The sequence below is a fragment of the Neovison vison genome, chromosome 13 (assembly GCF_020171115.1).
Source record: "Neovison vison isolate M4711 chromosome 13, ASM_NN_V1, whole genome shotgun sequence".
NCBI classification, from domain to species: domain Eukaryota; kingdom Metazoa; phylum Chordata; class Mammalia; order Carnivora; family Mustelidae; genus Neogale; species Neogale vison.
In genome coordinates, this window is record NC_058103.1 from 45,815,463 (window position 1) to 45,887,551 (window position 72,089).

The window sequence follows — 72,089 nt, forward strand, 5'->3', positions numbered from 1 at the left end:
ATTCAGCTAAAAATACCAATGAGGGGACTACCCTCATTCTTCTTCCAGTCCCTGGACGAGAGGAAATTTTTGACCATTATTTGCAATTTAGAAAATCTTACTAAGAAATGTCATATTTAATTGCTACGTATACTGATTTTCTCCTCTATGAGAAGACCATGGTGACCTAATGACCGTAGAATCTAAAATCTTCTCACAAAGCAAAGACAATTTATGCAAGAGGAAAATGGACACCAAAACAATGATTGAGATAATAGACCTTAATGTTCTTTCCACTCCTTTATAGAGATTTCTAAGTCAGTCTGACTGTTTATACCCATGCCTGCCTTCATAGTATGTATCTTCTGAATTTTCTTATATAAATACTTTTTATCCTTTTATCAAGATTTATTGAATTGCCAAAACCACATTTGGAATTGCTCAGACATTGTGAAGAATTGAAATGTGTTCAGCCTTAACACATCTGAGTTCAAGATTGTTATGTTCTTTGCCAATAACGTACCCCAAATCTGAAACCAAGATAGAATATTGTTTCATGTATCAGGGAACCAGATATTGGTCTGAATTTTCACCACACTTAACAGCAATGGCAAAAAAAAAAAAAATAAAAAAAGGTTTAAACATGAACTAAAAACAAAAAAGTGAAAGGAATTACTTTTTCATAGGTTCACAAAATTCTTACTTGGAATATTCTTTGTGGTGGTGGTTGGTTTGCCACACGAACTGCTGTTCACTTTGTATTTAAGTGAAAAGGTGAAAAATGTGTTGGAATGGGACAGAAAAAAATTGAGTTCTAGTCTAAGCTAGACTCTGTGACTTTGGGCAAGTCACTTTACATCTCTGGGCTGCACAGTGTACAGCTTGGCAGACATATCTTTAGAGGTTCCCAATCCTGAACTTATTAGAATTTTGTGAAATGAACATACTAAGTAGGGAGCTCAGTTCACCTAAATATCTAAAATGGAACATTACCATCCATTTCCCTCCTAGGAAATTGATATCAGGTAAAAGAGATAGAAGTTTGTAAGACAATTATGGGTTTCACAAACAAATTTCCACGTACCTCTTTAATTTGCGATTACCTTAAGCAAGCAATTCCCTTTACACTTTTATTCAAACATAACAAGCTGTGTTTGAAAATGCCGGTATACACCATTTATTACGCTCTCCAACCCAAACACGAAAACATTTGTACTTATGTTATGACTTCACCTGGTGGCTTTCATTTTCCCCAACATAAAGACAGGGTGAAGCAAAGTAATAGAAAAATAGAAAACATCTTTGTCGGAAAATGAGATTGCAGCTGTGTAACTGGAGCACACAACCATAAATCAGAATGTCAAATCCAAAACACATGACTGTTTGCAAGTTCTCCATGTGCGCTCTAATGTGATTACAGCCTGGTTGCTATTATGATTTAAAACAAAGTCTTTCATGCTAGAAACAAAATGCGGAATGTGAGCTGCCTGGGGGAGAGAGCTGCAAGCGAACTAGCGAACTAGGGACATACCCCTTGCTGTCAGAGAGGTGGGCTACAGTATTTCAAGTGCTGGTTTGTCAGGTGTGAGAGAGCAAGAGGATACAAGAGGAACCTTGGCAGAGGTCTTAACATGAGGGACAAATTAGCCAGCAGTGTTCAGCTCAGCTTGACAATCTGAAATTAGCTGCTCTCTACCCCCCTCCCCATCTTTTTTTTTTTTTCTCCTGAGCAGAATCCTGAAGCCAAATACGAAGATTACAGAAGTCATTCTTTCCTGCCTATCACATAAACAAATGGCCCAGCTGTTATTGCTAAGATTCCAGTTTTAAACTTGGACTTTCTTGTATAAACTTCAATGTAATGGTATTTAAAGTGTCATAGGCAATAAGCATCTAATCCTACTCAATAAATTGTAGGCTCATTGCATGAACTCCTAGAGCTGTTAAAGACAGCTGTGCTTTTTTTGTAATTTAAGTCATTTCCAAATTGGGCAAGTCTCCAGGTGTATTTTCAGACAAACAATGTGTACTAGAAAAGTGATGTTCTGAGTCTTTCAGCAATGGAATAAACACAAGAGAGTAAAAGCTGAGATGTAAGACGGTACAAACATTCCCGATCACCCCAGGAGGGCAGGCACCAAGGTAGGGGAGCTGGGAAACTGGTTCTTATTTCCTTGGACTATTAGAATATGAGCCAGAACCTTTTTCCCCAAGGACCTTCTTAGATCCCAACTACTTTTGTAACTGCTTGTTGGGCCAATGCCCTAAATGGGTACCAGGATGGACAATAAGAATTTAGTATTTCTCAAAATAGAATCATCAACTCCCAGAGCAATGACATAACCCTAAAATAGAAAAAACTCCTCCCATAGCTGATATTTAAAAGTTTCAGGAGAAAACGGTTTCCACCCTGTGATGTCATAAAAAGGCATTTTAAGAGGTGATTTCATCCAGAGTACTGTCTCTTAAGAGGACCCACAATAAAGGCATTTAAGGAAGATTAATTGGTAATTATTTTAGATTCAAATCATCATTAAGCATTAAATGAATCCTCTTCTAGGACTTAAGAGCTCTGAGTGGGCCGGGCAGGGAGCATGCTTTTCTGTATCTACCCCAAGTTGAGTATTCTACAATCAACTGATGGACCTAAGTAGGGGAACGACCAAGTTCTTACCTTGCTTTAATGATAGAGAGTGGTCCTCAGAGAGGCCATCATCACAAATGTCTACCTCCTGGATCTGATTCCAGAGCAGGGGAATATTGTTACTGTTTCACTTTGGTGGTTGTTACGCGCCAATAGGATATTCTTACCTACATTTGTTCTGCTCTCTTGTAAGGTACTGTGCATTATCTTTTGGGCTAACCACATATGATGTCTACCTCACTGTCAGCAATGTAGAGAAAATGGAGAGAAGCTCAGGGAAAACATAAATTACAGATCTAGAGCCCATAATGCAGTTCCCCTGAGTCCTTCTGTGGTGGGTTGAACTTCATCATTGACAAACTAGGTCTGAAATGAATCAACACCTCTTTCAGTTACTGGAAAATAACACAAGCTCACAGGTGGAGAGAATTTCAGGCAATGACTCGGGATTACTTTTGGCCTAGGTAGACAGCTAGACAGCTACAACTAGTCCCAAAACTCTTAGAAATGATCTTCTGGATCCCTGCCCCAGCACAACCCCCCAAATGACAGTTCTACGTGCAAAGAAAATTCCTACTGAAACTTGTTAAGTCTAGGCTTAATAATTAGAACTTCCCTTCATGCAAGGATCCTGATGGTATTCCTACCGCCCCCCTTTGAGAAAGACATGTCACCTCAGGGGAAAATTTCACCTCAGGCAAAAGCAATGGCCCACCGAGCGCAACCCCTTAGGCTTGTTCAGTTTTGAGGGGAAACACAAAGATCTAACCAAAAAATGTATACATTAAAGATTTAACCAAAAAAATGTCTAGAAACAACTAATCTCTCGGTGTCACTTCAAACAAGTATAGCATACCAGACACATGGTATTTATCAAACAATTTAGTCTCTCAGCTAGCCAACCTATTGGGTCCCATTTCTGTCACTTTAAAAATCTCTAAAAGCCTACAAAAATACTGTCAAAATGACAAAATGATAGTATTCAGAATTGTGTTCCTAAAGCAATTTACCCAATACCACAGGTAGCATTTCTCAATATGTGCATAATTAAAAGGCTCTTTAATTTTCATGAAAGTATCTTGAAAGAAAGGACAAGCCCTATAGAATGGAATGGTGGGTAGATTTTTTTAAGCTAAAAGCCAGAGAATGAAATTATTGAAACCATCTTCTGTTCTACTTTAATTTTCACCAGCTTTTTGCTAGTTTACTTTAACAAGTAATGTTTGATTGAATTCAGGCCTGCTTTTGTTTACAAAATGAACCAGAGCCAGCAAGTCGTGGCCTGGTTAATTTGCACATCCACTGCCTTGGTCTCCTCCCCTTTAAACAAAAATCTGGAGTTTGTGATTTATTGTTGATTTGGTTAGTTCAAATCATTTTGATGGCTAAAATCTACCTTCTGCCCCATTCTTGAGATTCTCACCCAAAGTACCCAATCTACAACTCCTATACAAGGCAGAAATGACCCCACCACAAAAAAATGCAAAACACATCTTCTTAACTTTAGATGCCAACAAAAGAAACTGAGAATAAAAATTCACAGATGGAAGAAGGGAGAAAGCAGTATCCATAAATCAGTAGCTTTAGAAACCAAACTGTTCCATTCAGAAGAAAAATATCAGGAGAACAAAGCAAAGTGGTCATTATTGATGACAGGTCTCTTTGAATCTTTGAGTCATCATTATATGCCAGTCAGGTAAACCAGTGGCTCTCAAATCCAGCAGAACATCAGAATCATCACAAAAGCCCTATTCCTAAGTCTCCTCCTCTAGAAATTCTGACTTTAAAAGTCCATGATAGAATTTATATGTTCAAAAAGTACCTCCAAATGGTTCTGTAAGCTTTGAAACAGGGTATAGTCTTTATGCATGTTTAATGTCGCCCTGCCCAGTCAGTCTCACCTACTCCTCTGCTTGAATTCTCTACTCCAGATCTGAAAGTCTCTTCTTGCTCTAGGCTGTGAAACTGGTGTATTGTTCCTCATATAGTCGGGTGAGAATAAATATGTAGAGAGAATAATGCCATGCTTCCTTTGTCACTCATATACAAAATCCACACCCACACACTACTGTTGGGGTGTGCTCCCCAAGATCACTATCTAATGTTAAAAATGATTTCTCACGACTGTGAACTCTGAGAAACAAACTTAGGGTTTTGGAGGTGAGGAGGGTGTGGGGTTGGGTGAGCCTGGTGGTGGGTATTAAGGAGGGCACGTATTGCATGGAGCACTGGGTGTGGTGCATAAACAATGAATCTTGGAACACTGAAAAAAAATCAAATTAAATTAAAAAGATACTTTTTAAGATACTTTTTTTTATGTTGAAAATGTAATTTTAATAGATAATTCTTCATCTTACGTAGGAGCACAATAAAATACACCACATTCTGAAGAAACTCCAGAAGTTATGAGAATCAAGAGTGGGGGAAATTCAGACGGGCTACAATATCCATTACCTTAAATTTCAAGAGACAAAGGTTCCAACCCAGGGTATGAGGGGGGGTCCATCCATAACATTCCATTTCCATTCAGACTTCCATTTTCTTAACAGCAAGGCAAAGCTCATTCCCAATCTCCTTTACCTCCATGGGATATGCTGCCTTTCTTCTAATCCATCTACTTTCCTTCATATTGCTCATTTAAAAGTAATCTCATTTGAAATAAAAAGGGAATTCCCGTAATACTACAAGTATTGAGGGAATGACTATTAGCTCTTAGAGGGAAGGAAGCATACCCATTTTGCTTATCTCTGTACCTCCTACACATTGCCTAGCATATGGTGCATGGCAAATGTTCAGTAAATACCCAATGAAGGGTGCCTGGGTTGCTCTGTCAGTTAAGCATCTGCCTTTGGCTCAGGACATGATCCCAGGGATCTGGGATCAAGTCCCCTCTCCGGCTCCCTGCTCCACAGAGAGTCTGCTTCTCCCTCTGGCCCTCCTTTCACTCATTCTCTCAATCTCTCTCTCTCAAATAAATAACATCTTGAAAAAAAAAGTTTTAACTAAATATTTATTGAAAATACAAATGAGGTCCAAGATTAAAGTTTTTCCTAGGGACTACTTAAATAATCTATAATTTTTCAGACAGCACCATCTGGAATATTAAAATCCTAGAGGTGGAAGGGCTAATAAGGATACTGAGTTCATGTGAAGTTATGGTTCTTCTGAGGTCAACAGCACATGCATGGCAACTCTCAGATTAGCAGAGTCCAGTGTTTGTTGTTATTTTCATGGTTCTGTTTTGGTTTTTAGTACTCATCTATGAAATAATTAACAATGCTTCCCACATCATAGGATAGAAGGTGGTAAAATGTAATGAGAAGTTACCTAAAAATGCTTACAAGTGTTCCTGATGCATTGCAAGCACTTAATAAATCTAAGTTTTTGTATTTTATCATATCATCTTCCCTTTCCAAGTCTAATATCTATGCCTGATATCTAAATCTTCCGTAATCTGCCTCAATTTTGTCAATCCAATTGAGTTTCCCATTATTGCTCTTATAATGCAATTCTGACACTAACTACCCAGAGATAGGTCAAATTTCACAGGTGGAGGGCACAGTCCTCTACAAGACTCCTCCCATTTCAGACTCTAGTCATAAACTCTGGAGTTCTCAGGCTACCTGCACTTCTGACCAACTGGCTACAAACTTGGGTGTTCCCACTACCCTCTCAGGTTTAATAATTCACTAGTATGACTCATAGAATTTAGGAAAGGACTAGACTTATGATTATGGTTTCACCTGTAAGATGCAAATTAGTACCAACCAACTGAAAAGACACATAGGGTGAGGTCTAGGAGGGTCCCAAATGCAAAGCTTCCATTTCCTCAGGACCTGTCACCCTCCCAGCACATCGATGTGTATCACCAACCAGGAAGCTTACTCAAGCCGCAGGTGTCTGTAGCTTTTGTTGGGGTTTCATTGTATAGGTACCACTGACTGAATCATTAGCCATGTGATTGGGTTCAATTTCCAGTACTCCTCCCCTCCCCAAAGGTCAGGCTGATACCACATGTGTCAAGTCTCAGTGCTCTCTATCACATGGTTGGTCCTCCCACATTAGCTAGCCCCACCCTGAGTCATCTCCTTAGCATAAACTCAGGCATAGAACTGGGTTCCACTACAAATAACAAAGGCACTCATCCCTCAGGAAATTCCAAGGATTTAGAGGTTACCTTCCAGGGACCAAATTCTTTATTAGATGACAGGTCTCTACTCTAATGTGACTGGTTTTTTCATTGTCCTCAGATCATGATCAATTAATTCTAGGTCCTTCTGTTGAACAAATCTTAGTTCTTTGTTTTTGTTACACTCATCATACTCAATTACTTTTCTTTGTCTTCCTCATTAGACTGTAAGATCTGTAAGGGCAACCATCATGTCTGTCTTATTCATTACACTTAGCCAATTCCTTACATTTTTCCAAGGACATAGTTAATATACTTAAATTTTGGTTGGCTGGTGAACTCCATCTTCATGTCTTTATTCACAAGTATGGAAAGAACATTTGCAAACCTGAAGTTAGCACCAGGGCCACTGAGGCTGCAGTAAGAGCAGATACAAATTGCAAAAGAGGATAAACAAAGAAATCTACCAGCCATTGAAAAAAACATTCAAAGGAGATTTGAAACAGAGACCACTTCATATTCTATTGTGGCTACAAGAGAAGCTATGAAAAATGTGAGACAGCAAGCACAGAAATAAGAGAATTTCTGTATTTTTTACCCTGAAGGTTCTGATGACGGTTATAGCGGAGGAGAGATGTTAATTGATTTTCTTCTTTACTTAACTTCTCATTGTATTTCATTCATCTTTAGTAAGCAATCATCCTCTAAATGAGCAAAATGTTTCAAGCTTACTTTCCCCTGAAAGGGTAATGTGGTAATGGTATCTGCAGGCAGAATTCTATCGCAATTGCCATACAAAGTTCCTTTTCCCGAGCCATACCGTCACCAAAAAAGATCTTTTTAAAGTGGAATTTGCAGTTTTAATTTGTAATGGAAAGTACAACCATCCTACTAGTTCAGTCAATAAAAGTAAAACTGAAAGTGGGCCTCTGAATATTTTAATCCACCCTCTTATAATAAACATTAGTAGAATTGAAGTGAATTGAAATCTGTTCCCTCAGTTTCATTGGTCTAAGTCTTGCTTCTCAACAATTTCTGGTTGTAAACTCAATGATAGGAAATATCTCTTATGGAATGGAAGGCTTATGGAATATCATAGCTGGAAGCAATCTGTATGAGCAGAAAGCAGACAGCCACTGAGGACAAGTAACTTGCTCAATTTTCCATACCAAGTCAACAGCAGAGATCTCCCACCTCCTGACTCCCTACTCTATATTTCTTCTCTATCATACTATACTAATATTTCTTTTCTATGCTTCAGAGTTTATGACAATGCTCAGCACACAATAAATGCTTAGCAAACTATGCTGATTTTGATTTCTTAAAGAGTAACACTTTGTGCAACACATTCTCAGGTATGATTCTCATTAATTACATACTTTCCTCTCATATATTTAGTCCTACTTTTGTACCCACACAGATTACACATGGCCATTCACACAGAGCCAACCTGCTGAGAACCTGGTATGTCTGTATTTCATCTGTCATCCTTCTTCAATCTCTTCCCTATGTATGCACTTAAAGGTAAAAGTACAGCCCCACACAGCATATCTTTTATGGCTTATCACTACCCCATCTCAGAAGGTAGACTTGTTCTGGTTCCAGTTTTCAAGGCAATCAATAGTGTTGTAAATGGTTTGGAAACTTGACTTGTGGGTTTGGGGGAAGCTCACATTACTCAAGGACATTCAAATTTTTTCCTTAGTCTCACTAGTCTCTAGAAGATTATATCTAGCAATTACTCTGTTCATTTGCCTTTTAAACCAGAATGACTGACATACCTTGGTCCCTAAAATGTGCATTAAATAAATGTAAATAAGACATGTGATTTGAATTTTTCACATTAAATTATAATGCAATGTGTTTTAAAATCCATATTCCACATTTGAAGTAACTTTGAATAGTGTTTCAATTTAGGTGGCTAATGAATGAATATTGGAATTCACTCAGGAGTCAATAGACACATTTGGAAAAGACAAATCATATCAGATCTTTCCTGCTTGAAGTCCTTCATTGGTTTCCCACTGTAATTAGAATAAATCAAACTCACTTAACAGTAGGCTTCATGTGCCATATGACCTTGTTCTACTTTTTCCTCCAGCCTCATTCCTCTTGAAACTTCTTTTCATTCATCATCAACCAGTGAGTGACCTTCTTTTAGTTTCCTCGGATTTTAGCTTTTTCAGAACCTTTGCATATGCTGTCCCTTCTGCTTAAAATATTCATAGTCCTCCCACGACTCTCCCCCTCCCATAAATCATACCTCCTCTTGTCCATGCCCTTTTGGAATTAGACTTTGCTGCTCCTCCCATCGAGTGGTGAAGGCTATTTTTTTCTCCTCTAAATCTGGACTAGACTGTACTAATACAATGCAATGGACCCAACATTCTGGAACTTCTGAAACCAGGTCTTAAGTGGTGTCATAGCCTCCAATTTTGTTTTTAGAATCATTTTGCTATGTAAAGAGGTTCAAGTTTCTTGCTGAAGAAAGAAGGCACATGCAGAGAGAGATCTCCTGGAGAATAAGAATATGTAGGAAGAGATACCCTGTAAAGAAAAACCAAGATATCTTCATTGAGAGCCAGCATCAAGACTCAGACTGTCTTGGGTTCTTCAGCCCCATGCCTGGCACTGTATAGAGCAAAAGGATCATCCTAGCTGAACCCCGCCAAATTCCTGACTTACAAAATTGGAAGCTATAAATGGTTATTGCCGTTTCAAATTTATCTGATTTTAAAAGTTTTACTCGCAGTAAAATTTTTTGTTTGTTTGTTTGTTTAAAATTCTATGGACTTCAGTACATACATAGATTCTTGAAACCAGCACACAAATGAACTCAGCATAATTCTAACATCCTGAAGTATTTCCTAGTACTGTCCCTCAGTAGTCCTAATTCCATGCCTACCAAACCCTAGCAATTACTGATCTGGTCTCTGAACCTATAGTTTTGCTTTCATCGGAGTATCACATAGAGGAAATCATATAGTATTCAATATAGTATTCAACACTGGTTTCTTTCAATTAGCTTAACACATTTAAGATTCATTCATGTTGTATGTATCAGTAGGATATTACTTATTGTTGCCGAGTAGTACCCCACTGCATGAATTTAGCACACATTCAAGTATTTTGAGATTTTTTCCCATTTGGGGTGATTTTGAATAATGATATTTTAGGCATTTGTGTGGAAGTTTCTGTTTGAAAATAAATTTTAATTTCTTTGGGATAAATAGCTAGCAATGGGATTGCTAAGTGATGTTTAACTTGTAAGAAATTGTCAGAATGACCATACATACCATCTTGCATTCCCACCAGCAATACACGAGACTTTCAGTTGCTCAAACTCCTTGTCAGCACTTGCTATTTTCAGTATTTTTAAAATATTTTATTTATTTATTTCACAGATAGAGAGCACAGGCAGAGGGAGCAGCAGCCAGAAGGGGAGGAAAAACAGTCTTCCCACTGAGCAGGAAGCCCAAAGCTGGACACAATTGCAAGATCCTGGCATCATGACCTGAGCTGAAGGCAGATGCTTAACTGACTGAGGCACCCAGGTGCCCTATTTTCAGTATTTTTATTTTGGTCGTTCTAACAGGTATGTAACGGAAACTCATTGTTATTTTATTTTGCATTTCCTTAATGACTAATAATGTTAAGCTTATTTCATGTACTTTTGTGCTATCTGCATATCTGCAAATTAGCTCAATCCATTTGCCTCCACTTTTATTGAATTATTTTTTATTGTCGAGTTTTGCAAACTCATCACATTTTTTGTATACTTGTATGCAAAGGGCTGAATAATACATACTGGCAAGCAATTTAAAAGGCAATTTAAAAACTAACAAAATTTTTATCACTTGCTGAGTGTTGCTGGGGAAAAGGGGGCATGTGGAGAGGGTGCTGGGTAATGGACAGTGGGGAGGGATGTGATATGGTGAGTGCTGTGAAGTGTGTAAGCCTAACGATTTGCAAAACTGTACCCCTGGGGCAAATAATACATTATATGTTAATAAAAATAATTAATAAGAAAAAACTTTTTTCTCACTTGAATTTAAGTTACTTTCTCTCCTGTTTGATCACTAGTGGAAGTAAGTATGGGACAGTGGCTAGCATACAGATAGATATAGATATAGATATAGATATAGATAATATAAAATCTTAATATATTTTAAAGCATATTTAAAATATATATAAAATATATATGTATATATGAGCTATATACATGAGCTAGATAGATATTTATCATTGTGCTTCCTGACTTCCAGATATATCCGCACATTCTTTCCAGATATTTCCACACATTCTTTGCCAATTCTTCAAATTCTTTTATTTTCTTATATTCATGAGATTTTAATGTCCTTGCTTAAAGAATTGAGCCCCTCGGGACGCCTGGGTGGTTCAGTTGGTTAAGCAGCTGCCTTCAGCTCAGGTCATGATTCCAGTGTCCTGGGATCGAGTCCCACATTGGGCTCCTTGCTTGGCGGGGAGCCTGCTTCTCCCTTTGCCTTTGCCTGCCATTCTGTCTGTCTGTGCTTGCTCTCTCTCCCTCTCTCTCTCTCTAATAAATAAATAAAATCTTTAAAAAAAAAAAAAAAAAGAATTGAGCCTCTCATTGTTCCTTCTTCATCTTTATGCTTGATCCTGGCTACCCTAAAAAAGTCTTCTACCTTCTATACTCCATTGTTCCTGGGAATCCTTCTGGTCCCTGCTCTCAGACCCTGTTAAACTTCATTTTGCCTGCAGTTCTCTGATGTGATTCATTGCTTTAAATCTAGTTTTTGTTTTTTTCATTCATTACCCTTGGACTAGATGTTTTGGAACTTCCCTTACATCCTGGGCCCACCCCAGCGCTCATCTCAGACTTTGATTCTAATTCCCCTTTAATTAGAGCCCTCAAAGTGCAGAAAAACCACACCCACTCCAATACCAGTCCCTGCTCGTAGAATTTCAACTTGGGCCCAGTCCCTGCTTGCCTGGGAAGAAAGGTCTCACACCTCACTTGTTCGAAACATAACATGAAACTCAGCAGTGTGGAACCATCACGGAATAATTCATGTAATCATGCTGACTTTGTTGATTACATTACAATTTAATCCATCGTGGAAAAGATCTCTGATTTTATCCATTATTGGAATGAAATTTTTCTGCCTTCCTAAAGGAGTACAAGAAATATCATTTAACTTTTTTCTGGAATCATTTTAACATCAATTATCCACTGGGCTCTTGTAGAATGAGAACTCTAAAGAGTTTTCTCTCCTAAAGAGGCCAAGATTGCTGTAGTTTTTCTGTTTTATTGGTGGGGGTAGTATTTGTTTGAATTCTTTTTTCCTACTTATTGTAGTTTTGCTGTTTTCTCCTTTTCTAATGCAGCTTTTCCTTTTCTCTTGAAGGAAGTATCTTTTTTGGATATTGCTTCTAGTTTTCTCTAAACATTATTTAGGAAGAAAAACACCTGTGATTCACTTAACACCTCTTATTCTTTCTTTTGACTTCTCACACATATCTATGGATTTCATTTTTGCAATGATTATGAAATTAGTTTTACACATTATAAATTAATTAAAATAAAATTTTATACAAATTTAAAATAGTACTTACGTCATGAAAGAGTTGTGAATATTAAACACATGAAACATGTTGGAGCGTGCTTCACACCTAGGAAGAGCTCAGGAAACATTAGCTGTTGTGGCTTTTGTTTTATGGCTCGTGCCAGAGATGGTATGATGCGCATTTGCAGCTGCTGTTAGACATCTCTTCTTGGATATTCTACTGGTGCCTCAAATTGCAGACTTGAATTTACTGTTTTCTCTACCTCCCCCCAAACTTATTATTCTTCTTCCTGTGTTTTTAAATTCTGCCCGTAACACCATTTCACTATCACATTTTTTAAAGATTTTATTTATTTGCCAAAGAGAGATTGAGAGAGAGCACAAGCAGGGGGAGAAGCAGGCTCCCCACAGAGCAAGGAGCCCCATGCGGGATTCGATCCCAAGACCTTGGGATCATGACCTGAGCCAAAGGCAGATGCTTAACTGACTGAGCCATTCAGGTGTTCCACAGACTTGACTTTTAAAAACACCTTTGATTTTTCTCTCTTCTGTGTCTCCCAACCTGAACAATTCCTAAGTCCTTTTTATTCTATTTCATGAAATTTCTTAAGACTACTTTTCTCTCTGTACCCTTGTTCAGAATCTTATTACTGCTCATCTGGACTAAGGCCATAATCTCTGGACTAAAGCAATAGTCCAATAACTGCCTTTGATTTCCAGCCTCCGCAATAGATTCCTACACTTAGATTAATTTTCCTAAAGAACATGTACAATAATGTCTCTCTCCTAGTCTGAACTTTTATTGACTCCCCAGTGTATTCTGGTTTAAGCCTTTCCACTCCCTTGCTGCAATCTGCCTCAGCAATCTCTTCATGCTTTGTACCCTCCAGGCAAATTATTTAAATTATACTAAAATAAAAATAGTAGTATTCTAATTGAAGGTCTATGACTTTTTTCTTTCTATATTTAAATCAAGAGATGTATGAGTGGGCTTTGATCACCTCTATCTGGACTTCTAAGTGGTCTCCTTTGTTGACTTTTAACAGATTCTTGGCTTTATTCTGGATGGATGAGATTGTCAAATAGCTAAGTTCATTATAGGTGAAGCTTCCTGCCATTAAAAAAAGTATCACGTACACACACACATACACTTGCACACACCACAAACACATAATAAGGAACACTTTGGTATTTTAACATTAATTCTTTACCTCAAATGCAGTAGATACCAGAGAAATACTTTTCCATTTCCCTTTACATTGGACATATTTGCAACTTGAGAACAAGAGCCAGTGTTGGTTTTCAGACAGAATCCATTTAATTAATCATACTATTTGAACAGCTGGGGAAGCCATGTATTTATGTAAGAGCTTAACATTCTTTCAAAAATTGTCAAGTATGAATCAAAATAATATTATTTCACTTTTTAATGATACACTATTTATCTTTAGATTTTATTCACACTTAACTTTATAAATCAATAGTTCCAGTCTCTAAGACACATTGTTACCTATGTTTAAAGGCTTTTTAAAAGCACTATCATATGCATAGGGCTAAGCTTCTATTTACCACAGGGACTCATTTTTGGAAGTGTGAGACTTTCAAAGTTTTGTTTCCAAATTTGACAGGCACTGGGTAGAGTAGAGAAGAAATAGCTTGATAATATTGTGTTTTCCCCTTGGTAGTCACCAACAGAAAGGTAAACTTTTCTTATTAAAAAAAAAGGTAGCTTTTCTCATTCGATGCAACATGAACTCTACATGCACAAACGTGGGTAGAAGACATAATAAAATTGGATTGTTGCTCTAAATCTCTCAAGAACACAATTTTATTTAAAAAAATTTTTTTATTTTTTTTATATATTTATTGTAGAGATGAGGGTGGTTGCAGAGGGAGAAGGAGAGAATCCTACCCAGACTCCATGCTGTGCACAGAGCCCTACGTGGGGCTTGATCTCACTGCCCTGAGATCATGATCTGAGCCAAAACCAAGAGTCAGATGCTTAACCAGCTCCCTAAGAACACAATTTTGAAGAAAAATACTAATTAAAATGTGAAATAGTAGCAAAAATATGTAGGAAAACTTCATAAAACTAGTTTTAATACTGGATTCTAGCTTCTGTTCTTAAAGGTAAGGCTAATTTGAAAGAGAAACTTTGGATTCTGGCCGAGATAATCTGATAGAAAACTTTAGGGATATGCGCAATTATTTAAAGGGAAGTCACTTATTGCTAGCGGTCCTTCAGGGCCAGCCAGAGTGCTCGGGGTCCCTGAGAGTCACTCTGAGGGCCTTGGAACTGTGTTTTAATTCAAAAATTTGTAAAGGGACAAAAGCTCCCTAAGACTAAATGAGAGGATAAAGAGAATGATAGGTAACTGGAACACAGCATGGTCAATTTTAATTTTCCATTTTGAGTTCTATCATTACAGGACAGAATTGTTTATGGTTAGCAATTTGCATAGCTAACGGCATATGATTTTGACAGTTGGGATTCCAGTGGAGCCTAGGCATATCTCCCCAAGGCATAAAATAGGAAAGTGGCTGCTGCAGGCTGGTGCTCAGAGAAACTCCAGACTTTTTTACACACTAAATCAGCCTTGAAAGTCTGATGAGGCATTAACCAAGGTCCACATACCAACATACCTCCCCACATACCTTTCAGGCTGCCTTTGTCTTTTTATGCTGTCTCTACTTCTTCTCCCCTTTAATTTGAATGCCCTTCTCTGTGCAGGAAAAGAGCAGAGTGTGTGTTATTGTGTTCTCTGTTCTAAAACATCATAGGGGTGGTCCTGGGTCCTACCACTGTCTGAGACTGCACTGAGGACTGGACCAGAGAAACTTATCTCAGAAGACTAAAAGCCAGTCTTCACCCTCTAGAAATTTAATAATACAAGAGAGGAGATGCAAATACACCCAAACCTAAGGACTTCAGGAAAGAAAACATTGAATTTATATGTGAAATTGTCAGAGGCAACTCAGCCAACCTTAATGTTATTCATTCATTTATTCACTTTTTCGTTCATTCCTTCTTTCATTCATTCTACAGACATTTATTGGATATTGCTACATGTTCGTAGGCAATGGAGACAGAAAAGCGAACAAGACTCAACCCTGCCTCTGCCCTTGTGGAGCTCTCAAAATAGTGGAGTAGAAAGACAATCAAATAAGACATAAGTACAAAATTGAAACAGGAATGTGAAGAACATGATAATATAAGGACCCACCATAATAGACATGACACAGTCATGCAGGGAAGACTTTCATGAGGAGACAGACACTGAGCAGAAATAAGTTGTGTGATGGTCAGGGAATGCTTTTCCATGTAGGAGGAGGGAGCATGGTAAGAGGCACTGAGAAAAAGCCAGTGTGTCAGGCATGGAGAAAGTATGGGGAGATATGCTGGGAACTGAGCCGTGATGGGGAGAACTCAGACTCTGCACAACTGCAGGCCTCACTGACGAGTTTCGTTTTGAGCAGAAAGCAAGAGTAGCAAATACTTCAAAATGATTACCCAGAAGCACCATTTCCACTCCAGACGGAAGCAAGATAGACCTGCATAGTCTAGAATCCAATATGAGACTGATAAGGTTGGGTATTGCAAAGTCACACCCACTCTCTCAGTGTACATTAATTGCTAGGGACAGCAATATTAAGAGATGGCTTCTTGAAAGGGGGCCAAACCACCACTTGGTTAAAACAGGGAAGTTTTGACTAGCTCCACTAATAAATAATGAACCCAATATCCTTTGCCTGGCCTTCACTCTTTCACATAAATTCAATATGTTAATGCATCTGTAACAAATTAAGTGTCTCTTAAAAGTCCCTTAAAAGTCTCCAAATCTTTTAAAATTTAGAGTGCCTATGGAAAACAAATAAGCAAAATCCTTGACCTTTTCTCTATTCATAAGTAAGATCAATGGACGATGCCAAGAACCGAGAAACCTTTTTATTCCCAGATTTTTTAAAGAACTTACTTTTATGAACCCAAAGTGAAATTGGAAATCTCTTTCAAAAGACTAGCTTGCTTGGTTAGCTTTAGATAATGAAGTCAAGAGAGTACTAATATATACCAGTCGCATTGCAGAATAACCTAATCTCCAAAACGCACACTGACATTTGACATATGTAGCCTAGACAGCCCTGGGAATCGAAGAGGAGCAATTTAAAGTTGTTTATTCTTACATAATGGAAAAGGAGGGAGGGGAAGAATTTCTATTTCCCATTAGTCAGTGTCACATGTCCTTTCTGTATTGCTGGTGAGTATTTTCTATAATAACCCATTAACCCAATCTGTAGCAAGCAATAAAATACCTGAGAGCATGCCTAGAAATCCAAACAGAATCTTGGAATAGAGAGATAACAAGAGGAGAGTCTCTTGTAAGCATGTTTAAAATAACATTTCATTTCATTTATTTTATTTTATTTTACTTTGGGGGAAAAGAAGGGAAGAATGGGGAAGGAAATGCTATTACAGGGCTACCACAAGGAGTCAGCAATTTCTGAGTTTTTCAATTAAGTTGCCAATTTTCAGGCTATTACACTGCTCCCTGAATCAAAAGGATTAACAATTTTCCTCTTAGCAATTAGAAAGGTAGAATTTTACCATGGAAGCACATGGGGGAAGACTGTACAAGAAGTTAGAATTAACTAAATCTCTACCGAGGACCACCCAAGAGGAGCTAAATGAGGGGTTACTTTCAAGTGGGGCTGGGATCAAAGATTGAGGGAGATTAGAACCAATAGGAGGTTAAAGAAAAACATCTGGTCCTTTGCAGTAATCACCAATAGCGAGGTGGATCTTCCTCGGGGGGCGGGGGTGGGGGGGAGAGCAGCAGATCTGACCACCGACCCAACAATGGGCCACAGAGTGCTGATTCCATGGGGGCGGACATCTCTGTTGTTCTGCGTGAAAGACTCCCAAACCAGAAAAACTGACAGGGACCCTTCTTCATCAGGAGAAATGCAAATGTACAATTCGGCCCGGGGGGGGGGCTTAAAAGATGCTCCCCCCCTCCCCCGCAACATCGGGCAACATAGGCATGCTACATATTGAGTATAACGACTTGGCAGCCTTCCTCTAATGAAGCCCATCTCTCTGAGTGGTACAGGTGGACACTGACCTCTTCAGAAAACAGCTGAGAACTGAGGCTATCGGGAAAAGAGGGGATGCACATTCACACTGATTTTAATAACCTTGTCACCTTGTCTTACAGAGTAAACGTCCATTTCTGCTGAGGCAAGAGATGTTAAAGTCCTGGGCAGAAAATGGAAATATTCCGAAGAAATCAGGAAGAGGGGATGTTTCAATATTTTCCTAATAAAAGAAGTCTTTGACAAGAAGAGTACTTTATTTTAGAATGTTCTTGCTTTTTGTAGTTTGAGCCTTTTAAAAGAAGAGCCTGCTTTCACATGGTTTCTATACAGAGTGTAATTCTACCTTATTCCCTATTCTTCAGACGATCCTGAAGAATTAATCACCTAAAGGGATGATTAATAGAAAACAGCCCCTGAAGTGGCAACTTTAAACATGCCAGTTTTATCTGTTATCTCTGCATATCACATTTCCTTAGAAGAATTCCAAGGAAGAATTTTTTTAAAGGATCAGAGCAAACGTGTTTGCCTGACTCCTCTATCTAACAGGAAGGCGGCTGGGACGAGATCCCATGTGCACTTGGCCACTGGGTCGTGGAGGGCAGCAGGCTGTTTCCTTAGTCAGGCCACAAAGAAGAGAGGGCGCACACTTTCTGGGAACTGTCTCTTTGCATGTTTTCATCAGCGATGAGTTTGTGCGAGGGAGAATCATAAACCATTGTGACTTCAGAGCAAAGATCTGAGATGAGACCAATTCACTTTTCCAGGGAAGAAACCAAGGTCTGAAAGAGTCCTAGGCTGCCGTGGAGCCTCTTTCTGCTGCTTTTCATGGAGAGCCCTGGTTGCTGCTCATGATTTACCTGCATTTTCCCCCCATGTCTCATAATCAGTTTTCCAGTGGGCACTCAGCCTTGCCAGTGGCTTTCACCTGTCCTCCCTCTATTCAGACAGCTAGAACATAGGGTAGCAAGAACCAGGTAACCTCAGCCCAAGTTAGTGCTGGGGACAAAAAGAAGGGAGAACCTAGAGCCAAGGGTCACTGGCTTCAAGTCTTCCCGCAACTTAGAAGTGGACTTCCCTCCGAACCTATCTGTCACCCCCTCCTACTTGACTTATTTCTTCTTTGGACCTTGGTTGTACAAGATTGAGAATTATCATATTTTTCAGTTTGAGGCTCAGTAGCATCTGTTTGTGCAAAACCCTCTCTCTCTTTTTATAAGTTTTATTATCTTCCCCCTTTATCTTTCATCCCCACTCTGTTGTCCTCCCTTCCATTGGCAGGCCCTCTAATGTGTTTATTATGTGTCCTTGGATATCCACATGTCCTTGAATAATTTAGCATTGTTTTCTGCAGTACCTGTTTCTAATTTACAAAAGCAATATTGCATGAAGCTCTTCTTCTGTTACTTTTTCACTCAACATTTTTTTATTAAGATGCATTAATGCTTCTGTATGTAAATCTAGTTTATTACTTAAATACTTCAAACTGCTGCATATTGTAGTAGGCATCCTAACACTTTTCTTATCCATTACTTCCAGGAATGGACACTTATGTTGCCACCAGTCCCAACTACCATAAATGATGTTGCTCTGAACATTTTCATATATACCTCCTTAGACAATGAAAACATTTCTTTGAGTTAGGCTACTAGGTCAGGGGGAAGATGTATACTTATTTTCACTTCACATTTGCTCGCTACTCTCCAGAATGTCTGTACCACCTGCAGTACAGAAGAATTCTCCCAATCCTCATTAGCATCCAGTGTTACATGACTTTTTAACTGTGGCCAACTAGGCTTCTCTCTTCATTAATAACAAGACTTTTGGGGGCACCTGGGTGGCTCCGTTGGTTAAGCGACTGCCTTCAGCTCAGGTCGTGATACAGGAGTTCCAGGATTGAGTCCCACATTGGGCTCCCAGCTCCACGGGGAGTCTGCTTCTCTCTCTGACCTTCTCCCCTCTCATGTTCTCTCTCATTCTCTCTCTCTCAAATAAATAAATAAAATCTTTTTAAAAAAATAAAAGACTTTTGATTCGGCAATTGCAATTATTATTTTTACAATACATTTTTCTATTTCATGAAATTATACCAAATGCATATACCAAATGCAAGAAAATTTCTCGTGCAGTTTAAACATGTATTGGGGAATAACCCAATGTCCTGATTAATGGAGTGCTATGGGTAGGGCATACCCAGGTTACCATCTTCAAAGAAAGTGAACAACCTGTAATTGCAAAACCTCCCCTGTGACCACAGTTAGTCGTGAGAATTCCGAAGTCACTTTAGGATTAAGCATGATCTGTAGACCATTATCATGAAAACTAGCCGTGGTTGTATTTTCCCTGTAAATATATCAGCTAAGAAATTACTTTGTTTTATAATAAGGAACAATGGGGGCGCCTGGGTGGCTCAGTGGGTTAAAGCCTCTGCCTTCAGCTCAGGTCATGATCCCAGGGTCCTGGGATCAAACCCCGCATCATCAGAGCTCTCTGCTCGGCAGGGAGCTTGCTTCCTCCTCTCTCTGCCTGCCTCTCTGCTTACTTGTAATCTCTGTCTGTCAAATAAATAAATAAATAAATAAATAATATAATAAGGAACAATGTTAGAAAATGTAGCAGACGTATTTGTGATTTCCATGCTCCTTCATCCCACTCCCACTCACTCCTACACACTCTTTTGGAGATTGATCTCCACTCACTGAAGGAGTGGTCCTAAGTCCATGTTACTACCACATGATCCTGCTCTCTGGCCACATTTTACGAGATGAGAGAAATTCATTGATCTAACATCAAACTCATCTATAATTTTGGATGAACCAGGAGGAAACTTATAACCTGAATTAACTGGGATGGAGTCAGTTAGACATAGTGAGTGCCAGAGGCAGCACTTGAGCAAGACAGAGCTGATGTCATGAGAAGACATATACTAGAAAATTGCAGAGGATTCTGATTTGCAGAGAGGAGCAGAGATTATAATTCAGCTGTACGTGCACGAATCAGACAGGCAGGAGCATTACTGGGAAGAACCTTTATATAAATCCTTCACCTAACTCCACTCACACTCTATAGGAAATAAAGCCTATTCGACATTCTTCTTCAAAGACATGCTGCATCAACCCCAGGCAAGGGACTGACTTTCAGGACTCTGTTCTCTCCGGTTCTCCAGAACTTCTTCCAACTAAGCACCATCCACCATGTTTGAAGGAAAATGGAACATCTGAGCCTCCACTGCACCATGCCTGTTAGAAGTAAACATCAGTAATTCACTCTCAAAGAGATGGATTAGGGAAAGGAGAGACAAAAAAAGAGCTATGTGTCGTCCTTACCAGGGAGTAATTTCAGCATCTAAAGACTCAACTAGAGTATGGATGATTCAACTACATCCTGAACGAGGGTGCCTGGCTGTCTCAGTCAGTGAAGCATGCACCTCTTGATCTCAAGGTTGTAGGTTTGAACTCTTTGTTGAGTGTAGAGATTGCTTAGGAATAAAATCTTAAAAAAAAAAAAAATCCTGAACTACTAGAATACCAAAGCTAGAAGGGAGCTAAACATAATATAATTCATATATATAATAATATGTTTTTAAACAACCAAATAGTATTGTGTTCTTGTTTTACTACAATGAAGATGCTCTAAATACTGTTTTTGAATAGAATCAGTTGATTTGGTGGAAGTCATCAAGCTGGGGAGAAGGATGTAGGAGGAAATAAAAAATGAAAGACCTGTAGTTGTAGGGAATTACTTTCTTAGTGGCCAAAAAACAACTTCTGGGATGACCTTAGAAGAAAAGGTCTTCCCTGCAACATTTTGACAAGTGAACCAGTAACTCTACCAATTAGATGCTACCAAACGACTGGCTCTATAAATTAAAAGCTAAGTAGAATAGACAGTCATGTTTTCCCTTGTCCCTAAACTTCTCTTCAGGTGGCAGAATGAGGTGGTTAAAGGAATGAGCTGTAAATTGGGCTATTGACATTTTAATCCTGGGTCTATCTCCTCAGCCACTATATTGAACAAGTTACTCAACTTCTCTACACTTCAATTTACTCATGTATAAAGTAGAGATAATAATAGTGCTTCCATTACAGGTTGTTATGATGATTGCCTTTAGAAGAGTGCCTGGGAAATAAGGACTCAGTGTGTTGGCCATTACAATTATTATTTTGGTAACAGCACCACAATTTTCCTTCAGGAAACCACCATTTCTCTCATTCTCAGTCCAGTTAACTGAATGGTCTGACCCCCCCCTACTTTAGCTCCTTAGATATTGCAAGAGTAGTTTCTTTGAGAGTCAAGGTCAGGACTTTTGATTGGAGCAGGCACTTTTTTATTTGCTGGCATTTGTTAAGCTAATGACAGTAAGCCTGAAGCCCCTGGAAATTTTCAAATTGAAGGTCCTGCCTGAGGATTAAGCCAAGAGGGTGAAAAAATCAGAGGTGAATGAGGCAAGAGACCAAATCTTTATGACATTATTTAAGTCACTGGATCTAGCTGTACCTGAAACTAGTACCTGGGCTCCTTGGAATTCCCAATTGTGTGAACCAATAAATTCTCTTCTTTGCTTATCTAATATATATAGGGATTCTGTTATTTATAATTGAAGGAGTCCTAAGTAATATAGTAAGTTATAGCTAAAAAAAAATTGGGGGCTAAATAATTCATTTCTTAATTAATTTATTAAAAACACTTTCACTGAGTACCTATTTTGTGCCGTAAACTATACTGGGTACTGTGTACAGTATCGAACAAAATAATATTTTTATTCCAGTGAAGGAAGTCAGTCAAGAAGCAGAACTATAAGATTGAACTACATGATCATTTTTGATCATTTTTGTAGGTTAAATGCAGTGAAATGTTGCTAATTGCACATGGTTCACCCTAAAACCTAAATGTCATGCTATAGGTACTGTCTATTGTAAAAGGTTATATGCACTGAAGTGAGCCATATTGTTAGTTTCTAAGTAAATCGCCATGAGAGGTTTTTAGTTTTACCTCTTCATCCCAAAGATCTCCACTCCTCCTGCCCATCATTTCTTCTATGATGAATTAACTCCACATACTACTACTATAAACTCTGTTGTATCATGACAGAGAGATGCAACCACCTTAGAAATCATTTTCCTGTCACTTAAATCCCTTATACCTCTAAAACCACATTGCTAAACAATCCTGGGGCCGTATTTTCCTTCACAGGTTGTCACTAACAGCCTGGCTCACTATCTACTTCTTCTAACCTATTTACCTACTTGACCCCAACATGGCTCATTTATTTATTTTTTCAAGTTTTTATTTAAATTCTAGTTAGCTAACATATAGTTTCAGAAGTAGAATTTAGTGATTCATCACTTACGGTTCACTTACATGTAATACTCAGTGCTCATCACAAGTGACTTCCTTAATGTCCATCACCCATTTAGCATTATCTCCTCACCCACTTCCTCTCCAGCAACCTTAAGTTTCTACTCTATAGTTAAGAGTCTGGTTTATGATTTGCCTCTCTTTCTTTTTTTCCCTATGTTCATCTGTTAGTTAAATTCTACATATGAGTGAAATCATATGGTATTTGTCTTTCTTTGACTGAGTTATTTCACTTAGTATAATATACTGTAGCTTCATCCTCATTGTTGCAAATGGCAAAATTTTCATTCTTTTTTAGGGCTGAGTAATATGCCATTGAATATAGATACCACAATGTCTTTATCCATTCATCAGTCAGTGGACATTTGGACTCTTTCTACAATTTGGCTATTGTTGATAATGCTGCTGTAAACATCAGGGTGTGTGTGTCCCTCTGAATCAGTATTTTTGTATCCTTTTGGGTGAATACCTAGTAGTGTAATTGCTGGATCATAGGTTAGTTCTATTTTTAACTTTTTGAGGAAACTCCATACTGTTTTCCAGAGTGGCTGGACCAGTTTGTATTCCTACCAGCAGTGTAAGAGGGTTCCTCTTTCTCTGCATCCTCACACATCTGTTGTTTCTTGTGTTGTTAATTTTAGCCATTCTGACAGCTGTGAGGTGATATCTCATTGTAGTTTTGATTTGTATTTCCCTGATGATGAGTGATGTTGAACTATGTGTCTGTTAGCCATCTGTATGCCTTCTTTGGAAAAATGTCTATCCATGGCTTCTCAAATATGACTCCCTTATCTCTTGGTACCTTTCTACCAGCTCCTAGTCTGAATTCCTCATTCCTGTTCAGTTGCTCATTCCTTCCCTCTAACTTAGAACACCTGGCCATCCCCCATCATTTGTAGTCTGGGGAAAGGTTATATCTTGCCTGGCTGGTGGGGATTTAGCAGGACCAAATCTGGTAGGAAAACTATTTATATTGGGAGTGACAGTAAAATCAGAATAGTCATGAAGTGGGGCAGAGAGACAAGATGGGTGGCCCAAGGAAGTGGACTCTCAGACAGAGAAAGGCTATAGGAGATTATTGGGCTCTTGAGAACAACATCTATAGAAAGGAAGGGAAGAGAAGGGAAGGAAGTAGAACTAGGTAGAGGGAGAGGTTGAACTACAATGTAGTTCAAATGGAAGCTTCAAGAAGCCTACAGAGAGTTCTAAAGATGGGATGACACTTAAGACTTGTTCTGAATTGGGGTGAAAGAGGAAGGCCTTAATATTCAGAGCGTGGTACCCAAGAGACCTGCTACCTTGGTGCTCATATGTTATCAGCAATATTCAACCGTGTTTAAAGTATGTTTTATCTTCTTAGTTTTTGGGGTTTTTTTAGATTTTATTTATTTATTTGACAGAGAGAGATCACAAGTAGATGGAGAGGCAGACAGAGAGAGAGAGAGAGGGAAGAAGGTCCCCACTGAGCAGAGAGCCCGATGCGGGACTTGATCCCAGGACCCTGAGATCAAGCCAGGTCCTTAAAAGCCAATCAGAGGCTTATTGAAAACATGAATTAAAAAATGAGTAATTTGGGGCACCTGGGGGGCTCAGTGGGTTAAGCCTCTGCCTTCAGCCCAGGTCATGATCTCAGGGTCCTGGGATTGAGCCCCAGAGCCCCACGTCGGGCTCTCTGCTCAGCAGGGAGCCTGCTTCCCCTACCCCCTCTCTGCCTGCTTGTAATCTCTCTCTCTCTCTCTGTCAAATAATAAATAATTTGAAAATAATAATAATAAAAAAAATTTTTTTAATGAGTAATCTGTGATTCAAGGGAATGAAACAAGTCTATAATTCATACTTTCTGCAGGACCGTTTATGTTTAAAGGAGGAATTTGGTCATTTTGTTGTCAATATTTAAGATAATTTTAATCTCTTAACAAATGTTGGGTAAGCAGTTTGTACTAAATATTATAGGCATACAAATGAGAAATGATCCTTAGTGTCAAGAAAGTCATTCTACTTGTAAGTCATACAAGCAAATAATTCTGATGCAATTCAGGATGTGTTACTACCAGCAGAATCACCCAATATGCCCCAAGAATTGAGACACTTGAGTCTCTACTAGATAAGGGACAGGGTAGAATGTTTTGGGGAGGGAGTGCACTTAATCCGAGCATGCAGGATAAATTGGGTGGATGAAGTAGATGACGTTAGTGAGATGTTCCAAGCTGAAAGAATGTCATGGACAGAGGAAAAGAAAGTGAATTAGGTACATGATGGTGTGAATTTGTGTAGTGGCAAGAGATAACACTGGAATATAGGTTTATCATCAGGCTCTGGAAACATCCAAGAAAGTCTTAACTACCAGACACCTGAGTCTTAAGAGAAAAACGCTCTAGTATTCTATCTTGTGATGACTGCAACTGAAAATGGGTTTCATTACAAAGGTGAAGGGAATAATTTGAGACTTGGAATAAAACTTAGGAAAACAAGAATAAACAATAAATTTACTGATATATTTTAATTACTATCAGCTTCTCTTTCACAAGTAAAGCCAACCATGGCTGAATCTCATCTCTAAGGGTCAGAAAGTTCTAATTCATTGTTACCATAACTTTAGTTTTCAGCTAGATCCATTCTAGGTTATCTGCTGGCATTTTTTTTTGATAGTCTTGTGGCTCACACTGGGCAGGAAGGTGGACCTGCTGAATTAGAGCAAGACAGCCCCATGTTTCTTTTGAAGAAATCCATGATTAATGTGTTCTCACATCTCCCTCAGCAGGTTGCACATTGGAAAGGTCTTTCTAAAGGCTTTAAAAAAAAAAAAAAAAATTGCAGGGCTGGGCAGATTCATGAATGTCTTCTAGCTCCAGGAAAGCCATCCAGACTGGAGATTTGCCAAAGGGCATACTTTGGCTTCCTGCCAGTATTTTGTAGTGGGGAAACATTATGTGGAGGGACTTCCTTTGCTCTAGTGAAAGCTTACTAAAGGTCAGAAAATTATCCATTTTACCCACACACGGAGTCTGACATTCACAGATTTATTGTGGCTCAGGAATTCATGACATATCCTCAGAGTTTACTCTGGATGACAAAGAAAGTAGAAATACGATAATGAAATCATTAGACACAAACGTTAGTCTTTTCTGCACATTTTCCTCACACTGTCCTCCTCCCCAAAAAAGTATAAGTAATGATTTGATTTGTTTCATTTTATAATTATTTAAATAACTTCTAAAAATATTTTCCCAACAGAAACAATACCATCTGGTTCATAATACCTAAACCTGATGTATCAAAGCTCATATACAACAATTTTTCTTTAAATTTTTAATTAGGTTATTGTATTTATAGTTTCTGTTAAACAAAACACTTGATATCAAGGAAAAGAAATACCACAATGTCAGATTAGTTACTTCTAACCCTTTATACTCCATCCTATTTCTCTTTTACTTTACATGCTGAAATTAAAGAAAATAATGTCTTATTGTTGTTCTTTCTGAAATAAACAGGAAAAATTGTGCACACTATCAAATTTAACAAAGCAAAGCAATTCTTTCCACAATTAAAATTTGCCTCATCTTTTTCATTCAATACCAAGCTTAAGACCACCAACCTAGAAACAACTTCTCATTTTAATAGCTCCCATTAATATCTATGAAAACACAGTAAATGCATAATTTTCACATCAGGATATGGAACCACAAGAAGTGAATTATTTATATGGACTGCATAAAAGTAATCTAGCAATACCAATGCTTGCCAAACAAAAGTATCCTTTATAATTTTCATTCACTCAACAAAGATTCATTTTAAGTCCTACCAAGTGCTTTGTATCAAGGCACAAGATTTAAGGGACATGAGATATATAACAGGCAACTCCTGCCCTAGAGAAACCAGACTCCAGTTGGGAAAACACACAAATATGTGTACACACATGCTTACACATACACAAAATGCCCAGCCATATGTGATTAAGGGTTCAATAGCAGTCACAATACACACAGGGCACAGTGGCTCAGAGGAAATAGTGATCACCATTATTTCTAATGGTCTAAAAAGTTGTCATGGAAATTGTGGGCATTTTCCCAAAGGATAAACCAATGTCCAAGGACCCCACTCTTTACAGATGTATATATCTAATTGAAAAGAAAATTCTGTTGATGCTCCGTTACCCTGGATAAATATTTTTATACCTTAACATCCCTCTTCTTTCTTTCTCCTCCCCCCACCCCACACCCATCAGCTGCTTGTGCTTATAGCGCCTGTTGCTATGATTCCTATGTGTTCTGCCAGAAATCCTTAGCCAAAGTGAGTCTTAATCTCTGAGCACCAGAGAAAATGGTGTTACATTAATGACACATTCTTATGTACAAATGAAACAGCCTTCTCAGAGTTGAGAAAGAGGCATATATATAAATGCATAGATTTCCTGAGGAAATTTTACTCGGAGTTAGTTATAAGCCTTCCTTTGTATTTTCTTTCATAGACCCAAATCAGCTTACCTCAGAATGATTTATCTTTGTGAATAGAGGACTGAGTTAGGTGGAAACTAAGTATTCATACTTTGTAGTTACGTTTTTTAAATATTTCTGAAACTGCACACTTAATCTATTCTTTTCTGAGCTTTATTATTTTAATTATTAATTAGATCCAGCACTAGAAGAATGTATTCTATCATTAAGAACTTTACTTATACATAAAAGGTGAGGAAATCAAAATCAGATTGAAACTGCAAGAGTTTCATAACAGAGTGGACATTGCCTTTGTTTTTAACCCACTGGGGTTGGAGAACCTCAACCAGTGAGGTACCATCACGAAATAATGCTCCATCATCTGAAATGGGTGGGTCAGCGTAGATGCTCAAGTTACCATGACCCAGAAGCTCTTCCAAATGTAGAAAGAGTTCTATTTTCTTTCAAAACCCTTTTCTGCTTTGTTTTCCTCAGACCTCGACTAAAATTAGGATGTTTCACACATGTGTTAAGTCTTATTTGGAAAAGTCAAACCATGTATCTTTTCTTAACAAATTGCTTGCTTTCTGCACCAGCACAATGGATGTCCTTTCCAAATATCAAGCCAAAAAAGAAATCAATTTACAGCCTGCTATTCAAATTAGGCCAGCTGTGAATTCTTCTCTGTGCAGGGAGGTTTTATGGTCATTCATTCTTGAAAAGGTTGACAGTTGTTCAAGAAATATGTGTTAATTTCACCAATTGAAATTGTATTTGTTAAGAAGCTTCATGTATTCAGAAAGATATAGGACTTGAATAGGCTAGCTTTTTTGAAATGAGCATTCCAGAATTGGGAGCGGGGGCGGGCTATAAGAACCAACTTTCCAGACAAGATGCCCCTTCCACTAATGAAACAGCGAATTTATTTCACCACTGGGGTTAGTGATAGCCTAGATCTTATTCTGAGCCATGACTCTATGACATATCAAAAAGCTGGAAGACTGTAACATTTCTGAGGCAAAGCAAAAGTGCCTATGGTTCAAAAAGATGTATAGCCATGAAGCACGAAGGTAAAACATGAGCGATTAGGGAAGGACTACAAGAATCTTCTTCTCAATTTTGCTCATCTTTATGGCTATTTTATCCAGTGAACTTATCTTCAGTGACTAACTCAGCATCATTAGATGTCATGCAAGTTAATTCATTTCTGGATCTATAGGAGCTGGGAAGGTGGTACAAAGAATTCTGAGCTCCTGAAGAAAAAGTCTATGGAAACATAAAAGGTTTTTAATAACTTTTCCTCTAAGAACATGCTTTTATATTTCCCTTTCTCTCCTCTTATTATCCCCCCACCGACTCCCCCATCACTCATTCCTTTCTCTGGTCCGTTGGGTTACCACCCAAACCCACAGTGACACCTGCTGGCCAAGCAGGAACGGCAGAATCGAGTCCTTGCAAAGGCCCAGTGAGTCCTGTGGTATAAGCAAATAAATCTACTGAAACTAACATTAAATACTACAAAATTATTTTAGAAACTTAGTGAGAAAAAATTAAGCGAGCATTGTACTCCTCTGAGAATCTTGGGAGGGGGAAGATTTTCAGGGAAATCAGCCTGTATCATTATAAATATAAATTTTAAGGATTGTATGTGTTTTGACCTCATAAAAAAGAGCCTGAAATACATCCTGTACCTAGAACCAATTATTAAGCATTAAGAACATTGTTGTGCTAACTGCTCTTGGAAAGTCACTTTTTACATAGGTTTTTATCAGCTATACTTATGGTCCAAAATGTTTTATGTTACATTAACTTCAAAAATTCCCCAAAAAAACACATAAAAATGTGTTACATGCACATTTGTTTCCCTCAGAAATATTTATTAGACCTCCAACACAAAGGGTTAAAATTTTAGGTTGAAGACATTCTTTCCTGCCACTTCCCAAGAACTTCCAATTTTTGGTTGAGTTTCTTTACTGAGGAATATTCATATTTTGTTAATTCTAGGAATTTATACATTGGTTATTTTGGCTGGGTACATTTTTAAGGATGTTTGCTTTGTTTTAAGAAAATCCGTTTCTGACTTGAAAGTACAAATTCTAATAAAAACAAAGACAACAGGAATATTTTTTAACATTCATACATTTTCTTAAAATATTTACACTTTCCATTTGAAGGTTAAATCCTAGGAAAAATTCTCCATACACATGTTCATATTTGAACCAGAAGGTTGTCCCTGAGGACTTGTAGCAGCAAATGTGTGTTGGACAAAAATGTTGGCCTTCTTCATCCTTACTTTGTGTTCTAAAAGCCAAAACTTCAGTTTAGCATGACCTTAGAAGAATAGTGATACTTTTAGCATTTCCTGGTATTTGGTGGAAAGAATGTTTTTATTTGACTGTGGATGTCACTTGGTTTACAGGAAAGATTTGGTAACATGTTCATGCCAATACTGCACTTACCCCAAATTTCTTGCTATGTAGGAAGAACACATGTCAAAGCTCACTGTTTGTTAAATGGAAAAGATTCAGTACACCAGAAGCTTCTATTATAAACATTGTGACTTTGTGCAATTTACAAAATGTTCTATCTCCATTAAACAATAAACCCTTGACCCCAGAGCTCAGTTTCGGTATTCTGCGATTTGAGAAGGTAGACATAATGGATGGCAATAATAAATGAAAAGTTCAAGAGGTTAAGAAAAACTGTTTAATTATTTCTCTTGAGTGTGGGCTGCAGAAGCCTTGCATGTCTGCCTTCTTGTGGAAATGCTGCATGGAAGGGGTCCACCAGTGCAGCCCAGACAGGGCATAAAAGCAGGTTGCTGGCCCTCAGCTGTGTTTATGAACAAATGTTCTCTAGATACCCTTCCATCTCTAAACCTTGCAGTTCCTGCCAGGGGAGATCCAGTGCCAGTCCCAGAGCTCAACATCTGTTTTCCAAAGAGCTTGGATTTGTTAGCATGAGAAATTCATTGCTCATAGTTGCTTCCCAGCTGTGGCACTAGTGAGTGTAGCCTTTTTGCCTTATTTATTTGTAGAAAACCATGTTCTGTCCTCTCTTGGAGGCTCTCTTACATAATCTCTCTTGGACACTGGCTGCTGTTCTCTCAATCCCAGACCCATTAAATTGCCTTGTTAAGCTAAAGAACTCCTTCTGTAATGCCTCCTCATTTGAACTTCACAAGTTTGGGGGTAGGGGTGAGGGGACAGTGTCCCATGTGAGGGTGGACCCAAAGCACCACATTCTTGAAATCAGATGCCCAAGAAATAGGGCAAGTCTATAGACTGGGGGTGTGATTGGAGAAATCATCAAGGGAATGCACTTAATGGCATTTTGGAGGCCAGCTGAAAAACCTTCAAGAAGAGAATGACCAGAGCAGATCCCCTGGGGATTCCTCACAGAGTCTGTAGAGTGCTAGAGCAGAAGCCAGTAAAGAATACATAATAGGTCTAGACCCAGGATTTTAAAATAAGCACACAGGTGTTCTTGCTGCCAGATGAATGTGAATTTTTTAAAGTTTCCTATCCCTCAGCTCATCCCCAAAACATTTACAGTAAATTGCTTTATGTCTGATTCCATCTAGACTTGCAGAAACCGGGTCAGGGACACCCGCTTGCATGAACCTGGGCTCTGGAACTCCAGAAGAAAAGTGTCATGAGGCTTGCAACATGGCAAAGGAAAAGGATTTCAGCATTTAGATGCTGAAAATTTTTTTCATTATGGTCTGAAAAAGAAAAATCTACACAGAAACTGTAATAAAAGAATTGTAGCATTTTATTCATTTGTGTCTTAGTATGAAAGACGTTGCTATTAGAATGCCCATAAAAGAGGGGAAACTGGCTTTTCTCCTGTGTGGAGAGGAGCTGTGTGGAATGAGGGTAAGAACTGGAGTTTTGAGTTAGGAAGTTCTGGATCCTACTGTTACTTATTTGGGTACTCTTGGGAGGTTTTATTTAACGTCTCTAACCCTCAGTTTTCTAATCTGTAGGCTAGAATAATAGTCCCAACCCCAGACTGTTGTAGGGTTTAAATGACACGTGTGCTTAAGAAGATGCTGAACACAGGGTCTGGCACAGCTCACTCACTGCTGGCGATAACAATTACCATTAAGCCATCAACCGTGACAATAAAGACCTTGAATTAAAAGCCGGCCTTGACAACAACATTCTGTTTGAACTCAAATTTCTTCCCTTTTCTTTGGCTCAAGATCAGTCCTTAGGTATCACTGGGATGACAACAGAGTGAATGAAATATTTCTTGTTTCTAATTGGGACAAGATTAAAATGAAATCATCATCTTGAGGGGAAAAGATGGCATCCTAAGAGCAAGTGTCTTTATTCCATGCTTACTCTGCACTCTGCAGATAAGGTCCTGACAAGAGGAAAATGACAAGCCCCATGGCCTGAGCAGTAACTAAAACCGATAGGAGAAGGGGGCACATGATTGGCACTGGACACAGGCCGCTGGGTCCCCAGGAAGAGAAAGCCCAGCTAAACCAAAAGCCAAGAGTGGGCTAGAGTGGAACTTCTCAGCGGATGTGCCCCACCCCACGTAGTGACCTGGGGCACCTCCACTGGATTAGAAGCCCAGAGGCCCCCTTCAAGAGTAACTGAACCCCTCCCCAAGTTCTCCACATCACCATCAAACCCTCCAAGTAAGACTTATTTGTTTGTCCCGATGCCATGCACACGTTTGATGGGAGCCACAGAGTGAAGAGAACAAGGAAGCCCCAGGAGCAAGGCGAGAGGGGGACAACGGTGAGGCAAGTGAGGTACATGCCTTAGGCACAAAATATAAGAAGGCGCCAAAAACCCTAGTCATCAAGGTAAATAATATTTCAATGCAATGTCTTAAAAACAAAAATTAATGTGTAAAACTCCATGATGAACAAAACATAATTTTAAATAAAGATGGGATTGGGAGGTTTAGAAGCACCAGACACAGGAGTTGCAGGGACAAACTTGGGGCAATGGCTGTACCAGGAGAGACCTAATGCTGCCAGACCCAAATGGGTGCCGAGAGGTCCCAGTGGAAAAGCCCATAAATGGACAAGTTCCATTTTTGAGGACCTTGCCCCTGGAAAAGCATTGTCCCCATCATTGCTTTATTCCAGACACATATAAAACTCCCCACCCACTGGCTGGGAGATAATTTGAGAAGTAAGCTCCAACTGCTCTGGGTTCAGGGTTCATTCAAAGCTGGCAAAATTTTACTTTTATGGTCCAAGGAAAAAACTGCTTATCAGAGAGCTTAAGAGATGTCTCAGTCCCGATCTAGTATTTATTTTGCAATGTTTTGATGAATGCCAGTGAAATGATTCCAAAATACACAGATTAAATTTCCCTAGAACATACATGGTTTGGGGAAAATGAAAGGGAAATGGTGCTTTGAGCAAAATATACCTGTTTGGTTCTGCCATGCCCCCAGATATTTAAAGAATACTACAAAGCTTGCCAAACTCCAAGTGCTTCTAGACCCATATAGTCTCTCTCTGTACTTGAGAATACCTTTCCACCTTGTTTTCCCCTGGCAGCTCTACTCACAAAAGGAGGTCTATAACTCCATTTTCTCTTCTGTAAATAAAAACATCTCTAAAAGTATACGTCTGACATGCACACCAGAAGGCAAGAAAGAAAGGCAAATACAATGTTTTAGGGTCTTGTCATCCACCCAGGATCATCACACACTTAGGAATAAGATGTCAGGTGCTAATCTTGGAGGACTCGCTCTGTTTAAACAAACAGCTCTGGTTCTCATGTAATGTCACACTCCATTCTGAGGCTTTGGAAGAATAGCCCCCTTGTCACCAGGTTCATGAGTCCTTACTGAAATCTAAATACACAGATGAACCAATAAATGTCATTCTGTTCAAATTCAGGTATTGGCCTAAAGTGCCTTACCGGGTAAGTATGATCATCTCACCAGATCAACACTGTAGCAGTGGGGGGTCTGGGGGGCGAGGGAGGTGGGTGGCACAAGGCAAATGAATTGCATTATGATAAGAGCCAAAAAGTTGTGTTTGGGGAAAAAGTCTCATTGTGTATATATCACTATCTTCCTAATTCTCCTATGGCAGGATTAGAAATGGGTAAAGGGGAATCAAACAGAAAAATTGTGTTTCTAAGCAAGAAATCAAGGCAGCCAGTGCAGTGAGCCCTGGAGATGCAAGGTTCTCAGGTTGGCAAGTGGGTTAGCAGGGCAGAGGTGAGGTGTTTCCGTTCCTGGGTTTGTTTTGTTCACTCCTTGGCGTGAGAAGCCAGGCACATTTCTTCAATCTTGGAAGCGACAAAGGAGTCCTATTCATTGGAGTTTGTGAATCAACAAAGAGGAATGGCGTTTAATATTTAAATATGTCTCATGTAGCCATTAAAAATCTTTTATGAGTGTTAAGCCATTATTAAAGCAAGATGGGCTCTAGGTCATGGACCCTTTCATGGCACTCCCACAGAGCTAATGAGACAAATAATATCTCTTCATAAGATGATGGCTGGCTGCCTCCAGCACTGAATTCAGTGTGCCTACTGTAGTTAAAAATTCTAAAGGAAAAAAAAAATGACCACTAGAATTATCCTACCCGAGGAAATTTTTTCTTTTCATTGTCTGAGCAAAAACATACTTTCTAACTCAATTAATGTTAGCTTGGGTTCCCCAGCCCCGTGTGTGTGTGTGTGTGTGTGTGTGTGTGTGTGTGTGTGGTTAGAGAGGCTGGGTAAAAAACATAGACTAAAGATGATCAAACAGATGGATATTAAGAACACACATGAATGCCTGTTATTCACTGCACCAAAGAGTTATGTCTATAGAAGTTATTTACCCACTTACATTTACAGATGGCATCATGTTCCACTCCACTCTAAGTCATCCACTTTCCATGACAACTGGGCTGACGGAAGGAAAGAACAATGACAAAAGCATGGAAAGCTAATAAAAGAAGATAAACATACTGCATAAGAGAAATATGTGAGTGAGCACAGATGCTGTAAATTTTATACAGCAACTTGTTTGGAAAGACCTAGGTCAGTGAGTGATATCCTCCACTTGCTAAAATCAAAGTTTTATTATACCCCATTGCCAAACTATATTCACACAAATAAATAGTAGGATATTTAAGATAGGTATATGTAAATGCTCCCAAATACTCTTCTTTTATTTATTCTTAAGAAGATGGAGTTCGACATCCAGCTGCCACCAGAACATGGCACTCTCCACTAAGAGTAATTGAATGGCAACTATCACACCATGAGAATGAAACACGAATGTGTTATTGTTTTCAGATCATATATTCAGCACAAAACTTTGTCATACCTTCTTTTAATGTCATATATAACAACTTAGTAGTTTCATGAAGTGTTCATTAAACTGAAACAATAAAACAGTACATAATATAGACCTCTGAGTTCTGATATTCATGGTATATGATTTTTTAAAATTTTTTAATTTTTTATAAACATATATTTTTATCCCCAGGGGTACAGGTCTGTGAATCGCCAGGTTTACACACTTCACAGCACTCACCAAAGCACATACCCTCCCCAATGTCCATAACCCCACCCCGCTTCTCCCAACCCCCCTCCCCCCAGCAACCCTCAGTTTGTTTTGTGATTTTTTTAATGAATACTGACAAGAGACAATTTCCAGGAGTTTTCCAACTACTAATGTTAAGGCATTTAGAAAAAAATTCACAGTTGACAAGTGGTAGCAGGAGAGCAACAATTACATTATATACCTTTTGGTTAATTCATCTTGGTTGCTACATTACCATTAATTACAGTGTTATAATATTCAACAAAAATTCAACAAATTTTGCTGGTGTTGTCATGACTCGTTTGGTCATAAGAGGCAAAGATGGCTCAGACAAGGTGCCCCAAAATGAGAAGTGTGGGGGCACTAAATTTGGAAACAAAAAGCAATCAGGAATTGAGGTAGCTTTTGTTGTGTGCCTGTGTATGAACTTGTGTATCAGTCTATCTTTCTCCCTTTCTTTTGGGGACTTCAGGGACCCTCATCCCAACCTTCTCAGTGCATCTCTGCTTTATCGTCCCCATTCTCTTGGTCCTCAACCATATAAATGCTACCCGGGTCTATCTGGTGGGCTCTCAACTCAGTTTCCTGAAGCTAACCTGCTCAGGCTCTGAATTTCCTCAATTCTAAATTCCAACAAGAGAGAAGATAGAGGATGTCTTCTCTTTTTCACCCAGACACCCGCTGGAAGTCATCAATAAGCCTCTGGACAGACCATCCTTTGATCCCACATGCTTCACCAATTGAATCTGATCTTGTTTAATCAACCCATGAAGTCACTGATTCAGCAGGTTAGAATCGTACGGGAGACTCCCAAGCCTAGCTCACCACACTGAGGACATGACTATGGCGGAATATTACAGCAGTGAGCACTTGCTGTCAGAGAGGACACCCAAGAGAAGACATGGATCACGTGCCAGCCACTGTGTCTCAGATTAATGGGGAACTCTTCATTTCAACCTGCAAACAATTTGAAGATAAGTCTTCCCTCTGTATTTTTTGGTAAAAATAAATAAATAAATAAATAAATAAATAAATAATCTCAGCTTATATGAGTGCACAGAAATAAGGAAGGTATTCCCTGCTGCTAAGTAATTAGAGGCAAGCACGTGGAAAAAACTTGGAGCACATGCTGTCAGGGCCCTTTACATGGAAATGATCATGCTAGACTAGTCTGTGGAAGAGTGAGGGTGACATCTGAGGAGGAACAACAGCCACTAGGGGACCCAGGAAGAGGAGCACAGGGTTAAGAAGCTGCTGCTGCTATTAGTATCAGTAATGATTTTCTGTCTCTGTAGTAAGGTCTTTTATGCGTTATCCTTGGTCTGGGTTTTCAACAATCCTTAGAGAGGAGGGACTTAGCAAAGAATGTCTAAACCTTGTTGTATCCTTGTTGATCATTTGTTACCCATAATTACACTTACCTTAATTGGATGTAATAAACTGTATATGATTTTTCATGCACAGAGTAGAACTTAAACACACATCCTTCTTGTTCATTTCATCTGAAAATAGATACTACTGTTGCTGCTCATCCCAAGAGCTTTTAAGAAAGGAGAAAACTACCACAAGGTAGTATGGCACTCTTTCTTTCAAAATGTTTTAAGGAATTGATAGTTCCTTATTATCATCTGAGTCATCTCCCCAGCTGTTTCAAGGAAAGAAACAAAAATGGCCAGCAATCTTCTAATTACAACTGCCCTCTCAATCCACTATGGAAAGAAAAGGAAATGGTCACTCAGACTTATTCTAACAATATATCTCAACAGAGTCCTTTTTTTTTTTTTTTAATAACTTAGAAGTATGTCCAGAATAAACCAATTTAAAAATACTCTAAATCTTCCTTTATGGCAATGGAATATAACCACTATAAAGACGGTGAGAGAGCCTGCCTGGATTGTTCCCCTAGTGCCTAGTCCATATTGGGGCTAAGATAATGGCTCAGTTTGTATTTGTTGAATGATTAAATTAATTAACTGACAGTAAGCAGGAAAGGAGAAAAGGACATATTGAGGTAAGAGTCACTAATAACATTTTTGTAGGTTCTTCCTCTCATCCTATTAGATATTTTATATTAGCAGAATCCAAATTTGGACACTTTATTAAATACAGCTGTTAGATCATGACAAATGATAGACAGAGACCTGCTAAGTTATTTGCATCTAAAAGAACAAGAAAAAAAAAAATGGCAATCTTCCTTGTCCTCAGCTGAGCCAGTGAGTTGGTTTGGGTTCTAGAGTCATTGTCAAACACGTCTGACTTTTTGAGTTTAAGTATTGGAAATGACTCAGTTAAGATGCAAATGAGACTTGATACAGCATCAGAGATTTTAGAAATGAACAATGATTATGTTAATTATGATTGATGACCCTGACCATACTCTGATTACTATTTGTAGTTTCACCATTTGAGTTGTAATTCACTGCCTATTAGCTCATATCAATGTCTGGTTATAAAAATGTTCATAATATTTACAATCAGAGGCCGTGGTGAGTACAGTCATATAAATGTGTGAATAATTGAGAGGTTATGTTGCAGTACATGCCTCATCAAGCTTCCTTTTCAAGTCTCAAGAACATATTTAAAGTTCAACACTAGACGTCAATAATACTTGAATTACTGGGGGGTGGGGATAGGGGTGGGGACAGGAAGCTGCATTAACAAAGCTGTCAAAAACACCCTCTGCTTTAAATTTACTTGGACAACTGAACAATGGAAATAGTTCACTCATTTAAGGGTTGACTTCATCTAGTAAAGATTCCACTGCATTTAAAAGAAGAAGAAAAAGAGTTTGAAATTTATTGAGTTTCTTGGTCCTCAAGAAGATTGAAAGAAAGTCAATCTTGATAAAAGAATTACAAAGTTGACTAGATTGCCAAATTTATATTGTAGATTCAGTACAACTGATATAAAGACAAGTAAAATATTCATATACATATGATCCAACAAGATCATATTACAGCGATCTCAATAAAGTACAAAGGACCCAGCAATAAAATAATATGGTGTAGGGCATACTAACCAAAGACTACAATTAAGTACCTACTAACTTTGATTTGACTCCACAAGAGAAGGTTCTGGAGCATTTAGAACTGAAATTAACCCAACACATGCAAAAGGGTCCTTTTCCCCTAATCTTTATTATTTACATTTCATGGAATGCTATTGTAAAGGATAGTTCAAGTTTCAGGGGAAAGTCCAAGTTATTCTAATATGAAAATGTGGAGGAAAAAAAAAGTATGATAAGATTTTTAAAATCACAAAACCACCAACATTTGTAGACTTTATTAACATACTAATCCATGTTTATCTTTAATATGCATAATGTGTAATAATGTGCATAATGTATTTTGCAATCTGTACAACAGTCCAAGTGTAGAAAATCTCAGGTTACTCCTCTAAAAATAGATTTTTTTAATTTTAAACCATCCGTAGATAGACTTGATAAACTCCTTATCCTGAATCCCCTAGAATAATCCTTATCCCTCAAAATAGAATACATTCCTATTGCTGTAGAATCACCCTATTGGATAATTTTCATTTTAAAATCTCTCTTGATTTGCTTAAAGATGAAGGTAACTTAAAATAGGAAATGTGGGGCGCCTGGGTGGCTCAGTGGGTTAAGCCGCTTCCTTCGGCTCAGGTCATGATCTCAGGGTCCTGGGATCGAGTCCCACATCAGGCTCTCTGCTCAGAAGGGAGCCTGCTTCCCTTCCTCTCTCTGTCTGCCTCTTGCCTGCTTGTGATCTCTCTCTGTCAAATAAATAAATAAAATCTTTAAAAAAATAAAAAAATAAAATAAATAAAATAAAATAGGAAATGTGAACTCTTAGTGTTATAAAGAGCCTTAAAAGCCAACTCATCCTAGTCTCTCATCTCTTCTCTATAAAGAGAAGGGAACAAAGTTTGAAGAGTTTGGTGACTCATCCAAAGCCACATGCAACAATGCAGTGGCAAAGCTTGGACTACGACCCAGTTCTCTGACTCTTAGTCTGAATTATTTCCCCTCTACTATTCTCCACAGATACCAGATGCTTCTCAACATCCAGCATTTCTCCCTCACATGCTAACTCTAGCAAAGAAGTGTAGTAATTCAATTCTGAAAGTATTCATTGTGTATCTACATGTATGGCCCTCCAGAAGGTAAGGTGGGCAGGTACAAAGCTGACTAAGCCTAGGTCCCTATCCTTGGGAGGAAGATATGCTCCTGTAGCTAAGAGGGAGTCATTCCAGGTTAACACAACTTCAGAGTGCTTTGAGAGGTAAGTGGCATCTGAGAGTGAATAAGGAAGATTTTGGGAGATGGCTTATTATTTGTTCTGGAGAACTGGTTCATTTTGCCAAACTAACTCAATTTTAACCATGAAAAACTATAATCCAAAAATATAGTAGACTATATCTGGTCAGTGAATGGTGGGTCAGAATGTTGCTAGAGACTGAACAGATAAGCCTGCAGACTACTAAATACACATTTATTCAAAGCTTTGTCAAAGTTATTCATATAAATCTGTCCCAGCACAATGCTTTCATTTTACAGTATAGCGGTAAGGGAAAATATTGTTTTTATTTATTTATGAATTTAAAAATTATGATCAGAGAGATTGAAGACAGCCCACAGATGAGTGGCAGAATGGAAGGTAAAACCCGTTTTTCCCACTCCCTGAATTTTCTATGCCACCATGTTGTCTTTACGACTTTACTGCTTTCAGACTCATTTTTATGAACATGAAATCAGACGGGAGGAAGATCTGTCCAAGGTCACAAACTTTCAGAACACCACTACAAAACCAGTCTTGATAAATCAGGTATCCCTGTCCCAGCCTGTGGACTCCCTCACAACCCTCCATCAGAACAACCTAGCTGTTACCGAGCAGTATCTTCCAGGTATGGTCGATCAGGCATTGTATATACGCTCGCCTTCTTTCCTCAGAAAACTAGAAACACCTGGATTATGTTAGGTCACTTCTGGGTTTCTACAGCTGGATTTTATGCTTCTCCCCTCTTAAGGAGTTGACAATCTGGAAAAATCTTGACATTGAGCCAAGAAAACAAGAGCCTTTCATTTTGAACATGGACATTCCTATATGTTCTGGCAAAGGAGTGGAGTGGGGAAGGTGAAGTGGAAATTATTCCTTATGGTGTATAAATAAAAGTGGGCAATAAGAAAGATGGGTCACGACCTTCATATGGGTATATTAATCTAGAAAACCACCCCCCTTTCTTTCTAAATTATCCTCTTCAGCATAACAAGTAGCCACGTGACTCAAGAGCCCTAGTCAGTAGTGCCCAGTGGAGAGTAACTTCAGGACGCCTGTGTTTCGGTTGGACCATCTGCTATGTGGGTCTGTGCAGCTGGGCCCCTACTCTGTCGTTCCTCCACCCTCTCTCAAAGAGACACTTGAAAATCTCCTCACTCCAGGCAGAGGGCAGGGGGCCAGGGGTGGGGTGGCTGTGCTTACTCGTACCACACTATTTCTCCGGTTGAAAAACTTCTGATGTAAAATTAGTCATCAATTTAGCTATTTTTTTCCATTAGTCTAAACCCTGGCTTTCTGAATGCAATGTGTAAATGTAAAATATCCAAACCATGGGAAGAGCTGCAGTTTCCAAGACATGAACTTTGAGGCCAGCGAAGTTCAGAGTAAATTTGACATTAACCAAATATTACTTCCCTCCCCAGGCTGCGAGCTGAAAAGTTGCCATACCAAAAACAAGAAAAGGAGGTTTCGCCCAAGGGAACATGAAATGCTCTGAAACAGGGTGAATAAAGAAGGGTTCTTTGGCTCTTTGCCTATGACAAGAACAAGCCAAAGTGTACACGTTGAGAGGGGTGGTCAACGCCACTTTGCATTTACCAACTATGAAATACGTACATCATCCAGCCAGGGGAAATCAAATGCAAGGAGGCAGATTTTACCTGCTGCTACATTCTTTTCTTGACCAAAATGGAGTTATTTACACATATATTTATTCCCCATGAATGTACAGCTCAGTGCCTGAGTGCAGCTAGAGAGATGATGGCAGGTGTGCCTCTTGTTAAGATGTCCCTCCACATGGGTACTCCCAGGCATCAGCCCTACCCTGATGCTGCTGTCCTTTTCATCTATTTCAGCATTCTCACATGCTGACTTCCAGTCCAGCCAATGCCATGAGAGGCGGGCTGCTGTGCTCCAGCTTCTGCCTTGCAGTTGTCCGAAACTTTCCTCTCTTCCTCCTGATATTGCATCATTCTGGTTCCACCCAGCAACTAACTCTTGACTTTGCCTCCCATCAGCCAACCTGAAAGCAGCTCCTTGTATTTAATGGCAGCACTTGTGTGTGCTGGTGTTAATCCTCCATGCTCCCCAAGGACAGTGAATCAGAATCATCCATTGACTTGTTCCACTCTTAGACACACAGATGGTAACTTCTTCCTTCCCCTGCCCATCTCTGGTCCCTGGAACTCAAACTGCAACCCTGACCTGTTGAACTCCAATCCCTGTGGAGCTGGGGGTGATGTTGGGGCATATCATCTGTTATCTATTGCAGGGCAGCTTATTACCTTATTAGAGAATCTCATGCTGTGGAATTAAGCAGAAAAATTACCCTCCTCCAGTGAGAAGGTCAGAGGAAATAAGGGGACGTTCATGAATATTAGTAAAATGAATTAAAAGAAAAAAAAAAAAAAACGGTAGCAGTAAGGCACATTCCTACCTCCTCATTGTCAACAGCCAATAGCTACCATAAGTTTGTTCCTAGGAAGAAAACTCTGCTGCTGCTCATAAAAGATACTTTAAACAGTCTCTGCCTTCCGTGGAATAATATGGGTAATATCAATATCCACAATATTTTTAGAGAAGTGCTGCAAATACAGTTATTGCCAAAGCCACAAACAAAATAAAGCATTAGGAAAGCCTAAATAACATGTATTTTGCTTGGATTCATGTATTTTGCTTGGAAGTTGAGGAATATATAAGAGTCACTCCTCTTCGGTCAGAGAAGGCATCATACAAGAAAATCGGTTCTTGGGATCCTTGAAAACTCATAGTGAAGCAATTTAGAAGACCTGGCAAAGGATTCCAAAGATAAGAGACCACAGGCACTTAGACTTGGAGTTGAGCAGGGCACATGGCTAGAGGGACTGGAGGGAAACATGTAAAGAGAAAGAAAAGGAAATAATAGTAGCTACTGCTCATTACTCATAAAGAAACCAAGGTTTAGAAAAAATGGATAATGTGTTGGACCCAGGTTATGCTGCCTCCTCACCTGAGATTCACTCAGAAATTGTTTCCTATTGCTCACGACCCTTCAGAAAGCTTTCCCAGCACCAAGCATAGCCTAAGAGGAAGGTTCATCTTTGACTTCATGGCAGTCTGTGTGCTAAGCCAGCTGAACATGCCACTGCAGGTGCTCCTAGAATCTGAGGTCATTATGGGAATGATTGAAAGCCATCTTTTCTTTCACCTCACCATCAGAGCCCTCTGCCTCTTGCCAAAAACTTTCTGGTCACTGTGGTGTGAGGTGCCATTAGTCCCTCTGAGTGTTCACATATAGGCACAAGTTCCCCCTTTCCTGAGGTGTAAAGAAAAGCTACCTACCCTGTCTTGCTGCCACCTATTGTGCGCCCTGTGTGCTGTGACTCACATGGAAGAGGCAGCTGCCATCTTGGATCTGTGCTTTCACAGTGGCTGTTAGGAGAACCAGTTGGTACAATCCAGAAGTGTGGAGGAATCATGGGTCAAAGTCTGACCAATGGGAGATGAATGATGATGGATAAATCCTTCTCTTTCTTCCCACAGGTGGATTCTTCTAAGATATAACAATTTAGCAACCTCTCTGAAGCTGTCCCAAAAGACTGAGCAATTGCCAATGCTGGTTACAGATCTGTGGCTACCTTGGGAACGAATCCTTTTGCATTTGCTCTTCTTCCTGGGCTGCCTCATTCTCTTTTTCCCTTACAATTGTTTCTCTAGTATGACACTTCCCACTAAAGTGACAACATAGACAATTTTGCCCGAGTCTTTGTTTTCCAAGCTAACAGTAGGCTAAGGTTTTCATTCCTAACGCTGCACAACTTGTAAGTGACAGAGCTGGAATTTGAACCCAAGCCAACCTCAACTGTGAAACACAGATGAATAGAGACCAGGTAGCTGTAAAGTCAAAAGAAAGAACCAGATTCTAATAAAAAAAAGTAAAAATAAAAAAATAAAAAACAATGATAGGCCTGTCTGAATTCCCAAACAAGAAATAAATAGAGCAAATCTAGTAGAACAAGTGTTATATTCTGCCATTTTGGTTGCCTGCATCCAGAGGAAAATTATAGCTACCAGGTATTCTGCCTTTCATCTTTCCATCACTCCACACTGTCTTGTAATTATTGGTGGTCTCAATTTATCCTAGAAAAAGAGCTTATCCAATTTTGAAGATAACCAAAATTTGTTTTTAGGTATAATCTAAGTTCCTTCTAGAGCACTATCTCTAAAATGGGTGCAAAACATTGGCTACCTCACGAGAGACTCCCTGTACCCTAGCTTTTGATTTAAGACAAAGACTGCAATTTAAAGATCTTGACCACAAAACACCAGTTACCACAAATCTTGCATCTTTTATTAATCTTATTCTCTTTCTATATAGATTCTTTAAGAACATTTCAGTTAAAAACTCTATATGAGCAATAAAAATAGAACACTCTGTTGGGAAATAAAACAACATCTAACAAAGAGGTATAACTTTTGAGACTTGTATATCATTGATTTCTTCTACTTTCTTTAGGAGCTTTTGGTTTTTACATAGGATGGTGACATTCCAGTAACAAACAAAACATCTCTAACATATATTTTCCAGCTCTACCTCATGGATTTAGATCTAATTTTCTCCATTGTGGAAGGTGGGCCATACATTACCAAATAAATCTGCTCTGGCTTCTCTTTTAGCAAACTGGTGCATCTTCTCCCTGGAGTACAGTTAAATAGATGATACAATAATTTCCTTGGACTCTACCAATCCTCCTAGCTCATTTCTTTGAATTCTCACTCCAGCCTCTACAACATCATTGTTGTCTAATTTATCCTCTTGCATACACTCCTCCCCCTTTTCCTTCATTCCATCAAGGACAACTCATTAGCGAAGATCACAGAGGAGTCTCCTTGTTCACATAAAACCACCATGACCATTAAAGAAAACTGAAACTATTTAAACTATATCTTCTGGAACACTTAACCACAAATATCTAGAATCAATAATAAGCCTGGTATTGAAATCTTTCTTTTCCTGCAAATGTGCACAAATGAGTAACCTTGAAGTTAAAAAATCTTGAATGGAATCCATTTGGAATTTCCAGCTTAGTGATGTCTGGATTCCACACCAGCTGATGGTCAGCTCTTGAAGGAAGTACTAGGAAAGCTGGTCTATTCATAAAACTAGTTAAATGAGGTGCTCAGAGGCATCACTTGGGTAAATTTCATAGCTTCTACCTCCCATTACTATTGCTGTAAAATTTTATGTGATTGAAATAAAGATTAAGGGTGGATTTGGATGGGGAAAGAAGTCACTTGTTCAAGTCCAAGAAGCCAGCCAAATTGTGTGTAGGGAAGTAGATAGTGTCATCCAACTCTGGGCCTTGAGCAAGATGTTGACAATGAATACTTCAGTGACTGAAAATAGGTCTAAAAGCACCCTGTCCCTTTTAGGCTTGTGAAGACATCTTCTCTGTCTCTGCCCACATGTCTATAGCAGAGGGATCCCCAAGCAATGAGGCTTGAATATGATCAATTACCTCATGATTGGGACAACTCTGTTTATAGAGAACCACTTGTCCATTGAAGCTCTCTTTTTTCCTCATGAAATAATCACTACCACTCAAGCTAATAGAATCAAATGAATTTCAATTTTCAGAAAAGTACTTGAATATTCAGAAATAGATTTTAAGAAAGCTAGTCATTTGGAACAGAAAAAAATAAACATTTCTTGGCCCACTTTTTAAAAAATTTTAAAGTGTCTTTTGTTTGTTTGTTTATTTTTACTTTGACTTCAGTGGTTTCTTGGAATTCATTCAAGCCACTTCAACATGGCCATGTAATTCACATGCCATTCAAAGTGTACAGACCAAAGTACTTGTGGAGAAATTCAAGGAGGAGAGATTATCCATTTGATCATTTTTCTGTTTGAAGGAGAGTCACCACTTAGGTTCTACTATGAATCCAGCTTCTGTACTGCGGTTGTTATTGAAGTTGAGAGGAGATGAGAAAAAAATGAAGGAATATTGCCTTTGAGGCAATATTAAGTGTTGGAAAAACAATTTATATTTGTTGAGATTTTGGACTGAAGATGGAACAGAACCTTAAAGTCATGGAGTCAAGAACTCCCTTTCTCCCAGAGAAAATGCTGTCCTATTGAGGGTCAAAGGGGAAAGAATTATCCCTGCAAAATCCATCCATCTGCATGGAGGTATAAAGGGAGAGATCTAATGACCTCTCATGATTCCTTTCCCTCAAGTCTATAAATAGGGAAACACCAATATGGTTAAAAGGACAACGTGAAAAAAGAAGTCTTATTGGTAAAAATGACTTTTCTTCACTAGGGAACTCTCATGGCGCTTAACCACTTCATGATTTTTTTGACCCCTGTTTTTTTTTTTTTTTCCATATTCAATTGGCTTAATATGCTCCACTTTGGGTGGCAGAATTTAACAAGAATGTTGGCAATGAAGGATGGATTCAGGATAAAGAAGGAAGCAAACATTTTTTTGAAAAATATGACAAAAATGAAGGTCCTCTTAAAAGTGTCATAGAAGGAATCATTGAGGTTATAAAAAAGAGGCTTAGCTGAGAAAAGACTATATGAGATAGTAATTCTGTATGGAAGAGGGAAAAAAAAGACATTCTATGTAACCCCTCAGGACAGAACTAGGGCTAAGATACAGTATAATGGGAAGAAGATTTTGGTTTATTTTAATGGAAAAAAAATTAGTTGTCTGACATCCTAACATGCTGCATAAATAAGGAGTGAGTTTTTCGACACTGGAAATATTTTAATAGAAACTAGATGACCCTTGACAGGGATGTTGCTAAGGGAATGCTTCCTTGGAATAATGATTGTATAACATTTCCAACTAAAATATTCCCTAATTACCAATCAGCACTGGTAATTATGATTAAAGTTTTTCAAATAAAGAAGCTGGCACCAAACCCACAAATTTACACAGAACTGTCTTTAAAGTGGAACTATTCCTTTGTTCATCTGTTCATCAAATAATTCTTTGAGCACCACCTAAAATATGCCTGTAAGATTTTAGGCACTGAAGTACAGCAGTGGAAAAGCAGATAAGGGCACTGCTTCATGGCACTTGAAATCTTGTGGGATACTACACCACAAACATTTTTACAAATAATACATAAGATAGTTTTAGGCAGTGACAAATTCTGTAAGGAATACAAAAGTAGAGTAATAGAGAAGCACCCCCACATACCTTTTAGCCAGGGTGAGCAGGGAGGTCCTCTCTTGGAAAATGTCATTTGAGCTTAAGAACTGAATGAATAGAAAAAGCCTGTCATGTTAAGATCTGGAGGAAGAAAGGTTAATGCAGGGGAAAGGGTAAATGGAAGGGCTCCTAAAGCAGAAAATATCTGTATTCTGAAATAGAGTAAAGTCCGGGTGTTCTTGTGAAGTCGGCTCTGAGAGAAAGACAGGATCCAGATTACGTAGGACCGTGTAGACCATGGTAAGACATTTGGATTCTCCTCCCATTGCAAGGGAAAGCTACCAGAAAACTATAAGCAGGAGAATGACATGGTCTGACTTACTTTTTTTAAATTATTCTGGCTATTGTATAGAAAACAGCTGTCAGAGTCAAGGGTGACATCAGGAGGTCTAATTAGGAATCTAGTACAGTGGTTACATGAGAACTAATGAGGGCTCAAGGGGTAGCGTGATTTAAATAGCCATGTTGGCTATTCTTTAGACATTTAAACATCCCATCAATTTGAATCCTGTTCCAAAACAGAAATGACTTAGTAGTGTGCTTGTGTGTATACATATATATGCATATGGACATAATACCTTGAGGAGTATTCACATAGTATTTAAAACTGGGAACAAACATTGAATAGAAAGCAATTTCTGGTACTTGAATATGGAGCAAATTGATGGAGAATTTAACATCAACAACAAAAACAGAAAAACATGTAAAAATTTCATTCTACTTGCCTCAAAAACACTCTCACAGTTTTCTAGGGAAAGTAAAAAAAACCCATTGTGTCTAGTCATATAATAAGACTTAAATAGTAATGAAGTTGGTGTTCTTGATACCTGCTGGGGTGGGCTTTCTCCTCTAGCAATGAGAAGACAACCTGAGAACAAACCACAAACTAAATCTAGCTACAGAGCAATTAACATGACAAGTGACAGGCTGCCCTAGGTTTGTTGAACAGAGGAGAAATACAAAGCCAACTTTGAAGTCTTCATTCTCATTGTTCTGTATTTTACTTTTGGGGAAAATATGCAGTTGTTTGGAAACTGTAGGTGATATATGACCCATTCAAAAATCGATTGAGTAAATTTAAGGATCTAATTGGCTTTATTCAATGATTCATGAGTTGGGCAGCATCCCACCCAGCAAATAGAAAAGAGCTCCAAGGAGCTGTACAAAATGGAAGAGTTTTATGGGCAGAAGGAGGTGGGACAAGGAAGTTACCAGCAGAAGTGGGTTGTTTCAGCAAGGTCACCTTCCTTTGGGGAATGGCAGGGGTCTATCAGGTGAATTACCTCTCTAGGGCTGACCAGGAAATTCCAGACTGACTGGTTAAGATTACATTCCCGAGAAAGGCTGAAACTGCAATTAGTTGAAGTATTAAGTCTCAGTTTGGTGATGCAGACTAAGCACAACTGACTCCATTTTGGATCTTTCTTTCTTTATTTCATTCTTTCTTTCTTCCTTAATAGAACCAAGATTTTAACAATGGTTTTATATGCAGATGGATAAGCCATCAATCACTTGGCCTTAGGTGGAAAATCTTTGCTTAAGTCATCAACACTCCCAAGTGTAATCCTACCTGTGTTAAGCAGAGGGAATTCTGTTTTTCTACTGTGATTTGATATTGAGAAATAACATGAGCAGATAAGCTTTATAACAGCACTAGAAACCCCTGTTACTTCTAGCAAATGAGAACCACTAGACTCAAGTTGCTGAACGCTGCCTCATGGTCAGTGTGTGTGCTGACCAAGGTAACATGGCAGGACCTGGATCACTCAGGGAGAGCTGAGCAAGAAAGCAGAATAGTTGAGACAACACTGGGCAAAGGTGATGGGGGTGGGGGAAGGATTGGAACCAATAAGATAAAGAAACTAGCCAGCTCCCAAATTTTCAAAATTATTGCTTTACTATATTTTTCAATTCATTTCAATGTGACAGTTAACTCAGGAGAGTTGCCTTTCCTGAAGACTATGCTTACAGGCATCACACCCAGAGGAGTCCTGACCACTGAGTCTTGAAAATTCCTTCTCTCCTGTTCCATTGTTAAAACTTTAAGAAGGGCTGTAACCATTTAATGTCTACTGAGTGGTTTCAGCTTGGAAGCTATCCAAAATACCCCTCCCTTCCTTCTCTTCCTCCCTACCCTTGGGGCTCGGCAGCTTCAGTGTGGCCCCACCCACTCTCTTCCAACTCACAAGTCTCACTCTCTTCCAAAAAAACAGTGGGGAATGCCAGTCAATATAAAGATGGTAGTACAGCCATGTGAGAGGAAATCTCCTGCACTTAGAGATCTTCAACCGTTTTATGGCTAAACCCTACATGATTATTATGCAGTGTTTGGGAAAGACATCTGTCCTAAAAGTAAACATCTTTGTGTATATACACATGCCTATGTGTGTGCATGTGTAGACATGTCTAATGCATGTATGTTCTAAAACAAGTGTTGTGATGAAATAGCTACATATTGGCAATAGCTATCAATACATTCACTGCTTAAACTGGATTTATCATCCAATTCAATTATGAACAATAATCACAGGGTAGTTATATCCTATACTGGTGAAGAGCATAGTCTAGATTTGGACCTCATTTCACTACTAACCAGCTGTGTGAACTTGAATAAGCTACTTAAACTGTGCCACAATTTTCTCATTTGGTGTGACAATACTATTTATAAGATTTAAGACAAGATTACTTAAAGATGAAAGAAGCAAATACGAGAAATTGCTATGTAAGTGTTTGCTATCATTGTCATCATGGTTGTCACTGTCATTAAGTTATGATTTAAAATCAAGAAATGTTATAAAGTAGTATCCCAGTATTAGCTATTGTTATAAAAGAGAAATACTCATCCTCAGAGATTTCTCTACAATCAATTCACTTAAAAACCATTTATTGTGTCAATATGTTTTGAAGGTCTCCTATGTGCTAAGACTGTTTACATACCAGGTACTAGAGACCATCATAAGCAAGAAGACAGACAAGGTCTCTGGTTTTATGTTGCTTACATTATAGAGGGCTGGGCGCAATGTGTGGTTCGTATAGGCCAAGAACCGTTACAAAGAAGTTTCAGGTAAAATTCAGTTTTAATAAAGGAAAAAAATATATTTTTTTCTGTCTAGGCAAGAGAAGAATGTATTAACATTTTCTAGAATTTTATCCTGATGTCATTCCTACGTAAATAGATCACATCTGTTTTATAAGCTACCGGAACACTTTATATTATTGATTTTCCTTAAAATGCTCTGCTTTCTTCACAAGGTGCCCGATCAGGAGAAAGCAATATTAGACCCCTTCACCTTAGACAGTAATATGTTTGACTATGAAAGATAAGAAAATGTGAACAGTCTGCATATGAGCCTAGAAAAAATTCATCAGCAGCTTTCTTAGTCCTTTCTGGCTGCTATAACAGAATACTAGACTGGATGACTTTAAAACAACAGAAATTTGCTTCTCACTGTTCTGGAAGCAGGGAAGTCCAACATCAAGGCACCAGCAGATTTGGTCTTTGGTGAGGACCTACACCCTGGTTTATAGACAACTGTCTTCTCACTGTGTCCTCACTTGGCAAAAGGTTCAGGAAGTTCACTCGGGTCTCTTTTAGAGTACTAATCCCATTCATGCAGGCTCCTCTCTCACTATCCAATCAACTCCCAAAGGTCCCACCTCCTAATACCGTCATTTTGGGGGTTAAGATATGAAATGTGAACTTGGAGAGTGGGGGAAACATTCAGTCTATAACAGCAGGTATCAAAGAGAAGGAAAAGTCAAATCAAACTCCATTATAATTTGACCCTAACTAAGAAATCTCAGTTCAAACTACACATGGGGAAGGCTGACCTTGCACAAAAGATCTAATATCCAAAGATTTAACGTTGAGGCTCAGAGTAGGTTTAGGACACTTAACCAAAGTCCAATGGTTTGGGTTCTAATCCTATGCAATCTGTGGGTAAGTCTTTAAATCTCACAGGACCTTAGCTTCCCTTTTTGTAAGATAGGATAAGAGTACCTACCTTGGTTATCTTATAGGTAAGAAATAAAAGAGCATTTTAGAATATAGACCCTAAATAATGGTCTTGATGCTGAGGCATGGACCATACTATAGTGCTGACCTACAGAGAACTGTATCAGTCAGAATTTAACCCAAGAAGCAGAACCAGTAGGAATTTGTTCTAAAGGACTGACCTCGTACTATTATGGAAGCTGGATAAACAGTCTCTCTCTAAGGCTGTTATCTCCACCTGTGATGTGGAGCTTGACATCCACAGGACAGGCAGTCAGGAAGAGAAGACAGCTATAAAGTATAGAATATCAAGGGTAGGCTAGAAGCCAGAGCCACAACTGAAATCCCTCAAGGGTAGAAAAATCCTATGCCTGATTTTGGTGATGGACAGAAGCTGGACACTTCTGAGAGCTAACCAAACATACACTTGGCACAGGAGTCAGAGAAATTGAAGCAGAGTCCAGGGGAAGTAGAGCAGTCGCAGGCCAGGCCCAGTTGCTGTTCAACACCAATCATCAAGTGACTCAGCAGATGAGCAACAACATACATGAGCTACAAGATGGCTGTTGCTTCCTGGCAATTCTCCAGATCCCCCAAGAATTTTCCTTGTGGTTCCTTTGTGACCAGAAACATACAAGAAATTGAATTCTTGGAAATGTAGTTTAGCCTAGCCAAGCTGACACGCTAAAAAACCATCACAAATCTCTTGATTATGATTGGGAACTTGACATAGCAATTTTTACATTCTTATCCATACAAATGTCTCTACATTCTAAAGCCCTGGTACTACAATGGCTAAGAGTAAGAACTTGAGAGACTTCCTTGACACAAGTTCAAATCCAAAGTCCAACACTTTCTTGTTTTGGGATGTTAAGCAAGCAAATTATTTGACTCTTGGTGCCTCAGTTTCCTCATCTGTAAAACTGAGATTATAATACCTGTCTCATCAGTCTGATCAAAGATTAAGAGAGGTAATGCAAGTGAAATGCTAGAATGGTGCCTATTATGTAGGCAGTGCTTAGTAAGTGGTAATTGTTATTCTAATGACACTCACTATTGGCTCTTCAGAGCCAACTACATTAGAATCAAATGCCAAGAGATTCTCAGGGATCTCTTACTTCTGCTCAGCCAATGTGCATACTTAAGTGAAGTGAAAAAGAAGTGTTTAAAGGACACTGTTGAGACAAACAAGAATAGAACCAATTTATACATCAAATCATAGAGGCTGCTTTCATACTTTCTCAGCTGCCAGAGATATTTGCTGAAAGAACATTGGTATTTTGATGCGTTATGCTTCCAAGTTAACTCACATGGTGTGTTTATCAGAAAAAGGCAAGCTTTGCCTGTTAAAATAGGCAGGCTGTATTACGTTAGCCAATATAAGCTAAGAAGTAGAGTTTCAAGTATGGACTCAAAACTCTGGGGACAGACTGCCTGGGTTCAAATCCTGGTTCCATCATTTACTTTGCTCTTATCTCATGTTCTACAGCTCTAAGACAGAAATAATATTAACATCTATGAGCTAGCAGTTACTGTGAGAATTAATGACCCATATAAAATGTCTAGAAATGTATGCAGGGTAATCATCAGGTAAATCTTTGTCATCACCATCATTGTCATCACCCACAGACCTTATCTTCTTTTGGTTGGGAATCAGAACTTGTTAATTCAGATCTACACATATGTGACAGGAAGCACAGAAGCAAGCAAAGATAACTTCACTTGTACCCAAGGACCAACACTCAACTCTAAGTATTCCTACTTATTGTGATCTACCTGCTCCTTTTGCCTAGACAAAAGAACTTGGTTCTTTACCTGCCCAGACCTGGAGAATCAATTAGGTCTTCATTTTTAACTGGATTTCAAGACCTTCTTCCTGCCCAGCTGTAGCCAGCTCCCATTCATACTCCAAAATAATAGCCCATTAGAAAAGACTTCCATGACACCCTTGTGCCTAAAGAGAATTCATGAAATAGCTTTCTATTACTTGTCTTAACAAGTCAAAATAATGGACTATTTCACAATCTCATTGTCCTAAAGAGAATTCATCTTTAAGGTCTTTACTTACCCATTGTAAAGCATCAGATGATTGAAAACTGAGCCCCATTGCTCTATAAAGACCATAGATTTTCTCAAATGTTTGCTTTTCCACAGTTGCACCTGCAGTTCACCATAATAATAAAGCATGAAGAAGTTTAAATAGAGATGTGTCTAATTCAGAACACAGACCTTAAGGAAAGATTTCTGTTTTTAAAAGAGATTCTTATAAATGATTTAGCAAATTTGAGTATATAATCTGTCCAAAGTGTTAGCACACTTCGCTATAAGCAGCCAATTTTGCAGGCAAAGCTGTGGTTTTCTTGTTCCTTCTGTGAGGAGTGGCTGCCATTTCCTCATGGCCCAGCCCTCAGTGATGCATGAACCAGAGATGTATTTCTCATTTGTGCATAAAAGTGGTTTCCTTGAATTATGAGCCCCAAAGTTCCAAGATGCTTACTGTCTGGGTGGCCACACAGGTATAAGTGCATAAAAGTCTGTTCTTAGCATGGCTCAAGGAGTGAACGTATTCACTTCAAACAACTCGTCTCTCTTGGAACATGCTACATGACACTCCATCAGGGAGAAGAATATTTGTGGTCATAATGTGCTACAGAAATGGTACAAGGAGACACACACCAGGAGAAGTTAGAAAACCAAAGAGCAAAATAAATCCAGCTCTTTATAGGATAGTATCCTGTAGCTCCCCTCCTCGTCACCATCCTCTGCAACATTTTAGCTCCTTGGAATTCAACAGAAATGCCAAAAGGGAGGTTGTGTCTATGAAGCCAACCATAAGCCCAACAGTAGCAGGACTTAAAACCTGGACTTTTAGAAAGAATTAAAAAAATAAGGCTATAAAAGTTTTTTGGAGGAGCACCTGGGTGGCTCAGTGAGTTAAGCCTCTGCCTTCGGCTCAGGTCATGATCTCAGGGTTCTGGGATGGAGCCCCACATCGGGCTCTCTGCTCAGCGGGGAGCCTGCTTCCTCCTCTCTCTCTGCCTGCCTCTCTGACTGCCTCTCTGCCTACTTGTGATCTCTGTCAAATAAATAAATAAAATCTTTAAAAAAAAAAAAAAGTTTTTTGGAAAAGGTCCTCCGAACTTTTGGTTCCTTGCACAAAATAAAGATTCCTTAGAGGTGAAAAATCTCATCCTTTTCAGAGTTGGAGAAAGAAGGCTCCCACTGGCTATGAGGGATTGCTGGAGTGGCATATATCCCTCAGAATCTGAACCTGGAGGACAGCAAGTCAGCACAGCCCATAGTGGGCCCCAGGCTTCCCCCAGAGCTTGATGACCCCCACCACAAAATAAGTCACCTCTGCTCTACTATTACAGAGAAAAAGGATGAAGAGGAATTTGGCCCCTGGGATTAATGAAAATTCTTCAAATTCAGGAGATCCATTTTTCTCTTCTGAGCAAGACTTGGGCCCTGAGAAACATGTTCTTCTAAAAGCCAAGAGAACCCTTAAAAAGTTGTAACTATTTTCCTGGAAAAGTTAACTCCAATTGGAAGTACCCAGTTTCCTATAACAGTATGTCTTACATTCCTCTTTCCTTCTATGTACCACCTATGTTGTACACTCCTCTTTCCTGCCTATGTACCTCCTATGTACCCAACCATCATTGATTATAAGGTACATATTTGCCTATTAAAACAAAACTGCTGAGCTGAGCAATATCATAAGTCATTATGAATGCATGAATTTGACTCTGCTTGGTTATATGTACAATTGAACTAAAATTGTCTACAGATGTATTTTTGACCATAGAATAGATACACCCCTAAAGGGTTGCCAGAAAATCTTTGAAAATATAAATGTACCTTCTGAGTGCTGGGGTAGCTCATTATTTCCAAGAGCCCTGAGATGAATTATTTAGTAGGGAAACAATGTGTATTTAAGGAGGGCCTACTGGATGAAGGATATGAAAGAAAGATAAACACAATCTTTGCCCTCAATCAAATTCCAACTTGAGAGATTATTTCAAGAATTTAGATTTTTATTTATTGCATTTTCTTAAAATGAGGCCACCTGTGCAATATACAGCATCACCTTGTGCTAGGGATACAGCCTGTTTTAAGGCCCTGTGGTCAGATAATGCTCCTTTCTCATAGCTGGGACAGTCCTGAAGTTTGGATACCTTGGGCCATCCAATCTGCAGTGGTAATAGTCTAGGAGTGAGAAACTACTCCTATTCCTCCATCCACTACCTCCCCATACCATAATTGTCCTTTGTTCACACATCAGTTGGACAAACACACACACACACTCACACAGTTTTCACTGTCTTGGGGGTATTGAATGAGTTCAGCATCACCAGTGCCTTCTCCAGGTGCTCACTATCTTCACTCTTCCTCTGTCCCTTCCCTAATGAGAGGAGAATCAGGGGCAAGATGGAAGTGCTCTCTGTTCTTACCATGTAAGTAGCCTTAATCCACCCGCGTCTCAATCCTACTGAACAAAATGAGAACAAAGCTACCTCAGTGCAGTTGAGATTCATCTGTCTGGTGGTTCAGTTATAGATAAAAATATGCCAAGATGGTTGAGAAGATTCTGCGGGTCTCTTAAACCTGGTTTAAGTGACAAAGGACTAATGGCGGCGGTTCAGTGACAATAAGTGTTCACTCTATGAACAGTGAACTGTTTCCAACGCAATATGTCTAGCTCTTGATTCTTACAGCATTCGGACACCTCCTTCTCTACATGCCTTCTTGTCAGCTTCTATGATACCATGCTCTCCTGGTTTTTGTCTGTGTCTCTACTCATGACAACAGCAACAACAGTGACAACAATAGTTGTTATAAATTATAACAATAACTTAAATTTGTTAAGTGCTTTTTCTGTACCAAACATAGAACTACGTATATTCCCACGTGTTATCTCAAGTCCTAAGCCCTGACTTCTCATTTTATTCTCCCTCATTTCCCCAATGGACTTAGAAAACATCTGTGAGATAATCATTCCCAAGTTGCTATCTCTAACCCAGACCTTTATTTTACATTCCAGACCCACTGTCTAACTGCCTCGTTGGCAACTCTCCTTAAATATTTCTCAGGCATCTCAGTGTGAACTTTTTATCTCTCCTCTTACAGCAGCACTTCTGCAATGTTCCCCCAACTTAGTAAATGGCACTATAACAACCAGAATATAAGGGTTATTCTGACACTTCCCATTCCTCAACTCTTACACACAATCCATCACCAAGCTTGTCAATACAATTGTCCCCATGATGTATACCAAACCTGCCATGCACCCCCTTCCGTGGCCACCTCTCTCACATGGACCAATGCCATCACCTCATAACCCAACTTCCTACTTCAATTCCTGCCCAATGCCAACCTTTTCTGCACAAAGCAGTCAAAATAATCTTTTCAAAATAAAGTAGCTCATGCCAACCCAAAATGCTTTTCGTGGCTCACATGGCACTTAGGATAAAATTGAGAATCCTCACGTGGCCTCTGCCCACTGCTGCAGCCTTACCTCTCACCATCCCCCTCTCCCACATTCTGCTTCAGACACCATATTTCATTTCCTCAAATACTCCAAGACCATCTTTACTCCAGAATTCCCCCACAGGTTACTCTCTTTGTTGTCTTGGTATTGATCTTCCTTCCTAGACTCTGTCCTTTGTAAGGGTCCAGTAGCTCAACATTGTATCCACAGAGCCAGCAAAATGCCTGGCATATAAGTGTTTGGTAAATATTTGCTGAATAAACAAATAAAAACACTCAACACATATCTTTTGAAGGTCTGTTAAACATCAAATATAGAGATAGACATGTAAATATCTTCATAGGTAAGATTCTGCACCCAATTCCAGTGGGTGGGGTTACCCCCAACACCAAGCAATTCTGTCACCAGCTGGGTTCCTTCAGTTCAACTTAATTCTTCAAGAGGAATTGTTCTATTAATAAGTATAATTTAGTGTGTTCCATGGAGAAGGTGAGTTTGGTATCTTCCTAGGTCACCTTCTTAGACTAGAACCAAATCCGATTCAGCTCAATTCTAACACTTTCTACCCAGAAATAGCATCATATTGCATAAGTCAAGGGCTCAAGCCCATAGAAATTCCACCACTTCAAATGCTAATCACAAGTTCAGGTTATCACCTGTGCTCCAGACCCACTGGCCATAGGTTGTAGATTCTAATAACCCCCTCTTTGGGTTTAATTAATTTGCTAGGGCCACTCACAGAACTCAGAGAAACATTTTTACTTACTAGATTATTAATTTATTATAAAGGAATATAATTCTCTTCCAGATGGAAGAGAAGCATAAGCAAGTTATGTGGGAAGGGGTGTGGACCATACTTCCTGAATGTCCACATGTTCACCAACTTGGAAGCTCTCCAAACCCATCCTTTTGGGGTTTTATGGAGGCTTCATTACATAGTTGTGACTGAAAAATCGCTGGCCATTGACAACTGAGTTAATTCCAGCCCTTCACCCTTCCCTGGAAGTCAGAGGGTGGGACTGAAAGTCCCAACTCTCTAATCATATAGTTGGGTCCCCTGGTAACTAGTCCCCATCCTTAGGTTACCTAGGACACTTTGTCACTCTCATCATTTAGGAAATTCCAATGGTTTTAAGAGCTCTATATGAGGAATGGAGATGAAGACCAAATATGTATTTCTTATTCTAAATCACAATATCACAATAGGTCAGCTTACAATAGTGGCAAGCTGACTACACTAAAAGCATGCAACCAAGAGAGCAAAAGAGAAGAAGGCAGAAGCTAGTCTTTTTGGAACCTAATCTCAAAAATATCACCCCATTACTTTTGTCATATCTGTTTATTAGAAACAAATCATTAGCTCCAACCCAAACTCAAAGGAAGGGGATTAAATCAGGGCATGAATACCAGGAGGAGAGATCAATGGGGACCACCTCAAAGGTTGCTTACCAGAGTGCCTACTACATGTCAGTATATAAGACACTATGTTTTTGCTGTTAGACCTGTGTAGTACTCTAAGGTAGAAACAAAATAATTGACTATTTGAACAATTCCTTATTGCTGGATATTTAGGATGTTTACCACTGCCCACTAATTTAGCAATAAACATCCTTGAACATATATATTTTCACACTTCTCTATTTCTGAAGTTTCATTCTTTAGAAATGAAATTGTGGCCCAAAAGATCTGCACAACTTAATTGTTCATATACATTATCAATGTGCCTTCTGAAAATGTTTTACCAATTTATCTCTCAACAATTTCTGACTAGTCTTTTAAATACTACACAGTTAAACATTTTAATATTCTGCTTTTCCACCATATCAGAATTATTGGGATGGTACCATCTTCTTCTCATGGCATCTTCCCCAGTGTCCTTTCACTAATTATCCCATCAGGTATTTGATGATCTGAAGATGTGACCTCTTTAACTGCATATTTTACTTAATTTCCCTACTTGGTACAGTTTTCTCCTACATCAGAGAGATGTTGATGAAGGGTGTATTCGCTAGGATAGACTAGGTTATGCTGCAGTAACAAACAAAACTAAAAATCTAAATGGCTTACATATGAAAATGTATTGCTTGCTCACACAGTCCATTTTAGCTTTTGATGACTCTCCATCACAAATTTTCTTCCCATCATGGTTCAGGGTCACCTGCTTCTCTCAGGTGGCTCCATCAGATCCACATGTGGTCTCCTTGGTTGAAGGAAGGGAAGAAAAGAGAGCTGGAGGGTTAAGTAAGAGCTTGTAACTCCCTCAGCCAGGAACTGACATACATCATTTCACTCAAAGTGCATCGACCAGAATGAGTCACATAGACCCACCCAAAGATTTTGGTGAACTTTCAATTATTAATTAAATTTTTAACTTCACTAAAGACTGAAAAACTAACATCAATAGACATTTTATATTAATAAATTATAATAATTTATATTAATAGATATATGATATATATTGATGTAGATAGATATTGATAAATAATTTCTTTTATATCTATTAAAATATATCTCTATCACAAAATAGAGGTAAAGATACTTTTATAGTTAACAAAGGCCTCTTTCAATGGGCCCAGATGTTGTTAGTGTATAAGCAGCCTTGCCCTGACTTTGGTCTTCTTGGTAAAGTGGTATAAAAATATAAAAGTAAAACTGTAAATGTATAACCTTGCTGTGCTTCGTACAGACAGACATGTGCCACTTCACTCCACATGCTGAAATGACTGTTGCCAGATGATCTGTTTTTTAAGTGGACACAACTTGGCACTGGACTTTTCTGCCTCTCCTGTTTCTAATCATCCATTGCCTGGGCATGTCAGGGTCAGGCTTAAAGACTTGCTAGAACTGGATTCAAGATTTACGAGAACGAGATGTAACCAGGCCTCTCCCAGAGGTTTGGGAAGAACAGCTGGAGTCTGGCCCTTTGCATCATGACAAGGACTATTAAAAACTAAAACAGTGGGCTTTTTTGGTTTTGTTTTGTTTCGTTTTGTTTTTTTAAGATGAGTATAGAAAAGCAAAAATGCAATCCAAAGGAGTATCAAAGAGATCCTCGTAAGAGGCACCTTTAAAGCAAAAGATTGTAACAGCTCTGGCTCTCTAACCTCACTAACATTTCAAACTCTTTGTAAACAAGAGGCAAAAATTATTAGGTTTGAACTGTGGATTTTCCCCCTTGACCCATTCTGAATGGAGTTGAATCATCCCCACTCAAAGCAGTGAGGGGCTGTTTTGTTCTCCAGGCCCCACCCTGTGCTGATGTAATGCACCCCGGCTGTGTTTTTCTGATGAGTGTGCTTCGGAGGGTCCTGGCCAGGAGGAGGGGAAGCTGTTGCCCAGCACTCCTGGAATGGCAGGGAGAGAGGAGGCCTAAGAGCACAGATGTCTGCAGGGGAAGGGACTGGCTCATGCTGAGTATTGGAAGGTTCACTTTGTCCCTCCTCCTCTTAAGCCTCAAGACTGCCCCCTGCCCTCCTCATCCCCTCCAAGACCAGCCATGGTGAGAGTTCATAACTCACACCAGCGAGCTCTGGTCTCTTGAATCTGGTTGCTGCAGCCATAGCTCCCTCCTGTGCAGTAGTGACCAGGAAGTGTCCAGCTTAAGTGTGTCTGCAGGTTCCCTGAGCCCAGCTTCTCCCGCAAGGAAGAGCCACCACTCTGGGGGCCTGAAATACAAACCCTAGGGTCTTCTTCTGGCCTTCCTAATGGGCAAACCCCTTGTCCTGTTCAAGGGACTGGTTTTATAAACTAATTGATTTACTTGTAATGTTGAATTTGTATTTGTGAACATGTCAGGAAGACCAGGACCAAGAGCAAGTTTTAATAAAATAAAAATATAAGCATTCTAGTTATCAACTCCACCACCACCACTGTTCCCCCATTCCCCCCCACAAATTCTCCTCACTCCCTATTCACCTCTTTAAGGCCTTTACTTTTCTTAGTGGCTTTCACTGTTTCCTGCTATTTGAGAATTATTTCAATTTATAGTATTCAATACACGGGGTTTTGTTGTTGTTTTTTAATGTGGCAGGGATGTATACAGATAAACATTTTGCAGGCAATTTTTTTTTTCCAATTTATTTATTTTCAGAAAAACAGTATTCATTATTTTTTCACCACACCCAGTGCTCCATGCAAGCTGTGCCCTCTATAATACCCACCACCTGGTACCCCAACCTCCCACACCCCCGCCACTTCAAACCCCTCAGATTGTTTTTCAGAGTCCATAGTCTCTCATGGTTCATCTCCCCTTCCAATTTACCCAAAAGCACATACCCTCCCCAATGTCCATAACCCTACCTCCCTTCTCCCAACCCCCCTCCCCCCAGCAACCCACAGTTTGTTTCGTGAGATTAAGAGTCACTTATGGTTTGTCTCCCTCCCTATCCCATCTTGTTTCATGGATTCTTCTCCCACCCACTTAAGCCCCCATGTTGCATCACCACTCCCTCATATCAGGGAGATCATATGACAGTTGTCTTTCTCCGCTTGACTTATTTCGCTAAGCATGATACGCTCTAGTTCCATCCATGTTGTCGCAAATGGCAAGATTTCGTTTCTTTTGATGGCTTTGCAGGCAATTTCTTACACTCTCCAGGATCCCTCATAAAAAATTATAAACAGGAGTGCCTGGGTGGCTCAGTGAGTTAAAGCCTCTGCCTTCGGCTCAGGTCATGATCCCAGAGTCTAGGGATCAAGCCCCACATTGGGCTCTCTGCTCAGCGGGGAGTCTGCTTCCCCCCCCCACCCCGCCTGCCTCTCTGCCTACTTGTGGTTTCTTTGTCAAATAAATAAATAAAATCTTTTAAAAATTTATAAACAAATTTAGTTTTTAAAGGAATTTTGTTGTCTTTCATATGAAAGCAACTTTAATGAGAAATCTTTACTAAGGATGACATATTCCTAGTGGATTGGTGGGAGGGGCATGCAATCCTTGACTGTAAGGAAAATTAGGTAAATCTACATTGATACGAATCCTTTATTTTAATTTAAATGTATCTTGATCTATTCAAAAATTTCAACTTGCGGGGCACCTGGGTGGCTCAGTGGGTTAAAGCCTCTGCCTTCGGCTCAGGTCATGATCTCAGGGTCCTGGGATTGAGCCCCACATCAGGCTCTCTGCTCAGCAGGGAGCCTGCTTCCTCCTCTCTCTCTGCCTGCTTCTCTGTGATCTTCGTCTGTCAAATAAATAAATAAAATCTTAAAAAAAAAATTTCAACTTGCTGTCTGTCTGATAGTTGATTTTTTGTATTCCCCTTAGAAAAGGGAGCAAAGGATGGGGGAAGCAGCTTCTTCATTTGAAGGAGGACAGTAGCTGTGTATATTATGCAAAACAAACAACGAAAAACCCATTTTCTGGTTCTCTTTCATCATGAGTGGAGAGCATGTTAGTGAAGCATCAAGACATCTGCACAAATGACTAAAATCATAAAAGAACACAGTTGCTCTAAAACCACTTTTTTCAGGGGTGAGATTCTGGTTGTGGAATCTTTAAACCTTGGTAATAAATATTAGCTTAACAAAATGCCTTCTGAAAAATCCTCTAGTATTTTTAGCTGAAAACATTCAAACCTCACCAGTCCCCAGTATTAAAATGTATCTTATTACTAAACAAGTGAAGAAAAAAAACTTACTCGAACTAATTGGTCTAAGACTGAAGAAAATTTAGAAATGGACTCTATCTTTTTTTTTTTTTAAGATTTTATTTATTTATTTGACAGAGATCACAAGTAGGCAGAGAGAGAAAGAGGAGGAAGCAGGCTCCCAGCTGAGCAGAGAGCCCAATGCGGGGCTAGATCCCAGGACCCTGGGATCACAACCTGAGCTGAAGGCAGAAGCTTTAACCCACTGAGCCACCCAGGTGTTCCTGGACTCTATCTTTTAAAAAATTTGGCCTTAGGATCTTGTCCCCTCCTACCCCTTTGGGGACACCTCAAGGGGTATCTTCTAGCCTGATGGCCTTCCCTCCAGAGCTCTACATCTGGCTATTTACAAGAACGTAGACATCACTGTGGTACCCCAGGGCTTTGTTAGGTTCGATATTTGGATGCTTCCATACAGCATGGCTAATGCCATTGACAGTATCTGAAAGGTGAAAAAGTCAAGTTCTTTTCCCGGACAGGACTATGAAGAAAACGGCTGAGCCACTCCAGGTTAAGATATTCTAACTCCAGGGTGACTGACTTCCCAGCCCAGAGCCAATAAGAAGCTACTTGACCTCCTATGCCTTTCTGCTTCCTATTCTGCTGCCTCTCTCTTCACCATGCTCATTCCCTTCCTCTGAGTTTGCTCTCCTGAGCCCTCTCTTTTCCCTCTCTTATTTTGTCTCCCTCCTTTGTCCCTTATGCCCGCAAGTGACTGACATTCATAAAACTTTCTCCACTGGTGACCCCCAAATATGCATCTTTTGCTCCCTAAACTAACTAACTAACTCCCTAAACTAAACTTTTGCTCCCTAAACTTTGGTTCCCCAAAGCTAAGTATCTTCATCAATCAAATATTTATCAAAGTTCTACTATGTATGATGCCAGGTATTTGGTATGGAAAGGTGATCCAGCCTTTAGAGCACCTAGGTCTGGTTGCAGAGATAGTCACAGATGATTACAGATTATCAAATTCAAAAGAATAGGGAGAATGGCAAGGATGGCACATCAGCCACGGTTTGGTCAGGAAACAGAAGCCACTCTCTCTCTATGAAAGATTTAATATAAAATCAGGGGACCGCTAGAAGAGCCGTGAGAGCAGATAGCAGAAAAGCTGCTCCTAAAGGTCAAAGATTGACGGTAAAGATGAAGCTGGGCACGGGAATGTGAAGAAGGAACCAGAGCTTTCCAGGACGTCTGCAGAGGGGGAGCCTACAGAGAAGTGTGTGAAGCCCATGCAACCATGAAGCAGGAGCTCAGGGAGAGGTCTAAGAAGCTGCCACCCCTGACCCACACCCCGCTGAGAACAGTGATCTCTGCTTCAGTTCCACCCCTCACTCTCATAGAACGTCCTCTCAGTGACAAATTTAAATCTGGAGCTCTACAAGGAGAAGTGATTCTAATAAATATAGCTCCCAGTCTTAGACAAGAGCAGCTCTGGTGGTGGTGGAGCTCAGTGGACTATGGAAGATCCACCACAAGTAGGGAAAGGGTGCTGTGGGAGAAAGACCACCTAACCCAGGTGAAAGTGGAAGAGGAACAAGGCTGAAAGGCGGGATCTTAAAGAATGAGTCAGCCTAGCCAAGGCAGAAAAGAAGGGCATGCCAGGCAGAAGGCACAGCATGAGTAAAAACCCAGAGGGGAGCTAAGCAAAGATGTAAAAGGAATGAATTAATGTTAGTAGTAGCAATTTTCTCCTCCAGTTTTTTGTTTTGAATCAAAAAATAAAATGTTTTTTTTTTTCTTCCAGACAGAGCTCATCAAGAGAATCCAAGTACACTGGGGGGCCTGGGTGACTCAGTCGGTTAAGGGACCGACTCTTGGTTTCGGCTCAGGTCATGATCTCAGGGTCCTGAGATCAAGCCCCACCTTGGCTCTTTGCTCAGCATGGAGTCTGCTTGAGACTCTCTCTCCCTCCCAGTCCCTCCCAGACGTATACATGTGCTCTTTCTCTCTCTCAAATAAATAAATAAGATATTTTTAAAAAGGGAGAGAATCCAAGTATATATCAAGTAAGCCTGCTTAAGACTTACTCAGCAGGTGACGATAAAACAAGATGGTTAAGAGTGGGCACTCTAGAATCAGACTGAGAACGAAATTCCAGCACTTACTAGCTGTGTAAATTTCAGGCAACTTCTCTGAACCTCTATTTTTTTGCTTGTAAAATGTCAATAACAATTAGGCCTCTTTTTGAGGGTGAATAATAATTGAACTATTTCATAAAAGCGCTAAAAAATATTAGCCATAATCATTCTTATAGTTCCGACACCACTTGGTGGGCAGGGGATCTTAGCCTTTTACAATTTCTTATTTTTTTAATCATATATTCATGCTTCCTATGACTCTATGAACATGAATGCATACAATGGATAATTCATATACTCATAATTTATCTCCAGTTAAAGTTCAAAAGCACAAGGAATGCTGATGTCAAAATTATAATAGTAATGAGGAGCATAAAAATAGTAACTTTGCAACTTCACCTCAATATTATCTTCTTCAAAAAGTCCATTCCATACCATCACAATCATTATGGTGTATGAGAAGAAATCCCTCGTACTTCAACAACCAAAGTTAAAAAACAATTTGGTAAAAATTACTACTTGACTTAGCTTTTTATTTATAAGCAATAAAGACTATCCATATTTGAAATGTATTATTTGTGTAAAAGCAACTTACAAAAAACAGTCTCCTGGATTCAGAGTTAGAAAGAAAACAGGAAATTCATAAAATCAAACCAGTTAAGCTCTTAAAGCACCAAAAGCAAGAATTACAAACATCAGATAGTAAAAGAATTTTTGTCTATTTTTTTATGCCATTAAATGAATGTCGACATACCTTTTCCTGTGTATGTGTCCTCATACCCAAATACAATAATATGTTCAGTGTATTTATCTTGTATCGTGCTTTTTACTTCATGATTTATTTGAAGAAAATTAAATCATATTCATCACTTGTGAAATGAGGAACAGGCAAAAATGGGCCTATCTATTATGGTTATTATTGACACTGGATAGAAAATAAAATTATTGATAAAATAATCTAAAATAACATTTCATCTACATAAAATAGCTTTTAGTAAAAATTATCTAGCACACACACTATAAAATCATAAAAAGAAAGTTCCAAGGAAGACCAAGAGCTTACATAATTTTAAAAGGAGAAATAAGTCAGAAAAGATTTGGAAACCTTCTGTTTCCAAATGAGGGGTTTTATGCACTGGATGGAAGGTTGGACTAACGGAGAACAAGACCAAAGCAAAAAGAAAAGTTAGGAGGTTCTTAGACGAAGCCGTGTGAATAGGGGTGAGGAAATGACAATGGGATTGGCCTGGGGAAGAGAGATTTGAAACAATTCTAGGAAGCAAAATTGTCAGTATTTGTGATAGAGCATTGGGGTAGAATTCTTCAGTAGAGACAGAAGGAGAAAGAGAAGTCATAAGTGGCTTCTGATTACTAGTTGTACAATAGGGGTGATGGTGCCACCAACTTAGGTAGTGATTGATTGGGGAGAAACTTTTAAGAGAGAATATGATGAGCTCAGTTTTAGACAATCAAGGATGCCAGATTTTTTTTTTTAAAATTTCCTTGTTAACCATGTGTTCCCTTTTCTTCACTTTCTTTTCCTTTCTTCTACCCCACTTAGCCTCTTTTCCTTTATTCTGAGGCTAGTGACCTATGATAACTCAGATATAGCTTGAAAGGCTCTGGATTGTGGATAGAAGTAAGGTGTAATTTATATAATATAAAGGCTAATGGCTGTTCTCAACCTGTAAACACTGCCTTAGCTGTGATCAGAAGAAAGAAAGAATAAAATTATGTTTCTTGTTTCAGGGTTTTGGAAAGTGCTATGCTTTTTGAATGGAACTCCCTTCCCAACCTCATCTGCCTGGCCAATTTCTATGCTTCCTACAGACATCCCTTGAAATGTCACCACCTCTTAGAAGCCTCCCAGACCTTCTTGGTTGAATTGGTTCCCCTCCCATCTGCCGTATGGATGCATTTAGGTTGCTTCAATCACTGATGTTCTCGAACGTCTAACTCATCAGACAGGGAATCTCTTGATCATAGCTTTTGTTGAGTTTGTGTCTGAATTCCTCATGGCCAGCAAGCATATGGCGGAGACTCAACATATAATTGAAAATGGAAGAAACATAAGAAGAATTGGAAGAAGTTATGGAGAGAAAGGAAATAAAAGGAGAAGAAGGGGAAGGTAAGGGGAAGAAGAGAGGAAACAGAAAGGGGCAGGTGAGAGGAAGATAAAGATATTTTGAAACTCTAACAACCCAGTCAATTCAAGGAATATTTCCAGGAAGAAAACTCATTAACATGATTGAGATTTATCTGCCTCAATCTCTTCTATGTCAGTGATGCTGTGATGTTAAGGACTTAACGATCTAGCAAGGCTGCAATTTGATGAAAAAGGAAGATATGAACTAATGTGAATTAAATGACTTTAAAAAATAGCTTTGTACTGATAAAAAAGAAGTAAAGGAATATAGACCAAATATGCATTGCATGTGTATTAATTAGCTACTAGGAAAAATGTCCTGCTGGTGGGGATAATATCGTGCTAGAAAATATCACTAAGGAAGGTTTTCAACTCTAGGCAGAGAATTTCTAGAAAAGCCAAAGGAAAAACAAAAGACACACTGATACATATGATAGGATATGTAGAGATAAGTAATTCTTACCACTAATGAGGTGATTTGAAGGCAGCTCTGCCCCTGTGTTTCATTTCTCAGGCAAGATCTCTTCTGTGATGACCTTTTTTTCCCCCACCAAGCTCAAATAATTCTGATTAGGAACTATGACTGAGATGATACATTCATCCTTTCAAACGAATTTTAAAAATTGAAAGCTTATAAATATCATTCACCAAAAGCCCTAATTTTTAAAAAACAATCTGTACCAATGAAGTTTAAATTCATGACACTCCACATTTAGCAACTACAAACAGCTCGAAAGGATACATTCTTCAAAAGGAAAACTTCGAGGCACCTGGGTGGCTCAGTTGGTTAAGCAACTGCCTTCGGCTCGGGTCATGATCCTGGAGTCCTGGGATTGAGTCCCACATCGGGCTCCCTGCTCGACAGGACGTCTGCTTCTCTCATGACCTCTCTCCTCTCATGCTCGCTCTCTCTCAAATAGATGAATAGAATCTTAAAAAAAAAAAAAAAAGGAAAACTTGGATGACATTATCAGGTCATGGCACAAGAGCCCCTACAGTTGTGTTAGTGTTTTCTCTGTGTCTCCATCCCTGGTCCCAGCCGTGTCTGCCGGATGAACCCAATACAGTGTGCAGACGACAGTGGAGAAGGTCTGCAAATTCTTAGTAAAATGTTACTCCAACAGAACTAAGAAGGAGAAAAGGACAAGTTAAGCAGGGCTCCTTTAGCCAGGGATCCATAATATATTTCATGATGAAGATACTTCATTATTCTCAAAAAGGGCATCCTCTGTGGTACCAGGGTCAGCCCCTGATCTTGCCTCTAGTGAAAACACTTTTCTGGTCCAATTCTCTTGCCCAGCTTTGAAGAGCTCTGCACAACTTGAATGTAAAGACACCGAATCCAAGCCCAGATTTTCCCATCTTTGACTTTAAAGAACAACGATTTGCCACAGAATCATCAAGGAGCATAATTTCTAAGCAAATGACTCTTCATGGGGGGGGGCGCTCTCAATACACTCTGTTGAAACCGTTATTTGCAGCATGCCTCAGTTTTTTGGGTTTTTTGGGGGTTTTGTTTGTTGTTGTTGTTGTTGTTGTTTTGCTGGGTCCCTCATGATGAAGGTTTTGCCCATTCACATGTAAACTGTAAACAGACTGACAGATGGAATTCTTTTGTGTAAACAATTTCAGATACACTACTCCTCTGTGGCTGTGTCAGTTGTTTACAGTATCAAAAAGCCACAGATACGCTGAAAAGTAAGGAAAGTCCGTATTTCTGCCAGATATTTGCACAACATCTATCCATAGTTTGTACCCGGGTGCTTAGAGTGTGGCTGATGAAATGCAGTTTCTTGGGTGTATTTATGACTATTGTGTCAACGAGTCTCCCCAGGAATTTTCTCAGAGCACCCCCCTTCTGGAGAAGCCCCTGTCTTTGTGAAGAGGCCACAGAGATGGCCTTACCAATCCAGATGCAAATCTGGATGCAAATCTGGATGCAAATCTAGATGGAAAGGGACCCAGAAGAAACGCACCCAATGCATGAGCAGAAAACGCTCTCCCCACTTCGCATGTTTCTTTCAGGCTCTGTGCCACATTCTCCAAGGCAAAGGATTCATTTCTCTTCTTTCTGGAAACCCAGTTTCAAGAGTCTTGGGGAGCTTATTTCGCAAATATTCACCCCCATTTTACACTTCTCTCCCTCATCCCCTTCAGCCATTAAGCACCTTAATTCTTAATTCCATGTACTTCCTCCAAGACAATCCTCTTGCCTGGCTGTTTGAGCTATTTGGAATCTCTTTTTCACTCTTTTTTTTTTTTCCCCCTGTGCCCTCCTCCCCAAAGTTCAGCTTTTCTGAGAAAAAAGGTTTAGTTTCATAAACTGTGCCTGACGGTCTCCAAATCAGTAGAATTCAGTCTACTCTGATCTAGCTCATGTGCAGAAGCTGGTTTTGTTTTTTTTCTCCACAGAGTGAAGTTTATTCCCAACAAATTTCCCCTCCCCAGCCCAGAAGATGGGAGGGACCTCTGAGAAACGGGGAAGGGCCCTGCCCCCCCAGGCCATGCCCTGTCTAAGCGGTTCTAATGAGACATAATTCAAAGCAATGTAATTCGTTTCTTTAAAGTACATAATTCAGCTGTTTTTATTATATTTACAGAACTGGGCAGCTAACACCACAATCTTTTTTAGAACATTATCATTACTTCAAAAAGAGACTTTGTAACTATTAATAGTCACTCCCCAGTCCCTGCCCCACTTCCACAAACTGCTCCAGTTTTAGGCAACCACTGATCTCTACTTTCTGTCTCTCTATATAAATTTTGATATCTCAGACATTTATATAAGTGGAATTATACACTCCATGGCTTTTTGTGATTCTTTTCTTTCATTTGGCTTGCTTTTAAGGTTTATCCATGTTACAGCATGTGTCAGAATTTTCTCTTTTTATTGCCAAGTAATACTGCATTGTATGGATAGATCATTTTATTTATCCATTTATCAGTTGACTGAACATTTGGGTTGTTTCCACTTTTGGCTATTTTGAACAATACTACTATGATCATTCATGTATAAGTTTTTGTGGACATATTCATTGATTTATTTGGGGTGTATAGCTAGTAGAATTGCTGGGTAATATTGCATCTCTATGATTAATCTTTCGAGGAACTACCAAACTGTTTTCCAAAGTGGCCACACCATTTCATATAGGGATATTTCATATCCCCACTAGCAACATATGAGGACTCCAATTTCTCTGCATATCTGGCAATTTGCTGTTATCTGGGTTTTTTTATTAGAGCCATCCTAGTGGGTATGAAGGTTCTGATTTGCATTTCCTTATGGCATGAAGATCTTTTCATGTGTTTATTTGCCACTTGTGCATCATTTTTGAAGCAATACCTTTCAAATCTTTTGCCCATTTTTAAATTGAGTTATCTTTTTTATTATTGAGTTTTAAGAGTTATTCATACATTCTGGATATGATTTGCAAATATTTTTCATAACCCAAGTGTTGTCTTTTTACTTTCTTTGTAGTACCATTTGCAGCATGAAAGTTTTTAGTTTTGACTGAAGTCCAATTCATCTTTTCAAAAAAAAAAAAAAAATACCCAGAGAATAAAGCCCCTTAAAAAATAAAAAAACTGAAGCTTCCAAGTGATTTATAGGACCATGGGGATTTAAAGTCATTTCTATCACACATTAATGTAGAAAAAAAAAATACAGGTAGAACAGACGGAAACTGAGGCTCAAAGAAGTTGGACTCATCAACCAAGATTAGATCATTTGATTCCCAGCCCACTTCCCTTATACAGGGCCACCTCCCCTTAAGAATGATGTTCAAATATGTCTGGCCAGCACTTTATAGTTTTCAGATGACTGTCACATGCATTATCTTTCTTTATCCAGGGGTCTTTTCCCAATGCCACCTGTCTCATATGTCAGTTATGAACAGATGCTCAATGAGCCCTTATCTCTTCAATAATGACATTGGTAGGATTTAGTCTCAAAATTATTAAGAGTTGTGTTCCATAGTTTACATGTAAGTCAGGGTAACAGAAATTTAATTTAAAATATGTGATTCACTGCCCTAAAATGGAAGTAAATATAGAGGGATGACCTATTAAACAATGTTCTACATAAATCTGGGTTACTTGTGGATAAAAAGAACTATATATTGAATAGAAACCAGTGTTTTTAATCTGCTGCTAAGCATAATATAAATGCACTCAGACGTTCATATTGAACTAAAACACAGGGAGAAAATTTGCTAGTTTGTGGCAGTAACTAGGACAAGCTGCATTTTTTTTTTTTTTGACATCCCGTAAAAGGTTTTGGTACACTGATTCAATATAGAACGAAATTCATCCATATCTACCAGAAGGAAATTGTAATAGGTCACTGCAACTAATAGCCTAGTACTATAAAGATACTATATGAATGGGAACAGGATATTTTTATTAGCAGTATAGTGTAGAGAAGAGTGTAAGTTTGGAAAACAGTGATCTCCGATCCTTTGGAGAATGATTATGGGTGAATGGATGGAGGGAAAAATGAATGAGTTTATTATCAAAGGACCTGGAAATTTGGCTAAATTAAATATCTTTAGGCAGGTGAAATTTTTGGTCGGCTTCCATTTCTTACCTAACAGCTGGAAATAACCATATCTGCCCTTTTTCCCAGGTTATTCTGAATTTGAAATGGAATAATGCTTCAATGTAATTTCATAACAACAAAATAGCAAATAGATACAGAATAGTCTTTTCGCTGCAGCTAGCAATTTCAAGACTGCAGCGGGAAGCTGAAGGGATCAAATGAGTTGGAGGAGCTGGGAGGGAGCTGGGAGATGTGTAGGAAAACTGGTTCTTGTTGAAGAAATCCGAAGTATTCCAACCAGAAAATCTCACAGAGATGTTAAGGAGTCCACGTAAAATAAAAATTCTTCTGTTCAACTCCCACTTTGAATGTTACAAAGCACTTTAAGATTACTGCAAACCACTCCAAAATGTATTCCTACAGTCTTAGGAACAAGATTAAACTGTAACTTTCAGCCACCTTCTCCCTTTATTTTCCTCTTATGTTAGTGTGTTAAACTTCAATTAAAACAATCTTGTGAAATATTTTGTAATCAAGACTTATTTATTTATTTGTTTATTTTAGAGAGCAGGGGGCGTTGGGGGGGGACAAAGGGAAAGGGAGAGAGAGTTTTCAGCAGACCCTGTTGCTGAGTGTGGAGTCCAAGGTGGGACTCGATCTCTCAACCTTGAGATCATGACCTGAGCTGAAAATAAGAGTCAGTTGCTCAACAACTGTGCCACCCAGGTGGCCCAACCTTGTGAAATATTTTGAATGTTTTATGAAATCTAAATACAGATTGAATACTGTATCTCAGTGAACATATAGTGTCAGAAATGAGGTGTGCTAGAAGTGTAAAGCACATCGATTTCCAAGATTTAGTGGAAAAGAAGAATTTAAATATCCCATTAATAATTTTTAATATTGATTACATGAGGAAATGAATATTTTATATGCAAAGTTAAATATTATTAAAATTAATCTCAGGTATGTCTTTTTACCTTTCTTAATGTGACTACCAGACAAGTTAAAAAAAACTACATGTGTGGCTTCCCTTTCATTTTTATCAGACCATGCTGATTTAGAAAACAGCATGTGCCCAGGCACAGATGACTGTACAAAGAATCAAATAAGAATTTTCTCTATAATGGCAATCTTACAGCCAAAGTAAATGCATATACCACTTGTTGAAGGTTCAGGCAAAAGTAGCCCATATTAAAAAGAGAGATAATACTGGCTTCCTTACCCAGCCCAGAGCAAGACCACACTCAGGAGGAACCATTCAAACTTTGGGGACCTCACAGTGAGAAAGGTGCACAGTGTATATAGTCCAGAGCAAGTCAAAAAGAATTACTGGATGGCAAGGAAGTGTGGGCGGTGGGGGTAAGGGGGGAATAAAAGAATGAAATCCAAGAAAGGACTAAAGATGAAAAATTGTCTGCAAAGGATGGGGGGAATTAATTGTCGTTAATTAAATGACAAAGGAGGTTGTAACTAGAAGTAATGGGATAAAAGTAAGAAAGGACAATTTGGGCTCAAGGCATTTTAAGTTGAGGAAAACCTAGAAAGGGTTAAGGGGGTCGAGGCTGTTTCAGGCTTGACAGAGGAATGGAGGACTGAATCTAGAGGTCTTTCCAGCTCTGATTCATAAAATCCTTTCTTGGTGGTGCATTACTCTATTGTCGGAGGTGAGCTGGGGAGGCAAAGGAGGAGCTGGGCCAACAAATGGGATGGCTGTCCCAACCCTGGAACGGCAAAAGTAGTGACACCTGCCTCTCTGCTCCTCTGGCTTCCTGAGGCATCACTCTGGTAACACTGGTACGTGTCCCCTCTTGGGCACTTCTCTAGTGACCATTGGATACCCATTTGTGTCTGCACAGAAACTTCACCACAAAGAGTGTGTCACAAGGCAATCCACTAAATGACTCATAGGGCTGGGTATCTGCAAAGCAGGTACGTGTGTTTGTTCCTGACTGTTCCTTTCTCCACTATGCTTCCTTCGTGAGACAGAGGCAAAAGGCGATGAGTCCAGGCCTGAAGACTGAAAACAGATT